At 44.4% G+C, this 70,961-nt stretch overlaps 5 protein-coding genes across 7 annotated transcripts; 2 read left to right on the forward strand and 3 right to left on the reverse strand.

The window, feature by feature from the left end:
* The first annotated feature begins 6,789 nt into the window (after positions 1-6,789).
* Positions 6,790-28,908, forward strand: ptgir (prostaglandin I2 receptor). The gene is made up of 2 exons (XM_067246505.1): positions 6,790-7,753; positions 26,825-28,908. The coding sequence occupies exons 1-2, from the start codon at positions 6,932-6,934 to the stop codon at positions 27,068-27,070; spliced, it is 1,068 nt and encodes a 355-aa protein (XP_067102606.1). The 5' UTR covers positions 6,790-6,931; the 3' UTR covers positions 27,071-28,908.
* A 9,825-nt stretch (positions 28,909-38,733) lies between these two features.
* calm3a (calmodulin 3a (phosphorylase kinase, delta)) lies at positions 38,734-43,596 on the reverse strand. The gene is made up of 6 exons (XM_067245900.1): positions 43,456-43,596; positions 40,360-40,390; positions 39,959-40,102; positions 39,609-39,715; positions 39,261-39,396; positions 38,734-39,080 (listed from the first exon to the last, which is right to left on the reverse strand). The coding sequence occupies exons 1-6, from the start codon at positions 43,456-43,458 to the stop codon at positions 39,052-39,054; spliced, it is 450 nt and encodes a 149-aa protein (XP_067102001.1). The 5' UTR covers positions 43,459-43,596; the 3' UTR covers positions 38,734-39,051.
* A 481-nt stretch (positions 43,597-44,077) lies between these two features.
* Positions 44,078-47,781, reverse strand: si:ch211-261a10.5 (potassium channel subfamily K member 13). The gene is made up of 2 exons (XM_067246789.1): positions 46,304-47,781; positions 44,078-45,503 (listed from the first exon to the last, which is right to left on the reverse strand). The coding sequence occupies exons 1-2, from the start codon at positions 46,647-46,649 to the stop codon at positions 44,626-44,628; spliced, it is 1,224 nt and encodes a 407-aa protein (XP_067102890.1). The 5' UTR covers positions 46,650-47,781; the 3' UTR covers positions 44,078-44,625.
* A 2,828-nt stretch (positions 47,782-50,609) lies between these two features.
* si:ch211-195m9.3 (galaxin) lies at positions 50,610-58,577 on the reverse strand. 3 transcript variants are annotated; one of them, XR_010877800.1, is made up of 7 exons: positions 58,370-58,567; positions 57,221-57,400; positions 56,340-56,408; positions 55,219-55,292; positions 52,435-52,787; positions 51,086-51,154; positions 50,610-50,974 (listed from the first exon to the last, which is right to left on the reverse strand). XR_010877800.1 is itself a non-coding variant. In XM_067246790.1 (7 exons), the coding sequence occupies exons 1-7, from the start codon at positions 58,572-58,574 to the stop codon at positions 50,724-50,726; spliced, it is 1,167 nt and encodes a 388-aa protein (XP_067102891.1). In that variant the 5' UTR covers positions 58,575-58,577; the 3' UTR covers positions 50,610-50,723. The 3 variants fall into 3 exon arrangements, 2 of the variants coding, with proteins under 2 accessions (XP_067102891.1, XP_067102892.1); XM_067246790.1 differs by having other exon boundaries at positions 56,340-56,374; positions 58,370-58,577; XM_067246791.1 differs by lacking the exons at positions 50,610-50,974; positions 51,086-51,154 and adding an exon at positions 51,179-52,004 and having other exon boundaries at positions 56,340-56,374; positions 58,370-58,577.
* Positions 58,578-67,483: 8,906 nt separating this feature from the next.
* gemin7 (gem (nuclear organelle) associated protein 7) lies at positions 67,484-68,508 on the forward strand. Its single transcript, XM_067246482.1, has 2 exons — positions 67,484-67,600; positions 67,791-68,508. The coding sequence occupies exon 2, from the start codon at positions 67,800-67,802 to the stop codon at positions 68,184-68,186; it is 387 nt and encodes a 128-aa protein (XP_067102583.1). The 5' UTR covers positions 67,484-67,600; positions 67,791-67,799; the 3' UTR covers positions 68,187-68,508.
* The last annotated feature ends 2,453 nt before the right edge of the window (positions 68,509-70,961 follow it).

A 70,961-nucleotide genomic window follows, 5' to 3' on the forward strand; every position in this document is an offset into this window, starting at 1 on the left:
AAAGGACTCTGGTGATTGAACTCTAGTCATTGTGATCCTGGAGGAAACTAACATCAGATCCAGCCAAACATTCCTAAGTGCCGTTGTACTCCCGGAACAAGTGCGTCTTGAGCCTTTTCTTGAAGGTGGGGAGACAGTCAGTGTCCCTGATGGAGGTGGTGAGTTGATTCCACCATTGAGGGGCCAGACAGGAGAAGAGCTTGTGATGGGATCGGGCGCTCTTGAGCGGTGGGACCACTAGACGGTTGTCAGAAGAAGACCTTAGGTGGCGGGTGGGGGTGTAAGGCTGAAGGAGAGACTTGATGTAGTCGGGTGCAGTCCCGTTCACCGCTCGGAAGGTCAGTACCTCTTGAATCTGATACGGGCCGTGGTGGGAAGCCAGTGGAGGGAGATGAGGAGCGGGGTAACATGGGAGCGTCTGGGTAGATTGAAGACCAGACGGGCCGCTGCGTTCTGAATCCTCTGGAGAGGGCGGGTTGCGCATGCTGGGAGACCGGCGAGCAGCGAGTTGCAGTAGTCCAACTTGGAGAGAACAAGTACTTGGACTAGCAGCTGGGTGGAGTGCTCAGACAGGTATCTCCTGATCTTCCGGATGTTGTAGAGGGTGAATCTACACGACCGGGAGACTGCAGCAATGTGGGCTGTGAGGGAGAGCTCGTCATCCATGGTCACCCCGAGGTTCCTGGCAGAGGATGAAGGGGTCACCGTCGCAGATCCCAGGGTGATTGAGAGATCGTGGGAGATGGAGGGTTTGGCCGGGATGATGAGGAGTTCTGTTTTGGCGAGGTTCAGCTGCATGTAATATGTGAGTTTGTGTATGTGTGTGTCATGCTGTTGGCAGTTCCTGTTGTTCAGATGTGCCTTGCACAATTAAGGCAGAGGCTCAAACCGAGGAACGTGCATCAAAGCAAACACGTAACATTCTTCTGACTGTGATCTTGGTGTTTTCCCAGGCCAATTCAAGCCAGGAAAATAACATATTTCCGTTTTCAATCAAATTTAAACATTACAGTAGAGAGCGTCATTTTCTGTAGAATGTGTTGGGTGAGGGTGTGAGTTTACCATGCTTTGGAGAGAGAAAAAGAGAGAGAGGAGAAATATAGAGAAATAACGGCATTTTTGTTGTGGTTAGTGGTTTTTAACAGTTAACTTCTTTTCATGGTCTATTTTTGTTTTTACTAGAAGAAGACCGTTGCTACCATAGTGTGTATGCACATCCAAGACATTAAGTACTTCTCTATGGCTTTAGAATGGTTCTGTATGGCTGGTCACCAGGCGGGGGCAACCATGCAGCAGATTTAAGAGACTCATCCCATGCCATGTGACTGTGATCTCTCATCCACTCCTCGTCTGCTTCTTGTCCACACCTCATCCACTCATCCTCCATCCCTCGTCCACCCCTTGTTCCCTGCTCATCCACACCCAACCTAGTTAAAACGGGGACTAATCTAGTTCTAATGACCACTGACCAGAGAAATACTGAGCATGCTCCCTCAGTTCAACTACTCCTAAATCCATGTATGGGTGAACAAAGCCAAACACCCACAGTAAAGGTCTGCACAGTGAATCAAGTAAGACAGACGCCAGTACCTTCAACCAGCCTATTCATCTCAATATGGGCTAATGTAAATAACAGAGACTTATGAGCACAGAGGAAATGTTTTCTGGTATATTTATGTTGGTCTCCCTGGTTGTGCTTGTATTAATCTATGATGAACCCTGGTGTGTGTGTTTGTGTGCACACCTCTATTACTGCTTGTCGGGGTGTGCGTGTGTCTGCGTTCCTGCCTGCTTGCCTGTGTGTGTCAGTGGGTGTGGGTGTGTGTGTGTTATGTTTATTGAAAGATGCCACAGTGTTGTGTTTTACAGTCTGCTCCGGGGTAAACATTGCTATGACAATGCCCATGGTCATCTGTTAGCTTATTTTCCCCTCTCCTCCTGCCAGCCAATCAGAACACGGAACAGGAGGAGGGGGGCAGAAGTGTTTCATCCTTCAAACAAACTAGAGAGACAGAGAGATGGATAGAGAAGCCCAAGAGAACAGGACAGTTTCATAATTGGCAGAGCGGTAGACAGATCAGGGATAGAGAGATAAGTGTTCAGGCTTGGCTCTCTCAATAATAAATGTGTTAACAGATTGTATGTTGAATAGTTCCGTGTCTGCTATGTTGGTGATCCAGGATCAGACCTTATGAATGTTCATGTGATCACAGCCAATGAACACCACTGACCCCAGATCAACGTCACTCACAATGTATCATCAAGCATTAAGGCTCAAAACAGCAATACGATTTTGAGTACTTTTACGTAATGTTTGTAAACAGGAAAACATCATTTCATAGTGTCTCAATGTAACAGATATGTGCGCAGAAATGTGCGCATGCAGGCAATTTCACTTTGTTACCAGACAATCACATCAGGAGAAACAAATGGTCAGAATCGAGTGGAGAAAAGTGTCAGGGTACAAAGTTTGTAAAGACATTGAATTGCCCACCGAGCAAGATTTCAAACAGCACAACACACAATCAGGTAGAGAGGCCCCAGGAGAGGTGAGGACATAAACAGTCACATGCAGAAAGAAAGCAGAGCTACTGAACCTGTCAGTGTCTTCTCATTCAGTCAGCTTGTTTATTTGGCCTGGCTGTGTCAGGGTGAGAGAGGGCTCCAGCTTCCCGGCCACGGAAAAGAACCCAGTATGGAAGTTAGCGAGACAGACAGGTGATTTTAATGTCTGAATACGCTGATGCAGGTGGCAAAGTTGATATAGCAAATATAGTTTCCGTGGAATCTTCAAGGGCACATCAGGGGGTACTCCCGTTTATTTCCTTTTAAGGGAGACAAGACGATATCGTAACTCAACAGGTCCTGCTAGGCCCAACTGTCTCCTTGCCGTCTCTAACTTGAGGCTTCATGTCATGGAGCTGTGCTAAGTTTGCCAAGTGACCTATGACCTTGGAAAGACAGATGTCAAGTCTCTTTAAAAACGAATCCTATCCCACATTTAGAATACAAGTCCATCTGTGGCCAAAAAGGCAAAGACAAAAACGTTTTCTCGTTCAAAGAGAGGTGTCATCCACAGATATGGATGCAAACTATCAACAAACATTCAATTAACATTATTTTAATTATATCCATTGATCCATACCACTACTCATCTCTGGCCCTGTAACTAGATACTGATTGTTATCAGCTGACTGCACATGCTAATGCACATGCAAACAAATCACGAACACACACGAACACATACAAAGACATGCAAGAACACACACAGAAACCCCAGAAGACACGGAAATGGTTTCAGTTAATTTATAGTACTGTTCCCATTTCCAAGTACTCGCCTAGGGGGGACCCATGATAGTAGTTTAATTTATTTAGATGATTTCCAGATAAATGTTCACTAACTTGCAACATTTTCATTAAAATGTTGTTATGGAGCGAGAGGAAAAACATGTTCTTTCTCTCTTTTCTTCTGACTTTATGTCTTTTTCTTCATGTTACTTTCTTTCCCCTTTATTGCTGCCTCCCTCCCTCTCGCCCTCTCTCTCTTTCTGATACTCATACTCTACAACAGTTCAATTTCATCACACTCTGGTCCAGATGGAAACAGATTCCCATGACACAGAGCAGCGCTCACAAGCCCCATCTCCTCCCCCGAGCACTGCATGGGCCATGTGCAGGACAGGCTCTGTAACACCTGGTGCAGTACATCCATCGCCACACACGCGCATTCAGTACACACACATACACAAAACACACACATATTGTAAAAGCAAGTAAGCACACACTCACACAGTCTCCATCTCCATTAGTTCAACAGCAGGGTTTGGAATGGACTGCTGATGATCACACAGGTCATTAGGCGGTAGGGGAGGGGACACATTTTCCCATGTTGACAAGACATTTGCAAGTTGTCAGTCTATAAGTTTGTGTATTTCATGTGAGAGAACAGGTGTCTTCCATGCCCCAATGCCGCTTTAATGTTTAACTAAATGTTCTTATTCTTAAATTGCACCTAACACACACACACATTCCTGGAACTCTATTGACATGCTTTGTGTTACTGTAAACCAGGATGAGTGACAAATGAATACTGTTGGCTTTCCCCAACCCAACAGACATGTTTAACCAGCCAGCCCAGATAACCAGCTGAATGGAGAGGATGATCTCTGGCTTTCATACGCCCTGGTGTGTGTGAGTCTTTATTAAGATGTGTTGGTATGGTAATCAGCAAACGCTGTCCTACTGGAGCTACAGGTTCTGTAATAGCACAGTATTATGGCTAATTTACTAGTGTTGGATTCCTTAACACAGCTGTGGTTTGTTCCATTAACCTTGCTAGGCCAAGATATCCCCAATGCTTTTTTTGGTCTCTCAAGCCTTATACAACACCAGTAGTAAAATGCATTGCAAAAACGATACCTTTGTAGCGGGGTTTGCTCGTTTAAAGATAGAAATACTTAATTTATCATACTTCTCGGGGCACCACCCTAATATTGGTTTAGGACATTAGGGAATCCTATGTTTAATATGTAATAATCAGTCTCATCTTTAGGAATGAATTTGTTCTAAGTGTAGAGCCAATCGTAACATCATTGAACACGCACGTCAAAATATCTTTACAATGAATTTATTCAAGTAAGGTAAACAGATCTTATGAACAAGTTGGATTATGGGTTCGATATGAGAGATTGGTTTCAATGAACAGAATGAAATGGTCTAACTTAAAGACAGAAATTGTACAGTCAATGATTATATCCTTACAAATCATAAACAGAGCTCACGCCAATGCCATGTCGAGGAGGAAAGAGCGTTAGCCATAGTTACGTTTGATCAGGGGTTGATCAATGATGTTGAGGGCGGTTTGGGCCAAAGGTCCATTTGAAGAATCTGAAGTCACAGCACGGCTGCGCTGGGTCATGTGACTTGAGTCTGCGGGATCTCAGTGAAGTCACATTTGGAATTGCGTTTTTGGTTCTTCTGTTGGAACGTCCAGATAGTGACGCGTTCACTATGAAGTTGAATCTCTGGAGAAGCTTGACGACGTCCTTTGGAACGCCAATCCTGATGGCGTTCATGCCATGGTCGGTTTCGCTGGAGTCAGAGATTGATGGTCATCGTAGGGCTTTATACAGTTCGAGGGAGGACCCGTCTGGGGTCAGATGTGGATTGGGGGAAGCTGGGTTCTCAACTCCCCCCTCCTTCCTTCACACCTACCAAAGGTGTGATCTGATCTCTGGCTGGTTCATTCGATGGTTCAAATATTGTTCTGGACATCTTGACAGTTACAAAATATAGTTGAATGATTGTTTTATTATGATAGCTTCGTGTAGATACCAAGAATGACGTGGTTATCTTTCAGGAAGAAGGAGTTGTTACTAGAATCAAGATTTCAGTGAACACAACATTAAAACAAAGTAACAAACATGACACAAATATCCCTCTCTAAATCAGGCCCTTTGAAGCTTGCAAGCTAGCAGGAGGGATGATTATGTAGATTGGGGAGGTCCCCCCCCCCCCAATTCTATGGTTCCTTTGCATCTGCGTTTGGTGGGTAATCAGCTGAGAGTGTCACAAGGGCTGATTAGGTTTGTCTGATGTGATTGAATCACTCTTCAGGTGTGGCAAGATGTTGGCTCCGTGTGGTCTTGCGGACCTCACTACACCTTAATATTGCTGGCCGTGTGTGACATTCAGTAGCAATAGAAAAAACGGACTTGACAGCATTTATGCGAACTTTCTGCCCAGGTAACATCGATTTCATCCTAAATAAATAGTGTCCAAGTATATACAGATAATGTAAAGCCAGTGGTTCGTGCCAAGAAACGTTCGGTATGTTTCACCAGAAACAGTGCAACAGTAAGATCACCTCAACGTCAATAACACATAAATAATAACTGTATTTACTGACAATTGATCTTACTGTCAACAACTGCAAGACAACGGGCTGTAATTGCCAAGCGTGAGTGGGGAAGAACTGGCCAGATCAATTCCAAAGTGGCTCCCATGTAATACCACAGAGAGAGAGAGAGAGAGAGAGAGAGAGAGAGAGAGAGAGAGAGAGAGAGAGAGAGAGAGAGAGAGAGAGAGAGAGAGAGGGCGTGGGCGACGAATCGAGACAGCTCTCGGGATACATGAACTTTACGAGTGGCTAGCAGCGAGACGCGTGCGCCAGTTTAAAAGTGAGAGATTGAGGTACGAAGACATCCTCTACCTCCGATTCTGTCCATCGTTATTCTGCGGACAAGGACTATACGGGCTTGCAGAAGATAATATCATCATCAGTGCCAGTTGGTGAACATTTATCGCAGAGGACAGAGTTCCATATTTAGGGTAAGCCGTCGTTACAGTAGTTGTTACTCATTGTTATTCACTTAGTTTTAAAGGTTTAAAGACGGAGAATGTTGTGTTAAAAAAAAACGGGCAACAATGGAACCCCAAATAAACTGTTTCAAATGACAACTTTTTGGGAGTAATTTTTAAAGTGACTTTTCAACCGTTTGAGATTGCTGTAACAGTAGGGATTGAAACAATAGAAATTAAGACGGTTTAAAGGGAAAATCCATTGAATCACGCTCTGAGTCAGTGTCTGTGGACCATGGGTCTCAACAAGTTGGCTTTCCTCCGGTGCTGCTGCAGTTGTGTGATATCCACTGCCCGGTCGACAGGTCCCTATGTTGCGCATCATCACGCAGTAATGCGAGTCGCTTTAATGGAGGACATCCAAGAACTTCCTCACTGAGAGTTCCTTATCTTTCACATCCTTCCAGACAATCACACTACACACACACACACTATACACACAGTCTATCGCTCTCATTTACTTACTCACACACACTGTCTCTCACTCACACAAAACCGCTCTCTATAGGTCTGTCTCTTACACACACACACACACACACACACACACACACACACACACACACAAGGCACCATGTACCCTAACGAGTCTTGTGAAAACAGCACCAAGATCCACGTGGACGGCAACCCGGTGGTCAGCACCTTCATGTTCGTGGCCGGCGTGGTGGGAAACCTCATGGCCCTCGCCATCCTGGGCGTTCACCAGAAAGAGCGTCGCACCAAATCCTCCGTGTTCTGCATCCTGGTGACGGGGCTGGCTCTCACAGACCTGCTGGGCACCTGTCTGTTGAGCCCGCCCGTGTTTGTCTGCTATGCCCGCCGCTCCACCCTGCTGGGGCTGACAGGCGACCATCGCCTCTGCAACCTCTTCGCCTTCGCCGTGTCCTTCTTCGGCCTGGCGTCCATGCTGATCCTGTGCGCCATGGCGGTGGAGCGTTGCCTGGCGATCAGCCACCCGTACTTCTACTCCAAGGTGGTCCGCCGGAGCTTCGCCAAGGCGGCGCTCTGCCTCATCTACCTGTTCACCGGGGGCTTCTGCTCGCTGCCCTTCATGGGGTATGGGCGCCACAAGCAGTACTGCCCGGGCACCTGGTGTTTCATCAAGATGGAGACGTCGGCGGCCGGGGAGGAGGGGAGCGTCCTGGCGTTCTCCCTGTCGTACGCCTCCCTGATGGCTCTGCTGATCGCCGCCGTGTTCCTGTGCAACGGCTCGGTGATCGTCAGCCTGTGCCGCATGCACCGGAGCCTGATGACGCGGCGGGGGTCGGTGGTGACGGCGGGCAGGAAGAGGAAGATGAGCCTGTCGTGGTTCGGCCAGGGCGAGGAGGAGATGGATCACCTGGTGCTGCTGGCGTCCATGACCGTCATCTTCGTGGTGTGCTCCCTGCCGCTCACTGTGAGTGTTCCCTTTGACCTCTTGTCCGTGCTCTGTGTGTGTGTGTGTGTGTGTGTGTGAACGGGGGGGGGGGCTTGGGTAGAGAAAGAGAGAGAAAGCTCAATTAATTAAATTCCCTCTTCTTTCTAAGGGATTATGTGACTCTGCTGAATCAATTCACTGTTATTTAAAGCCTCATTGAATCTGCTTTGTAAATGACTCTTTCATTGAGCCAGACTGAATGATCAGAAGAATCGTTAATGGATTATTACTGAATCCCTATGGGATCCACACTTATGCCGTACGCTGCCCTCCTGTATGCTAATCTCCCGGTTTCTCTCGGGGGGGGGTTCCTCTCTCCCTGTTACATAACTATGGTTGTTTACACAGTAAGACAAACTCATGGTGGTTATGACAATGTTGTTGTCGTGCCTCTCACCTTCCTAACGGTGGACAGGTGTGGTCCAAACCTGCATGCCCAGGTGGATAGGCTCTGGCCCCGCCCCTTTCCCAGAGCCTCTCCCTGAACCTAAGGGCGTAGCTTAATGGTACCTGTGTGGAATCCTCATAAGGGATGTTTGATAATGAAGACACCAGTCAAATAAGAAGTGTGCTTTCTTTGTTTGTTGTATATTGAATCTTACAGAGAACTTCATCACATCTGTCTAACTACATATTAATAACCTCATCTATTTTTATGAAGACTGCCTGTGGTTATTGTTTAGGTGTGCAAGTCACATGCAAGTGACCTATTTAAGTAATCGCATTTCTGCCTGTGGTGTTTCCATTCCTCTCTCTGGCCGCATGTCATGTCTGAAGATAATGATGACAACTGTAGCCTGTTCTGTCAGACACCGTAGGTTGAGTAGAGAAGGTTAAAGTGGGACATGCTGGTTCTTGGTCGTCACGGAGCACCAGACAGGAACCTACTCTAGCAGTGCTGTGAACTAGTGAAGGGTTCTAAAACAGAGAGCAGACGCTGAGCAAAGTTCTGACTAAGGAGTTCTCGTACAGCCTCGTAAATTGCTGTTGGATAAAAATGCAGATAATTACATACCTGACTCAACGACACTGCGCTTGAGGTGTGTGTGTGTGTGAGCCTCACGTGTGAGGATGAGCAGGCCCACAGCAGCCATGAGGAGCAGAGCTGCAGCAGACACCACCACCATCCCCCAGCTGCACCAGGTAGCACGCAGACGCATCACACACACCCCAAACAAACTCTGGCCTGGGACACACACACACACATACACACACAAACCCTGGCCTGGGACACACACACACACACACATACACACACAAACCCTGGCCTGGTGTTTCTGTGTGTTAGTATGCGTCTATCTTAGTGTGATTGTGGGTGTTAGTTCATGTGTGTCTAAGTGTGTGTGTCTCGGTGTGTGTTTGAGTGTGCGTGTGTTAGTGTGTATGAGTGGTGGTGTTGTGATGGTCTTGTTTCTTGCCCTGCAGCCCCGGGCTAGTAGCAGTGTTATGAGAGGCCTCAAGGGGACTGGAGGCTGTTTAGACATGCTGGAAACCTGAACTCAAAACATGAAAGAAAGAAACTCTAGATCTGTGAACACAGAGGCATACACATACATGTCCCCCCTTCCCAACACACACACACACACACACACAACAACAACAACTCTGAAAATACACACCTTGGGAGTAGGTGTGAGCACACCTACCCTGCACACCAGTGTACCGACTAACGCTTTATCACTAAGTATACATGCTGCATTGACCATGCATACTCCATTCAAATACTCCTCTAATAAACACACCTTTCTTTACTATTCCCTCACACACATCCTCACACACATTACCACGTCCAATTGATCAGACCCACACCCAGCCTCTAGGCCTTATTAATGACCTCCATGCTTGGTGGTGTAACAGAATACACAGTAGAACAATATTGAGGCCAGAACACAGATGGCACTCCTCCCTTCCTCTCCCTGTCTTGCTCTCTCTCTTTCTCTCTCTCTCTCTCTCTCTCTCTCTCTCTCTCTCTGTCCTCTCTCTCTCTCTCTCTCTCTCTCTATCTCTCACTCTCTGTCCTGCTCTCTCTGTCTCTCTCTCTCTCTCTGTCTCTCTGTCTGTCTTGCTTTCTCTGTCTCTGTCTCTCTTTTTTTGTGTTGGGGCCTCTACTCTCAGACAGCTTGTGTAATAGAGTTGAAAGAGAGAATGAAGAGATTAACATTGTGCATTTGGCTGGTAAGAAAATGGTTTAGTTTCAGTCTGACCATGATAGAGGGAGTGAGGATGGAGGTGGGTAGGGAGGAGGAGAGGGGAGGAGGTAGGTGGGGAGCCGAAAAATAAATGCAGGAGAAAGGAGGAGTAGAAGCATAATGACAGAGGGAGGGAAGGGGTGAGGGAGCATCAGTTCCCTTTATTGTACACCAGTTGATGAAGCTCTTCAATCTTTTTTTTTTTTTTACTCGCCCTCTAGTAAGGTTGTGTTGAAAGTCAAAATGTTTGTGGAGATTGTGAGTCTGTTTGCTCAATGTCTCCTGAAGGACTGAGGGTTTCAGAGAAGGGCTGTGGGCAGACGAGTAGACAGGGATGGTGTTTGCTTTGTGGATTTTGAAAAGGGACAGAAATTCCGTAAAATACTGCTTAACTTAATTTTTCGGATATGTCAATTTCAGAGTCTGTCTGTCAATTGCAGTGTCTGTCTGTCTCTCTCTCTCTGTCCTTCACTCTGTTTATCCTTTTGCTGCCTAAGCCAACATTCCAAACATTCCATATGCTGTTGAAATATGATATTCATATTAATATGCAAATTTTATGAATTTTCATATTAAATCATACACCTTAACTGTTGACACCATATTGAAGAACAGAACTAGGGGATTTTTATGATGTGAATAAATATATGATTACTTAAGGCAAATCATATTTTATCAAGGTGATTTCAGGCAGCCATTTTTTACAAAAACTTCTCCATCCACCATACCTCATCAGACAACTTCATTTTTAACCACTTTAATTACAAGATGGAGGAAAACTTTGAGCAGGTGGAATATCCACACATCTGTGGGCAATGTGGAACAGAAGACAGATTAGAAATATCATATTTTGATTAAAAGTTATGACCATTCTAGTGACTACATGGAAACACGTGGAAACATGGGGGAAACCTACATTTCTCTGCCCCAAAAGTAGCTAGCGCTATGGCTGGATACTCCTCTCGATAACTAAAAAACGTTGGAGTTTCTTCCACAATCGACCGAATTGGCCAAACAAGGCATGTACATTTAGCTTACAGTGTATATAATTTAGCTAGTTAATGTTGTTTTTCTAAGTTTTTTAGAAATCTGCTCAAATCGAGGCTAAACAGTGCTACTAACGTCATTACTGCCTGTCCTGCCGGACACGGCAGAACGCGAGTTTTTTTCTGGAAAAAACTCGCATCACTCCCACAAACAAATTCTTCGTAAGTAAAAAGTTTAGACTTTTAATTGACAATATTGACAACACATATTAATAAACTTGTCTTTACTCAGAATATCGTCTCAGATTTCAATTCGAAGCTGTAAATCTAACACTGTAGGCAATCTCCCATGGTCTCCGCTCTGGCTCCGCCTCGAAAAACAATGGCTGCCGTTGCAGACGATACATTTATTTTCCCCTCCCAGTAACCCCTTAACCAATGATATGTACTTTGAGCTTAACTTGTCATGAGTATCTGGCAGTTTTCAGAAATAAAATCGGTGATTGGACGGCAAAGATATTAAGGCGGGTCTTATGGGTCTTTTTCGACCCATATTTGAATGGGCCGGCTAGTCTCTGTCTATTTCTGTCTCTCTCTTTCTCTATATATATTTTTTCTCTCTATCTCTCTCTGACTTGATGTGCTGTGTTAGTTCTGGTCACTTACAGAGTAAATCTACTCCCTCAATCTACTTACCTAGCCCTTTCAAATAGTCTGTCACCGTATTGTAACTTTGAACCCAAATGTTTTGAAGTTATCCAAAGGAATTTAGGAGTGTTATCAAATCAATGCTACATTCCTTTGACCTATCCTGCCCTACCTGTGAGGTCTGCTCTACCCTGACCTATCCTCCCTTACCTGTGAGGTCTGCTCTACCCTGACCTATCCTCCCTTACCTGTGAGGTCTGCTCTACCCTGACCTATCCTCCCCTACCTGTGAGGTCTGCTCTACCCTGACCTATCCTCCCTTACCTGTGAGGTCTGCTCTACCCTGACCTATCCTGCCCTACCTGTGAGGTCTGCTCTACCTTGACCTATCCTCCCCTACCTGTGAGGTCTGCTCTACCCTGACCTATCCTCCCCTACCTGTGAGGTCTGCTCTACCCTGACCTATCCTGCCCTACCTGTGAGGTCTGCTCTATGCCCAGGCCCCTTCTCTAATGGGCTGTGTCTCTGTTCTCTTTCTGCCTGGACACACACACACTCACTCATCTACATGATGGCTTGTTTGTGTGTGTGTGTGAGCGCGCCTGTGTGTGTGGGAGGGAGCTACACGATTTACAGTCAAATGGCTGTCCTGCATTGTAGAGGCTCTGTGAGCGTGCCTGTGTGTGGGGGCTGTCCTGCATGGTAGAGGCTGTGTGAGCGTGCCTGTGTGTGGGGGCTGTCCTGCATGGTAGAGGCTGTGTGAGCGTGCCTGTGTGTGGGGGCTGTCCTGCATGGTAGAGGCTGTGTGAGCGTGCCTGTGTGTGGGGGCTGTCCTGCATGGTAGAGGCTGTGTGAGCATGCCTGTGTGTGGGGGCTGTCCTGCATGGTAGAGGCTGTGTGAGCGTGCCTGTGTGTGGGGGCTGTCCTGCATGGTAGAGGCTGTGTGAGCGTGCCTGGGTGTGGGGGCTGTCCTGCATGGTAGAGGCTGTGTGAGCGTGCCTGTGTGTGGGGGCTGTCCTGCATGGTAGAGGCTGTGTGAGCGTGCCTGTGTGTGGGGGCTGTCCTGCATGGTAGAGGCTGTGTGAGCGTGCCTGTGTGTGGGGGCTGTCCTGCATGGTAGAGGCTGTGTGAGCGTGCCTGTGTGTGGGGGCTGTCCTGCATGGTAGAGGCTGTGTGAGCGTGCCTGTGTGTGGGGGCTGTCCTGCATGGTAGAGGCTGTGTGAGCGTGCCTGTGTGTGGGAGCTGTCCTGCATGGTAGAGGCTGTGTGAGCGTGCCTGTGTGTGGGGGCTGTCCTGCATGGTAGAGGCTGGCCGGTACATCTATCAGCTTGGGTCTCTTTTCTGTCTCCAACAAACAGACGCTCAGGCAGGCGTGCCGTGGTGGTTGGACCTCTGTGTTCACCAGAGGCTGAGGTGAGGCTAATATGAGGCCTAAATGAGGCTGAGGTGAGGCTGAGGTGAAGCTGGGATGTGACTTGGTCTCCAGCAAATGAAGATATTTACAGGTATTGATCTCAGATGCCTGCAGGGAAATAAAGGAGTGGCCTGACTCTGAAGCAGGACATCTAAGGCCATTAGTCCTCCATTCCTCACTCCTTCCTTACCATCCTCCTACTTTCCTCATTCCCTCATTCCTTGCAGAAGGCAGATGGAAGGATGGTGGAGATCTGTAGAAGAGAAATACGCATGGCCCTTGGCTGTTAACTGCCCCCATTCTCAATAACCACAATGGTGTGTGTGTGAGTGTGTGTGTGTGTTGGGTGGTTGGAGGGGTGTGACATTGTCCATCGCCAGGGGACTGTGATATAGGTGAGGATCTAACCGCCTGTGACTCTTATTCCTGCCGACTGCTACGACTTCTCTTTTCTCCAGCCTTATCTCATATACCCTCTCTTCCCCCCAGGCCAGGTTAGATAAGCCCTGTGTCGTTGTCCTCCCTGGCTCCAGCTGGAACACACACTGTGTGATCTCCACCAGAGCAGAATCTGGAATGAGGATCCTCCTGTCTTTGTCTTTCGCACACTAACATGACCCACAACCCAACCCACACACAAGCACACTGGAATGGATCGGGACGTCCAATAAGCTCATCTACCGTAGGTGTGATGGCCAGGTGTCCATATATGTTTTGTGTATATCGTTTATATATTACATGCAATACACACACACACATAAACAAGTATGTGCACAAACACAACCACACACACATTTGCAGAACGTGTGCACACACAAGCAAATCCAGTGTCTCTCGGTGTGTGGGTACCAGTAGCAACAGATTTAGCCCTGGGGCCCCTAACACCAAGTCCAGATGTGGCTCCTTGCTGGCCTGGTGGGTTCTGCCTCCCTGACCCAGCGTGTGCTGCTCAGTCTGAGAGCAAGCACACAGGAACGTCACACAGGAAGAGATGCTTCAAGTGAGACAGGAAGGAGATGGCAGCAAAACACAACCGTCACTGGAGATTGTGTGAACATTTGTGTGCGTGTTTTAGAGAAGTTAGGACGAGGGGTTTGCTGATTGCTCAGCAGGAGGCAATGAAAATGGCATGGTACAGAGTCAGAGACTAATATAGAGACAGGAAGAAAGAAAGAGAGAGAGAGAGAGAAAGAGAGAGAGAGAGAGAGAGAGAGAGAGAGAGAGAGAGAGAGAGAGAGAGAGAGAGAGATTCAACGAGGAAGTAAGTAAGTAAGTAATACTTTATTTATAAAGCACTTTTCATACAAGAATTGCCGCTCAAAGTGCTTTTCATAAAATCAACAAAAACAATAATACAAGTGAATAGATCTAAAACATATAACAAACCACTAGCCGCACTCTATCTGCGGTCTCTTGAATCCGTCTTAGATCCGAGCTGCAACTTGTAGTTTCTAATAACAAGTGGGGTCAAAGAGTGAATGTTTGAGGGTGGGGGGGAGGGGCTTGTGACATGTCTGTACAATCTCCTGTCTCTCTCACCTCTGGTGCAGTCAGTTGGATGACGAATAACTCCATGGGGGGTTGGCCAATCATGATGGCCACACTTAAGGTCAACACACAACCCCAGTGATAGATAATGATCAGACTAGGGAATAGGGTTCGTTACCTTGTTTTCAAAAGGTTTTCAAACAAACCTGAGATTATTTTATCTGCTGGTGTAACTGTGAGTCTCCAGAGCTGCTCAGTCCTGCATCTGCACAGCACATTTGTGAGGAGCCAATGGAAGGGTTCATTTGAGATGAAATGTGATAGAGTTAGCTTCTGGTGAGATAAGATAAGAAGATAGACGGTCGTCGGTCGGCCAACGCTGGACCTGGTCGCGAGTCTCCCGGTCCTGTCCTACATCTATAAAGTTGAACAATGGATTTTGGTGTTTCAAAACCCATCTACACTGTATGACTATGTTTAGCCTGTTCTGCTCCTCTCTCTCACCAACCGTCTCTGGAGGAGGGGATCCCTCTCTGGATTGCTCCTCCCAAGGTTTCTTCTATTGTTTCTCCTGTTGAGAGTTTTTCTGGGAGTTTTTCCTTGTCTTCCTTGAGGGTTTAGGTTGGTTGAGGGGCAGTTCTATGGGCGTATGTGAAGCCCTTTGTGACATGCTTGCGTGTAAAAAGGGCTATACAAATACATTTGATTTGATTTGATAGACGACAGCTTCAGTGAGATTGTGGCAGATAAAGCAGATGATTAAGGATCAAAACACTGTTTGGAAAGAGGACAATAAGCTATGTGATCAGAACTGATCTATAATCAGTTGTATCATCAGATGAATTATTGATTGTTGTTTTACAGTTGTATGATGGGTTCACTGGAACAGATTGAGTGAACTCATTTCACTTTTTCACCTGCAAAAAGAAAAGATCTAACACATCACCATACAACACACTCACACAGTGCACACACTCTGACACAGTGTAGTGCGCTTTCACACATACCCTCACACATACTTACATACGCTCTGCCACTCCTCCACCAGCCACCAGCCACCCCTCCCCCAGCCCCCCTCCCCCAGCCCCCCTCCACCAGCCCCCCCTCCACCAGCCCCCCCAAAATGTGTTGCGTCATAGTGGAAGTTTCAATGCTTCAGCCAGGAACGTCCACTATTATCAGGCTACGTTTACCTTAAGGTGGTTGTCGGTTATTGGTCATTCCAATCAGGAACAATGTGGTGTTAAGGTCCGGTTTTGACCATTGACCCCTGACCTGTGGCAGTGTTTAGTGGGGGATGTTCCCTGTTTGGGAGAGTCGACAATGGTGATGGAAGATGTGTGGATGATGAGTGGACGACCTCTGGCTGACCTGGACTGCTGCTCAGCCTGGTCATCAGCCTAAGGACTAAGCCTATTGATTTCCAGGTAGCCCTTTACTAAATAATAGATCAATCAGCAATGTTCTGACTGACTAACATGATCAATACTACAGTATTAGATCCATGGAATAAACTTTTGTTTGTTGATTGAATGACTGATTGGTCTATCGACCAGTGATTTGTTGACTACAATCAGGCTTAATGTCAGATCTCTTACATACAATACCTTCTAAACTCACATCTTGTTCTGTTTGCATTGCACTCTCATAATCAATTTAAAAATCAATTCACTTCTTTACTAAGCATTTTAAATGTAAAAATTCCTTACTCCGGTGTTACTGCTATAGACCATTAGCTACCGCTATGTATTTAATTAAAAAATGCATTCATAAAAATATATCTGTTGAATCTCAACCAATCGCAAAGTCCTTTGGCCCATCAACTCACCTTATAAAATGTTAAAAACGCCACTGGCAAAAAAAGGTATACATATCTGAATGCAAGTACAAAGCCAGTTGGGGTGAATTGCAGTGCAGTGCCCATTCTCATGAGAGCCATGGTTCCATCTCTTAGTGCATCTCAACATGGTGGCAAACACGTTTATATTTATTTATCTCAAGCCTACAGTGCCTGCAGTCCATAGATTAGAGTGCAGTCTAAATAGGATAGATTTGAGCACAGACTACAAAGAGTAGAACTCTATGGATATGAGGTACTCTGTCAGTAAGACCCCTAGCTAATAAGGCTAAGCACTTTACCAGCCCAAACATCCCTTCAAACATGGCCATTAGGAGACCAGGTCAATATAAACATGGTTGTTCTTATATGGTCCAGATCTGATGTGGTCCCATTGACTCACTCCCACATTAAAATCTAGAGCTATGCACAATACTTCAACAGGAGTGTAAGTCCCTTAAACAAGAGTGTATTTTTTGAAGTCCTGTGCATACAAACAATGTTTTCTTGTAGGATATATTATCATCAAGACAGCACGTCTCTCTTGTGGTAGAGATCTGTATCTCGGAGAGACTAAGACCGAGCATAAACATACATGAGTCAATTCAACAAGACTAAAGAGAGATCATTATCTGGCTACGTCCATGTTTGATGATCCTTATCGAAAGTACTTGTTCAACCCCCTTTCTGTGTGTGTGTGCTCTGGTCTGATTAGCCGAGTAGCAGAGATATTGAGAGATTCTTGGTTTGAAGAGTCATTACTTATTTGTTAGACAAACAGTCTGGTAATGGCCTTGAATCCTTTGCAAGCTACCAGTCCAGGCTGATGATTTGAGAGTGAGTCTATTTTCATTATTTGTTTTTGCACTCACCCCCACCCTGTCTGTGTTCCACGTAGGACTTCTCTGAAATGAGAATGGTCTATTAGGCTGTATATCTCTAAAGGCTGTAAATCTGGAGAGAGACGGACGTTAAGTACTCAAACATTGGCCAACTGTATTCAAGCACCACAACCAGAATTTCCAGTCTGCTCGATTTGTGCATTCGGCCTAAAAAAGGAGTGGGTAGCAGAATGAGAGAGAAAAGAAAAACACTGTATAAAGAGAATAGTATCATATTTTGGTATGCTCAGTTAACTGGTAGTTGTTGTTATATTATTTCTGTGTTTGAGACCCATATACATGGGAACCAGAAACTGGAGAGGAAGCAGTCAAACTCACTCTATTTTCTGAAGGGTCGTTTGTAAAGCGGACACAAATAGTGGAAACTACACTCCTCAATGAGCTACTTTAGCTATGGAACTCACTGACACACTAAGTTGTGGATTGGGTGGAGGTCAGAGGAGATGACAGAGGAGATGACAGAGGAGATGACAGAGGAGATGACAGAGGAGATGACAGAGGAGATGACAGAGGAGATGACAGAGGAGATGACAGAGGAGATGACAGAGGAGATGACAGAGTAGTCGGTGGGGTTTTGGGTGGTCAGATGGGATTTCCAGCTCTTTGTTGTGTCTTAAGAACCTTTCTGACTCAGAAGAACTGTCTATGCAATATGTTGTGGACAGAGAGTGATACAGAGATATCTGGGAATGATTAAGGATGTATTAGTAACTATGTATGGGAGTACACCCAAGCACACACACACGTCTACCACAGCACGAATATCATGAGAAAGAGCCATGCATCAATCAGACGGTCATCAATAAAAACTTGAATTATGTTTTCTCACATGATCAGTTTGACACCAGGCATGCATATGTTTGGCAACTTACTCCAGGTCTCTGATGTTGCTGCAGACTCCTAATTTATATGGTTTGTTAGATTCCTCTGCCTCTCTTCCCTTATTCCTTTCCCTCTCACCCCCACATGTCCTCTAAGTCATGTCTTGAATTATTTGAGGTTGTGGGAAAGTGCACTGTAACAGGTGGATGGAACGATTGCAAGCCAGAACATATTCACCATGGCACGGGCTCGCACTGCGCTTCACATCCATCATCGTAGCACTCAAGGTGAATGGTTGAATAGCCTAAATGTTAGTGGTAAATGATTGAATTCAACATGAAGGTAGTAGACGGTGATCTCCTTCAAATATTGACTGAGGTGTTCAATGTGACAGTTGTTGTCAAAGGTGGATATTTTTTGTTACGTGTCAGTTAGAGTTTCAGGCTTATCTCAGGAGAACAATTGGCCCACTTGTCTACGAGGCACTTAGCTGTTCTCTTTGCATCTAATCTCTCCCTCCCTCTTTCCTTCTCTCCCCTCCCTTTCCCATGCTACAAACCAACAGTTTCTTGGGATGTCCTAATATAACTCTTCCAGCAGACATGCAGAAGAGAAATACTGCACCCCTTCAATAACTGAGGAGGCAGGGGGAGATAGAAGAGGAGGCAGGGGGAGATAGAGGAAGAGGCAGAGGGAGATAGAGGGAGAGGCAGGGGGAGATAGAAGAGGAGGCAGGGGAAGATAGAAGAGGAGGCAGGGGAAGATAGAGGAAGAGGCAGGGGGAGATAGAATAGGAGGAGGCAGGGGGAGATAGAGGAGGAGGCAGGGGGAGATAGAGGAGGAGGCAGGGGGAGATAGAGGAGGAGGCAGGGGGAGATAGAGGAGGAGGCAGGGGGAGTTAGAGGAGGAGGCAGGGGGAGATAGAAGAGGAGGCAGGGGGAGATAGAGGAGGAGGCAGGGGGAGATAGAGGAGGAGGCAGGGGGAGATAGAGGAGGAGGCAGGGGGAGTTAGAGGAGGAGGCAGGGGGAGATAGAGGAGGAGGCAGGGGGAGATAGAGGGGGAGGCAGGGGGAGTTAGAGGAGGAGGCAGGGGGAGATAGAAGAGGAGGCAGGGGGAGATAGAGGAGGAGGCAGGGGGAGATAGAGGAGGAGGCAGGGGGAGATAGAGGAGGAGGCAGGGGGAGTTAGAGGAGGAGGCAGGGCGAGTTAGAGGAGGAGGCAGGGGGAGATAGAAGAAGAGGCAGGGGGAGATAGAGGAGGAGGCAGGGGGAGATAGAGGGGGAGGCAGGGGGAGTTAGAGGAGGAGGCAGGGGGAGATAGAGGAGGAGGCAGGGGGAGTTAGAGGAGGAGGCAGGGGAGATAGAAGAGGAGGCAGGGGGAGATAGAGGAGGAGGCAGGGGGAGATAGAGGAAGAGGTAGGGGGAGATAGAGGAGGAGGCAGGCGGAGATAGAAGAGGAGGCAGGGGGAGTAGAGGAGGCAGGGGGAGTAGAGGAGGCAGGGGGAGATAGAGGAGGAGGTAATAGGGACAGGATAGTGAGGGCAGTATAGTGAGGGCAGGATAGTGAGGGCAGGATAGTGAGGGCAGGATAGTGAGGGCAGGATAGTGAGGGCAGTATAGTGAGGGCAGGATAGTGAGGGCAGGATAGTGAGGGCAGGATAGTGAGGGCCCTACTGAACTTTGTCTGGACAGGGCCATCTGTGTAGTTCTCACCGTGTACATTTCCCTCTTTCTTCCTCTATTTCTGTAATGACAGTTTTACTGTGGAGGAGGTGTTTGTGTTCCCAACCACAGCTTTTTATTTCCACACTTATCAGGTGGGAAGAGGGACCTTGAAACTGGTAAATAGATTTGTTATGAGTTGTGGCATTGTTCTGTTGTAAACCTGCCACAAGTTACAGTCAGATAATTTTCTTACCCCATTCAATATTGTATTTCAAAATCTTGTGGCTCAAGTAATCAAGCCTTCTATCAGCATAGGACTGAAGCAGCTCAGAGAAGCTGTGAACCAGCAGATATCGCCCCCCCTCCGAGGGTTTCAAATCACGACTGCTCACTTCCCTGTTTTGGGTTATGTAGCGAACACACATGAGGAACCTTCCAGATCCTTCAAGAACCCTCCTGAGCGAAAAGCGCAGGGCTCCAGGAAGATAATTGTATCCAGATGATAAGGAACCCGTTGAGATTCTGGCTTGGCTGGGACTTCAGAGACCTTGGGTCCCTTAATTAGGAATTATGTGCCCATTTCTCCTATTTTCTTTTTTATATTCCCCCCCCCCCCCCCCGTCTCTAGCCTCCACTTAGCTTTTTCCTGTCCATCCCCGCATCTTCCCACTGACCCCAATTCCATGGTTTTTCGTCACGCACCCTAAAAGATGACGTCCCTGAGCAGAGTACAAAGCCATGTCTGTCCCTTACAACCATCCGATGCATCCGCAACAGAATTTCGACAGCATAGTGACTTGCCTCATTTCCAAATAGTTTTCCATGTCTGATGATATCAGTTGAGGTCTGCACTCAGGGAGCTAAGTGAGCGTGTTACATGGAAGTACTTATCTCTGGGCCCTGAGGAACCACACTGCCTCTGCTGGGTCTGTCTGAACAGCAAGAAACCAACCGTGAACCACAGTGGGTGGAAGGTTACTCATTGGTCACTGAGCGTGACAGGGCAAAGGGGAAAGATGGAGTGAGGAAGAAAGACAGTGAGATGTAGAAGGGTGAAGGGACAGGTAGGGAAAATTAGATGAAAGTAGAGGTGAGGGGGGAGAGAAGAATAAGACAGTTTGACAAAACAGAAGACAGTAAAAGAAGAGAAAGAGGGGGGAAAGAGAAGAGAAAGAGTTAACAATGGACAGATGGAGAGAAAAGATAGTAGACTGTTATTCATCATAGCAGTCAACAGGTGGTCACTGGTACTTGCCTCGGTACTGGACGCTTTTTAACAGCCTGGGGTTTACGATGCTCTGTGCACCAGCTGGTGTGTGTGCGTGTGTTTGTGTTCATGCGTGCGTGTGTGTGTGTAAATTACATTCAGTTTATACCCTGATCAATCACCTCAGGTGGTGGGTGTTCAGGACAGACGATTAAGTACACTGGCTATCCCATAGCCAGGGGCTGCATCTGTGTTTGTGTGTCTCCCTCTCTCTCCCTCTCTCTCCTGATGAATGTATCAAGTGTGTGTGTCAGTTCAGCTAAATACTCAAGGCTCATGTATGTGTTTTATTGCCTGTTGGTGCATGAACTCAATGACCCCTAAGGACAGAAGTGTATCATTCCAGAGATGGAAGTCTTTTTTTACACATCAACTAGTCCATGTTTGGACGCCACATCACAGTTGGAGGTGTTGGACATAACCCAGCAATGCATCTGTTATCTCCTACATACCTACATACAAACGGTTTACCCCAACCAGCTTATGGACTAAGCACAGCCTCGACTGTAATAACTCTGTGTGATTTGTCGCAACTGAGTGAGTGACTTGTTATGAGAGCTTACTAATGTCATACTGACAACCAGGACTGATGTGAGTCATTTAGGAAGTGTGCACTTTCTAATCACACTGCAGATTGACCATGTTACCAGACAGCATAGAGATGGCCAAGCTTTACCCAGAAAACACAACCCAACATCCCCTCAGGGCGTACCAAGTATATCATGTTGTTCTTATGTATTTTTCCTACACATCCAAGCCTCGCCAGTTGATTTGAAATATTATGATGTAACAATACTGTGTTCCTTCAGCACATGCTTTTATCCAATTTTATTTTAGGAATAGTGTACTTTGAGGTTTTGAAGCACTTCCTCTTCCTCTCCCTCGTGTGGTGTGAGATCCTCTGTAGGATTTAGAAATCTTTGTGCATCCTGCTACAGATGGCATGATCACTCTTCCATTCCACTATTCCTCTGCCAATACTAATACTAGCCTACCACATGCCAAGGCTAACACAAGCCAACTGTCTGTTTCATTCCACCTAATGATCTGTTTCTCTCTGACTGCTCACACACACACTTCCCTCTTTCCCAGTCTTGCTCTCTTTAACTTTCTCTCCCTTCTATCTCCCTCCATTCGTCATTTCCTTTTTCAGTCTGGGAGACATGCAGTGCATCTTGTTTCCAATGGCCGTGTGCGTCAGAAAGGCACAGGCCATGACACCATTGACTAGTCTGTCATTGTACATTCTAATGTGTGGTTTGTGGGCATCTTCTGAGGCTAGATCCATGTCCATCAGTCTCAATACACAGGTCTGAAAACAATGGAAAGGTTGTGAGTTCTGGCCAAGATAGAGAATGATGTTTTGCTGGTATTTGTTATCGTATTGTTTTGAACCAAACTGCAACCACATGGCCTGAACATACTATGACCCTCTCTTTCTCTCTCAGTCTCCATCTCCCTAACATTGCTTTCTCTGTCTCTTTCTCTCTTTCTCTCTCTCTCTCTCTCTCTCTCTCTCTCTCTCTCTCTCTCTCTCTCTCTCTCTCTCTCTCTCTCTCTCTCTCTCTCTCTCTTTCTCTCTGTCTCTCTCTCTTAAGGTTATGTTAAAGGAAACTTTAACATAACCTTAAGATTGGTTATTATATATACATATATATATATACACATACACATGTCAGTCACACACACAGTATATGTTGTGTGTGTGCTTTGTTTGTGTGCATTGTGTGTCTAGGTCACTCACTGTCTCTCAGGTAAAGGGCATATTGATACTTACTGGGCAGCAAGGTATGCCCTGTCTCTTTCTCCTAGGAGGATTTTTACCTTTGAGAGGTCACTAAGACCTTTGAAATCTGAGATTACAGAGTGGAATTTGTTACAGTAACCATTTCTTATATCACTGAATGTTTCACATTGTAGGAGGAAGTGCATCTCTCTCTCTCTCCCTCTCTCTCCCCCGTCACACACATGGTTCTACACATCTGGACAGTCAGCTGTCAGCCTTCACATGCGCTCCATGCTGGACAATCAGCCCTGGCAGCAGCCTCCTCCTCTCCAGGACTATGCTGGCTCTATCAGCCCAGCCTCTCAGGTTACAGCAGGTTCACAGTCAGGGCACAGATAAGCAGAAGGTGCCGCTCGTAATCCGATCTGGAAAATGAAGCTGAAGGGAAGTGAGACCAAACTCCCCCCCCCCCCCACGCCCTGCCAACACTCTTGCTTAACCTTTTCTTCGAACTGTGAAAACGTTCCTCCTCGGTCGTGTAGAAGTGCTGAGTCTTGTCATGTCCTCCTCCACTTCCTTTTTCTGCAGAGTCACAGACGTAGCAAGGCTCAAACCTCAGTTTCTATAGAGATTACTGTAATACAGAAAGCTGTCCAGAGCTGTCCTTCTACAGTTTTAGTTTGTATTTACACCCCCTCTTTAGACTCCAGCTGCCTCTTGTCCTGCCCACACACAGGCACACCCACCCACACACACATGAGGAGAAAGAATGGAGGGGATAGAGGGAGGGAGGAAGAAAGTGGACTGCAATAAGAGGGCATTGATTTGTGAGTCAAATACATGGCAAATGACTGAAATAAAAAGAGAAGTGAAAAGAGAAGATCGAAAACAGGAAGTGAGTAAATGGGAAACATGTGGGTGAGAGGAGAGATGAGGGGAAGACAAATGTGTGTCGAAAGAAGAAGAGAAACAGATAAGGTCAGATAGGAAGAACATCCTCTGTTCACATTTAGACCTACTCCAACCTCTCTGCTCTACACGCATCTGCTCCACTGCCTGCCAGATAATGATCTTATCATATGATGAAAGCCACGCTTGGTTAAACAGATTATTATCAACACGTACATGCAAGTACAAAAACGTGCCTGTAAAGCACGTACAGTATCAATACGTGGTATCTTGTCATGCACAACTTGTCAGAGTTTCCGTTCCCGTATGCCCCAGGGTTGCCATGTTCATTTACCCCCCACCCCCCTCCTGGGAGTTTCCCCTTCTCCCCTCCCCCCAGTGAATGAGGGCAGCGAGGAGGGCATGCTGACTCACTGTCAGAGACCATTGTGTCTCTATAGCTCACAGAAGACAGGATATGTAGATTCCTTAAATGCACCTGCAGGCAAATAGACAGACAGAGAGAGAGAGAGACTGGATCTGAAGACTTGAGCTTTCTACAGGAACATTCACACAGAACTTCCGGGAACACACATGACATATAGCTTTGGTCCTGATGATGGAATGTTGTGATTGACGACGTGTTTCTTTCTAATGCATTAGGATTTCCCAGGAGGAAGCTTCAGTTAGTATAGAAAAAACATCTTTGGGTGGTCGTACAATGGTGTGGAGAGAGATATATTCTGCATTATGGCTGGTATTTTGGGAACTGGAGGAGGCACTGATCTCATCCTCTTGGTAAATGGGAAGAGGGAGGAACAGAGTGGTGAGTAATTAGAAAGATGAGATCTGGAAGAAGACAGGAGGTGTGAGAAGGTATGACAATCGAGAAAGTTAGGATGGAAACGGAAAATAGTGAAAGTGTGAGGGAGCTCAATGGCCGGGCCTGTCATTCAGGGGAATTTTCTATTATATCACTCTTGTAAATAAGGTTATTTCTGTAACAGTTTGACTGTTGACTGTCAGTTTCAGTGACAGTTCGCTCAGTGGATTTATGGTTACATAAATCCACTGTTATGGGAGGGAACATCTCATGTTATGTAAACACCGGATGAAAGAGCTGATTACCTGGACACAGCTTATCAGTTTGAAAGAGGAGACACCACAGAGAGAGAGAACCCAGACCAGCATCCTGATCAGGCCACCAGGAGCAGAGCAAACACAGGATGTGGTGGCACTCACCAGGCTTGGTTTCCACAGAGGATGCTTTAGAAAACACTGACATGACAGTAGACAAACAACGTTCACATCCGAAAAAAGCACAACGGCACACAGCCACAGCAATACAGACATACAGAAAAAATGCACAAAAGCAACAACATAAAACGAGCAGGTTAAACAAAGCAGGGCATTAATAACATAGGGAGTCAGGGGGGATAAAAATGTTAAAATCACAAAGCAAGATAGATATTATTTACAACAACCACAATCAAGACACAGACTGACACTGGCAGGTATGAATCTCTCTCTCTCTTTCTCTCTCTCTCTCTCTCTCTCTCTCTCTCTCTCTCTCTCTCTCTCTCTCTCTCTCTCTCTCTCTCTCTCTCTCTCTCTCTCTCTCTCTCAGTATTATGGCTGTTGTTTAGTAGTACTAATGTTTACTATTTTACCATCCAGTAAATGAATAAAGCATTTGACCTTTTGGGACGTCATGGTCTCCTCCAGGGCCGGCCCAAGCCTTTTTTGGGCCTTAAGCAGAATTGATTTGGGGGGTCCTCCGAATTTGTGTAATTACCATTAACATAATATATATAATTTTTAAATTAAGCTGTAATTTCATGTGCTCTTGGGGGCCCTCTGGTGGCCACGGGGCCCTAAGCAGCCGCTTAGTTTGCTTATGCCTTTGGCTGACTCTGGTCTCCTCCCTTTCCAGTCTAATGACCTCTCAATGAAACAGGATCTTTGAAGCTCCCAGTTCTCCTGGAGCCAAGATGTAGGCTAATGGGCTACACAGGGTAGCCATTATGGGTCCTGTTTCCTCACAGGCAGGCCAGTTATCAGTTGTCAGCAGCCTCAAATGGCTTCTAAAGCTGCCATGATGTGGTGTCAAACGCACACAGTCTGGGTTCCCCAGAGTCCCTGGGTCCCAGATGAGTGGAGACATCCATGGACGTCATGGTAGTGTGTGTGTGTTGGGGGGTGGGGGGCTGGGTGGTATGGGTGTATGTTTGTCCATGCGTTAGTACCACTGCTGAATCACCTACACACACACATAAACACATGAGCATGGCACCTACTTACGATTGTTGAGCAGGGCCTGGGTGTTTAGGCTCCTGGTGCGTCATGAGAGTTTATGATCCATGATGTAGCACCTCTGCTCACTCAGACCTATCCCAGTACATCAGCTATCTAAATCACCCGGAGGCGCTATTGGCTCATTTACATCCCTTTTCTCCAGTTGAAGGCCTCATTGGTCAGTAAACATCACCCCAGGGATATCCCCCTCTGTTAATGAGATGGTGAGAATAACTCACATGGACACACACGTGTGAGCTATTAAAGAGAAATGTCTTGGACTTCATTTTAGACAATTTACCATAATTTTACTTAAATTACCACCAACTCCCCAACCGTCGCAAACAAAACACAATGGCTGATATGCGTTGAAGATCATCCAAAACACCACACCCAAACCCCCCTAAAAAACAGTACACCAGTCAGTTGGTGTCACAGAATCATACACTCTCCGGCCCTTCTTCTCTCTGTCCTGTCTGTCTGTATCTGTCTCTCTCTCTGTGGTGTATCCTTCCCAGGCCCTAGCAACAGGGGAAACATTGACTGGTCTCCACTACAACAAGCCCCGGGGGAAGGCCATCCACTGAGGTTATGTTTGTTGAATCTATCACAGGAGAATCAGTTGATGAAGAGGTGGATGGGGGGGGGGGTTAATGAAGGGAAGAATAAAAGACTGATCTCCCTCTCTCTCTCTCTCCACTCTATTTCTCTTAATCCATATGCAACCGATTCAAGCGGTGTTTGTGAAAGGTGGTCGTTGTGTGCCTGACTCAGGGGACCCTTTGTTCAACCAAAGTGGGGCAAGAAAGGAGGAAGATATTCTGACGAGCATCGTGACGACACCTGTTTCACGTATACCCACCTCACACACACATATCACATCCGAATTTAACCACCCCCCATCCCCCTCTCTCTCTTTCTCAGATTGCCGGGTTTGTCAATGCAGTACACCTGGTAGGGGATGACCAGGAAAACCTGCTGGCGTTCCGTTTCCAGGCGCTCAACCCCATCGTGGACCCCTGGGTCTTCATCATCTTCCGCAAGTCCGTGCTCCGCCACCTGCGCTCCCTGCTGCGCTGCCGCTTCACTGGGGGGGCGGTGAAGAGCACGGCGGCTCACTGCGCCCTCACCTCAGAACCCCAGGCCATCCCACCCCTCTCCAGCCCGTAACCCTACTCTAACCTGCCTCCCTGACAGACTGGCCAGACCCTAAGAGAGGACAGGAAAAGGACAGGATTGTACAGGATTGAACGGGACAGCATTGGTTAGGACCGGACAGGACAGATACGACATTGTTAGTTTCGGACAAGGCAAAAGATGGAAGAAGCATCAGACACTGGATGGATTGATGGAGAGCAGAGCAAAGCCACTACGTCTGGCCAGAGAAGGAACTACATGATCACCCAGCTCTTACTGTGGGACTAGCAGTGTCCTGTCCTGTCTACACCAAAGCAAAATGACCCTTGTTGTAAGTGCACTGGACCTCTGCTATTATACAGACATTAGAGTACTGAGTTACATATAAGAACATGTGAGTTGTTTTACCTGCTTCAGGACCGTTTAAACAATGTATTCCAGATGTATATGACCCATTATCTTATTACAACCCGACGGGCATTCACATTATGCAGAGGCTCAGCACGGGGATTCCAGGCTTTGCAACGCTGTGCTGGTACCGATTCAATGCTCTGTGTGGGTGTTGACAAAGTAGGAAGCTACGTGCAGCTACTGCCAATCCCGACCTTCGTTATTACCGCCGCACTGCTCCATATGTGAATGCCCGATTACATGAATGAACATAACTTCGACCCGAACAGAGGCTGAACTGGCCTGAACTGCAGATGACAAGTTTCTGTCATGAGAACCTGCAGTGTTATGGACTATGAACCCCTGTGTCACAGGGTTTGACATGCATGGTAATCACCGCCATAATCATAATTGCTTCCTGTTCAGAGGAAGTTAACCAGGAAATGCAACAACATTGCACTGGGTCCCTGTCATGGTCACTAGGGCCTACATACCAGGGGACTGATTGTATTTCTATATCTCTCTGTCATTCTCTCTCTCTCTTTCTCTGAGCTCATTAAGCAGATTCCACCTGTATTTGATGTGACTGAAATTCAATCTTCTACAGCATTTCTGCCCCAAGTCCTCCTGTGTTTGTGTCTGTGTGTGCATGAAAATGCGTTCATGTCGCTGCATGTTGAGGGAGAAGATCAATGAATGTCATTGTATCCATAGAGGACCACCATTACGGCGCATGTGACGTCGGCTCCCACTCAGATGTCTTCAGTCCAGCTCCAACATACAGACCTGTACAGACAATAATAGCTGAACAAAACCACTGCTTGTTCAAAGAGCTCTCCTCCACTCTCTCACTCACCTCATCACCTGCTAGAGCATTTCATTCAGCTGCCAGGGTAGGAAAGCTAGAGTCTTACAAAAAGACCTGACGTTATTATGCATGCATTTCTGTGTGTGTGCGTGCGTGTGCGCATGTGTTGCTTTGTATGAATGCGTCCGTGTACTCTGTGTACTCTGTGTGTGTGCGTGGGTGTGTGCGTGTGATGTTTCTGTTTGACGTTTTAAGGTACCTAAATAAATCTTGCTAGATATTTTAGCTACCTTTGTGTGTACAGAATTTCTGCCCTATAAAAAGTCATCATAATATGTGTGTGTGTCTGTGGCTCACAGTACTCTTTATAGATAAGTGCTGTGGCATGCACTGTGGCTTAGTTTTGTGTGTTAGTGTCTGAGTGTGTTTTGTGGCATGTGCTCCAATGGTAGCAAGTCATGTGTTGATGTTTTTTCCTGCCTTGCATGGCTGTCCTCAATTGCCAGTTTTTGCATTCTTGCACTTTTGGTTCAACTGTGAGCATACAAAATTAGATTTTGCAGTATTGAGAAAATGCTAAGTCATAAATAAATGTTGTGTATAAAATCCTGTACTGATATGGTTAGATGTAAACTGATGTATGAGGTAAAATATATAATAAATTGATACAACTCTCCGGTAAACCTGTATGATATTATATAAATAGCCTGTCGTAGATATATATAACTTAGATCAAATCACCGAAATGTTATTTTCCTGGCTGCACTACGTTCAACTTTCAAAGTAGTGAAATCGATCTGGATGTGGTTTTGTGTTCAGCCAACCTGCTTTCCCTAATCTTATAAACCACTTTCACTTGCTTCTGCCCTGCTATGTCGGAGGTTAAAATACCACGGCATCCACCGTAGATAATAATGTCCATGCCTGCTGTGTCAGCGTATCATAACCCCTCCCAGGTGGGAGTATCGGCTACATGGGGCGCTCGAAGAGAGGATCGTAGACTGTAATCAAGGCCCCAACCCCGCCAAACAGTCTCCTGACTTGACCAGTCTTTCCCGGAAAACCGTTAAATGAGCTGTGAGAACATTAGCCTCTCCGGGAGCAGCGTTGAGGATGCTACTGGAGCTGGAGGCAGTGTTGGGCCTGATGTACTCGACAGGCAATGTGTGGGATGTTAAATAGAATGACACACTCCCAAAATCTAATTATGAACGTTGGAATCTCTGTCTGTGTGTGTGTCTATATTTTCTGGGAAGCTACACGGAACAGAGAATCAGAACACGGCTTCTCCCGAGTTCTCCCCTCCGTCACCCCACTGATACCCCCTCTACAGTATTTCTGTCTCTCATCATTTTTGTCAGGCAGACATTGTTCAAAGAATATACACTTTCCTGAACTTATAACAATTCTGTTTCTGAAAAAGAATTGGGGGTTTTCTCATGCAGAATAAGTCAGTACAAATGGGGTAAGTTGACAGTCAGTGTGCCCCTAACAACTGTTGCAGCAATTGGATATGTACTTGAGACCTTTAGCTCGAGGGAATTTCATTCATTGGAGAGCAGGGGCACATCTAGCTGTAGGCTCACATTACACTAATAGAGGAAGTAGTACATAAATCTACCATCATTTGTTGTATAACAAATGTGATATCATAAACAAAAGTATTGTCGTAACTTGGGCATATTGTATTACTACATTTCAAGAATACATGTGTACATTACAATGTATTGTCAGAGATTTCCATATCTGGCTTGCTTGCATCATTGACTGTGATGGATCTGCATCTCTGCTGGGGAGTTAAGAAGTGTATCTAGTGGCCTGGGAACCAGACCCATCTGCAAGATTATGTTTTATTTGCTCTGGCAAATGGGTCTGGCCACCCTCCCATTCAAACAGATTTCCATTCGGCCTGGATATTGCTGGGCCAATCACAATCGTTTATTTAATAATGAGCCGGTTTGAAACAATGACTGGATATAGTTGTTGGGGCATTTTCGTAAACAACCAAGATGACTTTTCATTGCTCTGATTGGTTGTTTCCATCCAATTCTATCCAATCACGTCCAGACGCATTTTGGTCTGCGCCAGATGATAAAGCCCCTTGAAAATAAAAAACAAACTGAGAGGTTCCAGACTAATATGCTTTTTCAAACACCAGCACTGTAATTAAATTAAATTAAAAGGCTGGAAACAGAGATAGAACAGGGAGGGACCAACTTGGATGTACTACAGTATTAGAGCCGTGGTGAGTTATGAGAGAACACGAGATGAAGACAGATGGTTTATTTCTCACTTGTCCTGCTTGTCTCCTTTCTAGCTCCTCCTCCCTTCTTTCTAGGCGTGACATGCAGAATCATTTTGAAGTGATGAATCCCTATTAGGGTTAGGGTCATATGTGTCTGTTGACTTTCTTTATCCACAGCTAACGCCGTGTGCCTGGTCCCTAACTTGTCTTCCTACTCTCAGGATGATCTCACCTCTCAAACTTAAGACTTCACATCTCTCCCTCGGCAGACATATTTGACCCTATGTTGGAGCTTTTCCATTTACGTTATGTAGCTGTTGAGTGGTGAGACAGAGTGCTCCTAACATAGTGGGAGTGGAAGCCTCTCAAGCTATTGATATATTGTCAGAACAGTAAACATAAGTGGAAACTAAACTATTTATGGTCCAAAAGAAAATGTATTGTTGCGTTATTACATTGGGGAACCCCTACACAATCTATTTTATTGATCTGGCTCTGTTGGACAAGTAAAAATAGGCTAAAATGTTCACCTAATACAATTTTGAAAGAAAACTATTAATTTTCAAAGAATCATGATCCTGTATTTATTTAATACAGGTCAAAGGTATTGGGAGTCAGTTGGCTGAGCGGTGAGGGAGTCGGGATAGTAATCCGAAGGTTGCCAGTTCGATTCCCGGTCATGCCAACTGACGTTGTGTCCTTGGGCAAGGCACTTCACCCTACTTGCCTCGGGGGAATGTCCCTGTACTTACTGTAAGTCGCTCTGGATAAGAGCGTCTGCTAAATGACTAAATGTAAATGTAAATGTCAAAGGCTTTTTCGAGTGTCTACCGCATGATGAAATTGACCTTATAATGGTTCCTTCACCACAAGAACATCACTGTTTTCCACACGTTTTAGACTTAAGCTTAAGCTTTTACTGGAGGTGGACAAAATCCATACATTTGACATGTCCATGTGTTTTGGGACCCACAAAGTCAAAAAGAAGCCCGAAATCTTACAGTCAGACCCAGCTCACCAAAGATAATGGACAAAACTGAGATTTCCCACTCCAGATCATATACAGAACAATATGTCACTTCCTGGTTATCGCTCTTCCTAATGGGTTATTAATGACCAATCACAGGTCAGAGATATGAATCTTCCAAAGGGGAGCAAGCATCTTTTTTCTCTAACTCTGAGCTATGTCAATCATTGTGGGAAGACTGAAAGATGAACTTTAGGCTGACAAAGGGTGTAAATGTGGAGCTTACAGAAATATTTATCGTATCCATTATGTAGTATAACTAATATACCGGTTCCTGGTAATCAGTTCAGATTTTGGAAGAAAGGAGTATTTACAAACATCTAAGATGGCATTCAATTTGACTGAGTTACCACTACAGGTTTGCACAACTGAGATTGCCCTATCTCTGTTCTCATACCATGTCATCTGAATCAAGTGCACTCAAAGTATGTCCACTTGCATCGACGGTCTGTCTTTGAGCCAAGTCTGAAAGAGCCTTTACTGTAACTGTGTAACTGGCAAAAGTCAAAACTGACAAGCTTGTGAGCTCACGCACAAGCTAGTTCATCTGTACCAAAGACCAAACATAAGAGCAGTGACGGTGGTCTGGAGACATAAGAGTCAGAAAGACAGATGGAAAGAGAGACAAACTCCACAACCTAGCATAAGGAGTCCCATTCCGCTATTGTCTGGCTAGCTGTCGACGGCCGTCATAGAGTTACAACATTTTGGATACAATAAATATAGAACCCGTTATGTCGCAGCATTGTACTTTAGTATGTAGATACACAACTATATAAAAACATTCCGGCTTAAAATCTAATTGTGAAATGTTATTTTCTCATTTTGTCTATAATATAGTGTTTATTATGATTATTACCAATTGGGGTGACCAATTGGGGTAACTTTCAAATGGCAGTGGTCCCCTTCAGTCCTTCACACTTACAATGATGTAATTGAGTTCGGTCCTGAATCCTATAGATTAATGTTTTTAATTCTCTAACAACCTCTGCAGTAGAAGGTCACACCAGACACCTGTTCAGGACAGAAATGTGGCTCCTGATGACATTAAAGGTGGCCTTCGGGGTGAAATAAATCACCTTTACTGCACATCATAACTGTATATAAAGGCAGGGAACATTGGTTTATAATTTGTACGTCCTGCTTTCTCTCTCACACGTTCTACGGGAAGGTCTGTCATCGTCCTTACCTGTTGTCACTGTGCCGTAATGCCATTCTGGGTAAGCTGAAAAACAAATTTGTACAGCAAGGGGGGGGGGGGGGGGGGGGGGTTGGAGGGGGTGGAACGGTTGCTGATAGAATAGGGTTGAGGACTTGAGGAACTGTCTTTACCTTGTATTCTATTACCAGCCACGCGCATCATAGAAAACAAAGGTCTTATTCACGCTCATGCCAGATCCCTTCCTTAGCAGTCAAACGTACACACGCATTATACAATGTTCTTGTTGCCACTCTCTCTTATAAGTGCACACTCTCTATGTCTCCTGCCCACACTGATAGGAAGACTGTGAAAAAATCTATTGGCTGGCTCTCTAGTTCTCTCTGCTCTTCTCTCCTTCTCCTTTATATCATCTTTCTTTTCTTCTCTCTCCTTTCTTCTCCGTTCTTCTCTCATATTATATTTCTCTCCTCGCCTCACTGTTTGTGCTTCACCCCATGCTCCTTCTCACACAACTGCATGAACATGAGGTCATGATTTACATTGATAACTATCAGAAGAGTGTTATTTGTTATGAAGTGAATCGGGTGATTTAGTCATTAGGTTGTTCAAGGGACAGAAATCCAACGAAGTGGTCATAAGCCTTTATAAGATGTATATATGTGTAGATCAGGCTCTTATCTTGTGGGCCACTTTCTAAGGTTCATCCTTTTGGTAAGACCCTAGAATGTATTAAGATTCTACAAACTTACAACATGCTTGACCTTTTCGGACCTATCATACGGACAGGGTTTTCAAAATAGATTGAAAACAGGGCCTGGATCAACAGGGTGAAAGTCGTGCACAACAATAGAATGGGGAACAAGGGAACCACCAAGTGAGCCACCAAGGGAACCACCAAGGGAACCACCAAGGGAACCACCAAGTGAACCACCAAGGGAACCACCAAGGGAACCACCAAGGGAACTACCAAGGGAACCACCAAGGGAACCACCAAGGGAACCACCAAGGGAACTACCAAGGGAACTATGACTACTGGCACACAAATACCCCAGACACAATAACCTGAAGCACTGTGGTGTGTGTTCTGTAGGAACTGGGGTCTGTGTGTATAGTAAATAATGGTGTGTGCACAGTAGGCACTAGTGTGAATTGTCAGAACAGATCCATGGTCAGCTGTTAGAGATGATCAGCATACATGCAGGCCTCATGTGAGTAAGGGATTAGGTAACATGGCAGAGTTGCACAACTTGGAGAGGAACCACACACACACATACTGCACATACCAAAGAGATCTTGAAATAATCTACTTCTACTGTGTAAACAGCCTAATTTTTAATGTTGATTAAATGCCTGTGTGTGGGGGGAGGGTGGAAGGGCGACTAATGAGCCCAGTGACTTTTTCCGTTTTCCGTTTTGTATTTACTCTGCCATTCTTTAGAACTGTGTGTGGCCCTATCCATGAGGTAACGTGTGAGGAGGTCTCTCTCCTGTGTGTGTGTGTGTGTGTGTGTGTGTGTGTGTGTGTGTGTGTGTGTGTGTGTGTGTGTGTGTGTGTGTGTGTGTGTGTGTGTGTGTGTGTGTGTGTGTGTGTGTGTGTGTGTGTGTGTAAAAGGGATCAGGTCTGCTACCAAACAGGGTTATGGTGACTGAGCTACTCACAGTGACAAAATTATTCCATGGTGCCCATCTCTGTAATCTCACAGATATGTAATCTAGTCAAAGATGAGTATGCATGACACAAGACAGTTGGACTTGACTGGACTTGGCCATTTTTTGTAGTACAATTCAGTGGTGCCACCTATTGTCTGAAAAGTGAAATTACACACCAAGAATACTGCACTAAAGGCACGGTATAAACTTCAAACAAGGCAAATCTTCCTATAATTTCAAATAGACAGATCACATGTCACATATTACTTCATATAGTATTTACATATTTTAACCCATGTCTACGGTATACTCATCCCCTCCCACTGTCTCACACTCCCCCATTTTAATTTGTCTCTCTGTAAGCAACATCATTCTCACCCAATCTGTTTGAGAAGTGCTGGGTTACACAACCAGGGACGTGGCATTGTGATGTCACATGTGCTCGTCCCAGGGTGTGGAGAGCTGGTTGTCCTGCTGACTGCCCAACAGGTCCACCTGAGCTGCTTTCTACACACACGATTAGTCCCACCCACATACCACCCAATCACATCTAGCCCAGGTAAACCTAACCCCATTGGCTGGCTTCCCTGTCAGTCAAATCAAATCAACATTTATTTGTATAGCCCTTTTTACACGCAAGCATGTCACAGAGGGCTTCACATACACCCATAGAACTGCCCCTCAACCAAACTAAACCCTCAGGGAAGACAAGGAAAAACTCCCAGAAAAACTCAGTACAGGAGAAAAAATGGAAGAAACCTTGGGAGGAGCAATTCAGTGAGGGATCCCCTCCTCCAGTAAACGGGGTTAGGTGAGCAAGGCTCAGTGTAGCGGGTGTTTAGTAAGGTGCGGGAGGTGGGGCTGGCAGGGTTGAGAGGTCGCGACCCTGACTGACCTGGATTAAGATGGGCTTCTGTCACAATCCCATGAGGATCCAGATTTAGCCTGGGAGTGACAGAGATCTTCTTAGGGAGTCCTGGGTGACCTGCCATGCTCTGAGCCTATCCTGGACCTTAGAATGGTCCTGCACTACCCTGGCCAATGGCCATGAGTCGATCCTAAACAGCCACCAGTCTGGCCCTGTCCTGGGATAGCCAGGAAGAGAGTCAGACAGGACCATTACAGTTTTTCTCGATTGGATACACACATTTTCTGAAAACATGCCTCATACTCTCAGGACTCTACACACAAATAAAAAAATACACACACAATGGGCAAACCCCTCAATTCTCCTGAAAAATGAAACTTTACATTCAAAACAATGTTATTTCTTCTCTAAATGGTATTCTGTTTTCAAATGTCACACACAAACTATCATATGAATCGACATTTATAAGAACCAGTTGAACACTGATGTGCTCAATGTAAAACACTATGATGAATGGAAAACACTTCTTCTCCATTCATCATAATGACTTAGGCCTTTTTTTTCAGTGTTACACTTACTACAGACAGTACATACATAAGTGTGTTGTAATATATTTGAGGATTTTGTTTTTATACTCAGAACACACAAATACACGTAACAAATATTTATTTATTTTCCCACAAAAACAATGTACACAGTGTACACCCCAACCAACACAAAGTTGCACATACAGTGGTCTACATACAAAACAACAGAATAATTTCCTGTATACAGTTATATTACAGTTGTTCTCAATTGTTTACACACAAATACTGGTACTTGAGACACAATGACCACAACATGTAACTCATGCACCAACCCCATGAACCAATTCTGCTAAACTACAAGCACAATTCCTGCTTTACACTGAAATTGCAGTTCTAAAATGGGATGTACACTGTGTACATTGTTTTTCTGGGAAAAATACGTAAAATATATTTGTTACCGTGTATTTCTGTGTTCTGAGTATAAAAACAATATTCTCAAATATTTTACAACACACTTATGTATGTACTGGCTGTAGTAAGGCGTAACACTGAACAAAAAAAGGCCTAACTCACTATGATGAGGAATCAGGTGGCATAGGGAGTCAGGTGGCTGAGCGGTGAGGGAATCGGGCTAGTAATCCGAAGGTTCCCAGTTTGATTCCTGGTCATGCCAACTGACATTGTGTCCTTGGGCAAGGCACTTCACCCTACTTGCCTCGGGGGAATGTTCCTGTACTTACTGTAAGTCGCTCTGGATAAAAGCGTCTGTAAAATGTAAATGATGAATGAATAAGAAGTGTTTTCCATTCATCATAGTGTTTTACATTGAGCACATCAGTGTTAAAATGGTTCTTATAAATGTATATTCATATGATGGTTTGTGTTTGTCATTTGAAAACAAAATACCATTTTGAGATTAAATACCAGTGTTTTGAATGTTAAGTTTAATTTTGCAGGAGATGTGAGGGGTTTTGCCCATTGTGTGTGTTTTTTTTATATTTGTGTGTAGAGTTCTGAGAGTATGAGGTATGCATTCAGAAAATGTGTGTAAGCAATCGAGAAAAACTGTATTATTATTTTTATTTGTATTTGCCATAATGTTATTTTATTTGTATAGTCCTACAGAACAGTCCACAGGCAATACTGTACTAATGTACTCATTGAAGTACTGTATTGATATGCAGTACTGCCCTTTTCTAGCGAGAGTAGATTTCTTACCTATTCTCATTTCGGAAAGTCCAGATGATGGATGCTACAGTATACCTGTTACGTACATTTGGCTGTACTCTTTGCCCAGCCTCCCTCATTGTTAGACCATGGTTGACCACATGGTCAACCAAAGTGGCTCGGATCTCATCAGAGATTACGGTCCTCGTCCTCCTCCTCCCCGTCCTCCTCCTCTTACTCTCACTCCTCTGGCTCTGCCTCTGTTTCCAATGTTGGCATCCATTGCTCCAAAACAGAAGAGGTCACCTGTTGCCCTTTTATGCAAAAGATTGCTAACTGTAGAACTGTGTGACAGGTGTTTGCCCGTAAAGATTGATGTCTCCTGTGAGATGATGGGTCTAATGGTTAGTGTCTTGCCTTCTGAGATGTTTCTCTAGAACAAACAATAAGAACCACTTTTAAAGTCTGCTGAATTTATTGATTCATGAGAAACACAACACATATTTTCAGCTACTTTCAGAAGTTTACAGTCCCTAAGTCGCTCTTTCAAATCACTCAATCAAGGGGAAAACCTGACGAAAGCTTACGAGAAGCTAACCAGTGCAGAACCTTTACTAACAATGCTGTGAAACCAAGTACAACCATGCCTTTAAAGACCCAGTTTAACCCAGTCCTTTTAAATATCCTTCTGTGTTCTATGGAAACTGTCCACCCTCACCTGAAAGATTAAGCTAATATCAATGTGAAAATGTTGTATATACTGTTAGCAAGCAGTGGGAACTCAGACTATGGGTGAAACCACTGACCACAGGGATACTGATACACAATACTTTGACAGATAGACTGTTTCAGCTGCAAAAACATTTGGTATCTTTTTCTTTACAGTCTTTAAATACATTGTTAACTTATATTTGCAGTTTAGTGTAAGTAAAGTGTATGTCGATAATATATACATATATATGTATATAGATTTCATTTACTACAAGTTGTCTTGCAAGACTGTTGAGGCTTTTACAGTTTTATGGCACATCTCAAAACATTATAGGTCCTACTACAGAATAGCCACAATAAGTAAAGCAAAATTTTGCACTAACACTAATAATATTATTTGTGAACAAACGTAACTTATACATTTAATATCGGATGACATACCATTAAAAAGCACTGACATTTATGTTATATACTGGTATTAGGTATATCTGTTGAAAGCAGATTAAATATCTTTAGAGCGATGCTCTCAGGGTAACCATAAATGGTCTCCTCAAACTGAACTGTCTACTTGCTTCTTCCTGGGTGTGAGCTGCTTTCAAAATAAAAGTCCCCGAACACGACAAGCCGCCCCAGGGGGAAAAACAAGCAAAGACAAGACAAAAATTTCATTATCAACACCTCCTTCCCCCTCACACACACCGCAGACACATCGCTCCAGGATGGTACAATGTTCTTCCAAGCACCAAAAAGGAATCAACCACAAGAGACACTCCTCACCCCAGGATCCACCACCCTCAGTGACAAATATTTTACAAATACATAAGTTTCTATAGTTATGTATATATCTCCAGTGTCTACAGAGCCTCCATCCTCCCCTGGGATCACAGCCCTCTCCTGGTGAATACAGATTGCCACAGAAGGTGTACATGCAAGTGGGACTTTTAACCCAAGTCCAAAATCAGCACGGTTTGTTGCGTGCGAGTGGCAATGTCAGATTGGTATTAAGGGCCGTGGAAACCCATTGGAGCAGTTATCTTCTCTAAGCAGGGCAAAAGGAGACAGCACCCTCTCGTTCGTGGAGGACCGTGGTCACTGTCTCAACGATGGTGCTCTTCCCTCAAACTTCTGTCAGGATCTGATGAGTGAGATTGGACCAGGGTCCCAGTCTGGATGGATGCGCCGCTTACAGCTTGATCCAGAAACTTCTCTAGAACTTCACCACATGCTGTGGTTGTTCTATAAATAGACGACTCTGAACTGTGGTGCGATAGTTTCTCCAATTCACGTTCACAGAATTTTTGGTTGTTCATTTTTTAATATTTCTGGGAGTGCATTTTCTTGGTTTCCATTCTTCAGTGGTTTGGTTGTTTAGATTTTAGTTTTCTTCTTAAAAGACAAGAGTGATCTTAGGAGGACAAGCAGTGTAAGAGAGAAAGGTGTGAGAGCACACACTGCAGATTCACTTGGCCGTCATCATTTGGACAAACTCTGCAGGGAGGAACACAACAGTTTCAGTCAGTTCCACAACCAACCACAAAGCATGATAGGTACACAGTGACATTATCCAAGAGGATTCAATTGAAATAGTGAATTACAGAGACAGTAAGGAGGAAGAGGAGGTGTGTGTGTGTGTAGGGAGGGGGGGGTGGGGGGCAGGAAGCAGCTCACCCTCATAGTTGACCTGTCCGTCTCCATCGATGTCGGCCTCTCTGATCATCTCGTCCACCTCCTCGTCTGTCAGCTTCTCCCCCAGGTTGGTCATCACGTGCCTTAGCTCTGCCGCGCTGATGTAGCCATTACCATCCTGGAAAGGGCAAGGGGTGCGGGGGGTCAGTTCATGTCCAGCCAGCCCAAAATAAATCAGGATTTCAACATCTACAGTGGTTCCCTGTGGTTGAGCCAAACACTACAGCCACCCGCCAGACCAGACTACAGAGCCGTCACATCCACCCAGCCACCCAGCACCCCCTTCCTGGCTTCATCAGAGAAGAACTTCTGTGTCCCAAACAGACCTACCTTGTCAAAGACCCTGAAGGCTTCCCGAATTTCTTCCTCACTGTCAGTGTCCTTCATCTTCCTCGCCATCATGGTCAGGAACTCTGGGAAGTCGATCGTTCCATTTCCTGGAGACAAACAGGAGTGTTGGTTAGGACACGAGCCAGTCCAAAATAACTACACTGAGACTGACAGTGTAGAGGGGAACTGAAGTGTACTCTAGTTATGGTGACAAACACGTCCAGTCAACAGGGCTAGTTTGTATGCGTTAGGGTTAGCGTTCGACATGTATAATTTATCTTGTACAATATCAATAAGATAAATATCAGATCGGCTCACGGAGCAGATAATGAACACACACACGCACTCACCATCAGCATCCACCTCGTTGATCATGTCCTGCAGCTCGGCCTCTGTGGGGTTCTGACCCAGTGACCTCATGACTGTGCCCAGCTCCTTGGTGGTGATGGTGCCGTCCCCATCCTTATCAAACAGGGAGAACGCCTCCTTGAACTCTGCACGCACACACAATACAATGGGACATATATCAGAGAATTGTGACGTTATGGTATCACATATATTAAAAGGTTCACCATTGCTTAGGCTTGATCCTAGAAACACAAAGGGTTGCATTGTTTTCATAAAACTAGCCTAGAAAGTCTTCATATCACAAAGGGGGCGAATTCCAAGTCACCCTTAGTAACTGGCAGTGGTGGAGAGAAGAGATCTGTGATTGGATAAGTTTCGATCTGGGTTCAAGGTCTGGACTCACCAGCAATCTGCTCCTCGGTCAGTTGGTCAGCCTGGGGGGAGGAGAAGGTCAGTTAAGCACCTTTTACACAGCCTATTCAAGGCATGAATGTCACACATTTATACGCCCTCCCTGTTCTGTATAAAAGGTACAAACATGGAATGTGGGGGGATCATTGTTGCACCGGCATAATTATAGTTGAGCACAGAGCCTAATCGACAGGAAGAGTGGGAACAGCGGGACCACACACACACTAGACGCTGATGTTGTGCCTCTGATTCCAAAACGCCGGCATTATGCTGCCTTGGTTTGAGTCAGTGTTCCCAAAGAAATAGTCACCATCAACTCTGGGATCTCTGTTTAAAAAGAGCATTAGTCAACAGCAAAAGGCAGTTGTTGCTAGATACTAATGAGGGCTCTCCAGCCCAGGTTAGACTTAATCCAGTTCTAATTCTGTCCACCTGTCTGATGTGTGTATCCCTATGAGTCTCTGTGAGTCTCTGTGTGTGGATTAATTTGTGTGTGGGGTCAATTCTCTGCATTACCAGCGAGGTCTTATCAGTCCTGTCTGAGTCCATCCACAGTGTCACTCTCTGGGCCGAGGATGTGTGATGAGGGACAGGTATTAATACTCAGACACAGCCTGAAATACCCACCACGACTATTATTAGGGAGGCACGAACAGGGTCGCAAATGTAGCACACTCAGTTTAATCATCACCACTTAGTCCCTCTCCCAATTTTGCCAGTGTGTGTGTGTGTTCTGTGTGTAGATGTAACGGAGTAGAATATTATCTTTGTTGAATTATTAAGTAATCTACGCCATTCTAGCGGTACGTTGGTTTGGTGTGACTTAGTGGGATTTGCGTTGAATTTCCCCAAACTGACTTTGAATGATACTTGGCAAGTCACACACACTGTGAGAATCTGGAAAAACTATGATTTATTGCATGTACAGATATTTATTTTGAGGTTGATGGTCTGTCGCCCCTAAAATTATATTTTAAAGACTTGCACAGAAGCACGTTTTAATGTTGAACTAGTATGTTAACATGTAAGTTATCTAGACTATGGTTTCCTGACACAATTGCAGTAACACATCATTCGACCGTGTCATACTTTGTTCCAGCAGTAAAGAAACCTGTGGTCCATCTGGTTGTCCGTGACTTGTGGAAGCAACAGCAGGGTGGAGTTGTGGTAGTGACATGTCACATGCATATGCTTGTGTCTAGTCATGAGTGTCTTGTGTACTATGATGGGCATGACCTTGCTATCTTATCTGAGATAATGAAGGTATTGTAATCATGAAGAGGAGAGTTGAGCTGAAAAAAGGCCAGAAGAGGGGAAGGATGCCATATGCAGATGAGAGGAGGAACAGAGGAGGGAAAGGATGCAATATGAGGAGGACAGGATGAGAGGAAGGCCGGCTGATGGGAAAGCCAGATGAGAGGAAGCAAGCAAAGTACAATGGAAACAAGGGATGCAGGATAGGAGAACAGGAAAGGATGGTGGCAGGATGAGAGGAGAGTAGTGAAGCATGGGTTGCAACAAACAGACTGCAAAACTATGCCTTCCAAATGGAGGATAGTGAATGTGTCTAGACCAGGGTTCTCCAATCCTGGTCCTCGAGGGCCCCTGTCCTGCATGTTTTAGATGTTTCACTGCTCCATCATACCTGTTTCAAATGAATGGTTTGTTATCAAGCTCTGTGGAAGCGGGGTAATGACCATTCATTTGAATCAGGTGTGCTGGAGCAGGGAAACATCTAAAACATAGCAGCCCTCCAGGACCAGGATCGGAGAACCCTGGTCTAGGAGTATAAAGCAGCATGTGTCTGAGTATTCCCAGGGGGGCTTCAGTGAAGATGCAGAGTGGCTGCTGACTAAACACACCAGAGCCAAGCGGCCTGTGAGCAGGAACTAGATACCTACTGCAGCAACCTGGGGGCTCACCAGTTTAAATGTTATTGTTGTTTACACTTAAGTTAGAGATATATACTGGACAGCTGCAACCTGTTTTACTTGGCAGATGGCAATATTTTTAAGACATTTGCAAATGCATGTTTAATCCTTGGGTGCAGGCAGAAAACAAACAAACAAGCAAGCATTAATAATACCGATTTTAAAGCCAGTGCTTCACTCGCCTATTTGTCTCCATAAACAGCCATTGTGAAGCGAGTGCAAGGCCTTTTTAGAGTTTCTGCCCTAATTTGTACCTAAAGCATGCACTGACTGCGGACCTTGGTATCAGCCTACTACTGCACCAGACCTGATTTGGTTCAATGCGGGGAGAAGGAGAGTGGGGCGAGGAAGGAGGGGTGGCATCGAAGATCCTTCACAAACAGCAGACTGCGGCTTGACACCGGTGGTGCAATACGCAACAGCCATCAACGCCTAGAGAGCCTCTGTGTTAAATTCGCGTGGCAACTAAAACTTAAAAAGTAAATTTCTGCAAAGACAAGTGTAGCAACACGTTATGTAACCGCAAGCACGGCAACAAACACTGGCTTGTTGTGCAGAGCTCTTGCGGTTTTCAAATCACGTTACGGGAGTTTGTCGTTGTGGTGGACGCTGGTTTGAGTAAAAGACGTTAGATTTCATTTTTGTCTGATTAACAGTTTCAAATAAACACGGATAAAGCCAGGGAGCGAGTGCTCGAGCCGAATCAGGTCGTTATGGCGTATGGTTATTTTTACACAACGTAGCTGTCTCAATGTTATTACCACGCCTGTAACTGTTCACATGCTGGATATAGTTCATTAACGATAATGACGTTTTCGTCGCACTAGATAGCACGCGTGCATCACAATTTCGTTCGTGATCTAGTTAGCTAGAAAAACATACTAATTAGTCTCTCAATCTTTCTGAAACTGAACTACAATTTACTAATGGACTAAAACAACATTAGCTAAGCTAACTAGACAGCTAGTTTTGTTACACCAGTCGATGCGCTGTTCCTGATGTTAGCTCGGCTAGCCAGGACCTAGCTAGAGCTAGCTAGTTAGAGCTATCGAACTAAACTTCTCGACAATACTAGACTACTAGCCTAGCACTACTATAACTCTAGTACTAGAATCGTAGTGTAGTGTTGGTGCTTTTAGTCGTGGTTTACTACTCACCATTTTCACGTTTAGTCTTCAACAAATTAGTTTTCTGGAATCACCGATAATCAATGTAACAATCGTTACCGACGGCCTGACAGATATATACAGTAATTGTTTCCAGTCGTCAGACCTTGCACTGAAGATGCCCCGTTACCAGCTTACTGCCAGTGAACTACTAGATCACTCCGCGAAATGACATCATTAGCCCTGCTGTCAAACTGACAACTGCACACCAACATGCGGCAGAATAGTGCGTCATTATAGCCGACATTGATTGCTGTACTCAATGTACTGGTAGGCCTACTACCCACAAACAGTGGCATATCCAGTATGATATGAAATATATTTCATATAAAATATATAAATTTATTGATTTAGAAATGGAATGTGCTTCAAGTTGCTCAATGTAACGTCGATCTCTATTGGTTTAGGAACGGAAAGACAGGTGGTTTGTAATTGGTTTACAGTAAACCGCTAGCATGGTATTCCCAAACCAATTCGCCCAATATAAATCTAGACATATTTTTTACCTTTAAATATTTTTTTCTGATCTGTTATCTTTTATGGAAGAAGTAAAAGGGTAAGTATTGCATTATACTGCGCACTTCTAAAAAAACATAATGTATTATTTATTCTCAATCGCATTTAATAGAATACAAATTTACAACAACAAAAAAGTATTTAGGCTACATAGTTCTAGAACTGACTTGACACTAGAAAAGTGGTTTTAACTGATAGAGCGATTATTGAGCATGTATAATCAGTACAATCCAATTATGTTATATTAGAAGAAAAGATGAGACCTAATGCATCTGAACAAAATCCAATTAAAATATCTGAAAGCAGTCAATTCATTGCCAAGGTAATCTGCCATGTTGATTGTGTCATGCCCATTAACTTAATATAAATAAAATAAGCTTCATCGTTTGTTATAACCAACAAATGACACACCTTTACTCTCGATAAGAAACCCTTCTTCCATTGAGTTTTAGTGAAATCAAATAGTCATATATCATGAATCATTGAATCCCAGGTGCTTGGCCTGTCAAGGTTTACCTACATAAATCATGTGCTTGCCATCATAACGGCAGTGGTGAGGTTGATGAGGTTAGAAGGGGTGCAGAGGATGTGTGCAGAGGATGCATGAGTGACTCAGCCTGCGGTGGGGGAGGTCAGTAAGTCTTTCTAGGAAGTGTGTGTCTGTGTTGCCTCAAGTGCTTTTCCTACACTCCCACGGCACACTGTCTCAACCACAGCATTAGCACATAGACATTTAGATGTGGGATGTGGCAAGGAGCCCGCTGTGCGTTGGCCCCAGCATGGATCAGTCGTCTGGGGATGCCGGGGGTTTGGGTGAGGCTGGGTGTGGTGAACAGAGGGGCAGGGACCACCAGGGCAGAGGAGAACCAGCAGTCCGGAAAAATCCTTCTGAGGTCTGCCAGGACACACACAGCCTTGTAGGAGGAGCAGCTGGCCTAGGGTCCAATTCAGCCCCTCCTTGATGATGACGGAGACAGTGTTAAAGAGGGAGTAGGTGCAGCAGACACCCAGCAACATCAGGAGACCGTTGGCCAGCTGGTAGCCCCGGCTGTCCTCATGGTGCTCCCTCTGCCCGCTCACCAGGTCCCCAAACCCCACCGTGCTGAATGCCACAAAGCAGAAATACAGCGACTCAAAGTAGCTCCACCCTTCCATGGTGGAGTAGAGCGTGGCAGCGCCACAGGCCACCACTAGAGTGGTGGCGAAGAGTATGAGAGTGACGTGATACACAGACGGCCTCCATGTGTCTCCATGTGGCCCCTCACTGGTGTCTCTGGTAGCTCCTCCCACAGCCTCTCCATCTTCAGCCTTCTTCGCAGCCTCCAGTGTTGGCCATCCACCTCGGTGAGGCCTGCAGTGAGGTGTCCGTCTGCGGTGGCACCAGTGCATGAGGAGGCCCAGCATGGTGATGACTCGTTCCAGGAAGAGGTTGAAGAAGAGGATGGCGGCTGAGCAGCCAACCAGACCATAAAACACCAGGATGACCTTACCCACGGTGGTGGAGGGGGCTGTCATGCCAAAACCTGGCCAAGGAGAGAGGGAGAGAGGTAAAGGGAGGATAAAGATTAATTCTACAACAGACAAATTCATACTTACTTTCCAACCGCATAAACTGCTGAATCCAACCATTCTATCCACTTATTATGGGTCTGACATTATCTCAAGGAAGGGACTAGGAGGCTTTGATGTTACATGACATGTGAAATTAAAGTAGTTAAGTCAATAAGACATTCACAGACAGATTGAATAAATAAGCAGATGGCTTGAGACAAATTAGTTTACTGCAAGTCTATTGGTCAGAAAGTCAAATGACAGATATAGATTTAATAGATCAGGGATAGAATGATGCCAGGGGGCTTTACTGTCAAACAAAAAGTTAATGTGGAACAGGTCTGTGTTTGATGTGTGAGTAGCTCTCTGTGTATCCAGGAGATTCGATGCCTGGCTTTACGACGTAATAAATGTGAGCATTCAGGGTTGGTAAATATCTATCATGTTTGGAAAGGAAATTGACTATCTTCCAATGTCAATACCATTAGATTAGCCAGAAGTACAGACAGGCTGTAAAACGATAGCTTGGAAAAATCTGAAAGGTGGTCAAATATATTTTTGGTAAAAACATGGATTTGTGGTTTGTATGAAATAAACTGGATTGTTTTATCCTGGCATGTCAAAGATGAGTTTAAAATACTAAGGAGAAATATTTATTTTTCTCAAAGCCTGCACACATGGATAGTCTGACTAAACTCAGACTAGACGGATGCGTGGGACCATGGTAACCCTCCATTCAATTGCAACCGTCGTCAACAGACTCATGACTCACCTATCGTGGAGACAACCGTGCCCACAAAGTAGAAAGACCCAGCGAAGTCCCAGCGATCTCTACGGGTGTCCATGCGGATGCCCGCTGCGTTGGCCTCCTCGTAGTCTTCCAGCAGGGCTTTCAGGTCCTCCAGGCTGATCCCATGCCCTTGTCCGAAGCCCTCCAGCCTTCCCTCCCAGCACTGCTGGGCAAACAGCTCCCCTGGCCTCTCCAGGGCTGAGAAGATGGCCGCCCCGGCCAGCATGTACAAGGCGATGAGAAACCCAAGCAGGATGAAACGAGATGAGTCTCTGTTCAGGCATACCGAGGGGCATCCATGAGAAGGGTCCTTCATGGTTTCCAGCATAGATGGTGAGATTATCTAAATGACAGACGTTTTTTTCCCAGCCAGCTGTGAAAACCTGTCCTTATTGGCCCACACATACGGATAGAAGATCTGAAAGGTATATCTGTACACTCATACCATCTGAGAGGGTCCAAATCAAACTGAAGGAGTTGAATTAGTTTAGAGATTGTCTACAATGAGGGAGTCAGGTGGCTGAGCGGTTAGGGAATCGGGCTAGTAATCCGAAGGTTGCCAGTTCGATTCCCTGATGTGCCAAATGACGTTGTGTCCTTGGGCAAGGCACTTCACCCTACTTGCCTCGGGGGGAATGTCCCTGTACTTACTGTAAGTCGCTCTGGATAAGGGTGTCTGCTAAATGACTAAATGTAAAGGTCCTACTCTTCCATTAAATGACGTTTCCCAGATCCCTGGTCCAGCACAGTTGTCTTCAGTGTACTATCCATCCCACGCTCGCCTACTGTGAGGTCTACATATTTGAGCTTGTTTGTATAGTTTTCATCTGTCGGGTCTTAACAATTAAATTTCCACTTCTCAGCATGTATACTAATCCATATATTTACCCTGACCTCAAGAAGTTTTCCATCAGTGTCTTTGGAAGTCAGTGTCTGTCTGTTGGTGTGTTTGCATGTCCATGTGTGCTCGGGTGTTTCTGTGTGTGCGCATGTGTCTGTGCATGTTTGTGTGTAGGTGCATGTGTGCATATGTGTGTGTAAATCCTCACTTAGCAGCTGTGAACATAATCATTCATCTGATAGCATAGCAAACATCCTACGCAAAAGCAAGCTTTTACAACACAGTTAATAGAGGAGTTGAATCATGACCCACACCTAGTTCTGCCTCAGCACAACAAACTGTACGAGCCACAAAGTCATGCCACTTCTGTCACGGGTCACACAGCGTCTGAGCGCCGATCTGCGCCAACAGAATATTAGGATGGCTATACCAGCTGAGCTGTCTCTGACCTTGTTGTGAAGCTTTATTCTTTGTTTTGTTATCGATGGCCGTGTAGGGTTTTCCCTTTGTTCTGTATCTTGTTTATATCTAAGTAAAGTTCTCTTTCATCCCAAAACGCTGACTCCTTGCTTGCTTTAGCACAACTTCAACCTCTTCACTGAAGTGCTGTTCTTTGATGTCAGTTTTGCAAAGCCAAAATATGCATTTGTTTCTTCCAGAGATACTTCATGTGGACAGTTTTCCACCACATGGGCAAAAATACATTTGTTGTATTTTGTTGTATTTGGATGATTAACAGCCGGGACAGCACCACATTCCTTGAATGTTGACCCTGAAGGGTTGACGCCCACAGCCCACATGCCATTACACTGACGCACATACAAAAGATCAGGGTCTGACACAACCCCTAAATTACATTTTTGTAAAACATACCGGGTTCCTGTTCAGAGCCGCTCCCCTTCCAAATCCTCCAAGAAGCAATCAAGTATGTTATGTCAGCAGCTAAACACTATCCCACGCAATTCACTACCGTTTCAACGTTAATCCTCATAAAATGTATCCAGTGTCAATTTTCTCTATATCCTGTTTCTACTTTTAAAGAGGATCTCTGTCATGGAGGATACAGCTGAGACCTAAGTGTGCTGTTCACTTAAGGGTTAAGATCCAGTCTATTTTTTCCTCACCCGTGGGTCGAATTGAAAGACGCAAATTGTTTACAGTAACAACCAGACTGTCTGAGAATGGAGTAATTGTGTTTGATGGTAACATTTCCCATTCACTGGATAACGCGCGCTGCCCGAGTGCCATGCCTGAACTGGCTCGCTCATAGTGTATTACAACAGTAAGGTGTTCTCAAGAAACAAAGAGGCACTGACAGCCACTGGTGTCTCCTACCACACAGTTCTCACACTAACAGTGCCTGGAGCATGATGAGCCTTTCTATTTTGTACCATCTGGCACCTGATTGGTTAAAGGGACAAGCCTAACTATTTCATAATTCCACCATTCCATTTATTATCAGCAAGATGCTGTTTGTCTCGTGACAGGACAACAGCCATGATGTGTGTGTTGTGTTTCACCAGACCTGTCTACGTGTGAGGGTATGCCTTCTCGGATGTCGCTTTGGATAAAAGTGTCTGCTAAATGAATAAATGTAAATGTAGATGTAGAGGGACTTCTACAGACTTCTGGAGGACTTCTAGAGCCCTAAGGGAAACAATGGCCACCCTTGTTGCATTGTTGTCCCACCCACTTAGGCAAAGAAGTGTCTCAACTTAAAACTCTGAATCCGTGACAGAACTCTGTTGGCGTGCTGCCTGCTCAGAAGTTAGAACAGCACCTGTTGAGGTCCAGGTGAACTGGAATGACTCATCAAGATCACACACACAAGATAACACAATCTTTGTATCTCCATTAAACAAGGCTGTATTGTCTTGTGGCAAAATAAAACATCCTTTCAAATCAAATCAAATTTATTTGTATAGCCCTTTTTACACGCAAGCATGTCACAGAGGGCTTCACATATAACCCATTTCTGGGTTATATGTGAAGGGTTATATCTTACGATATATAGGCTATATAATAAAAGCACAGCTTTGACAACTTTCACAGTACTGGATGTTGAGCAATGTAATTGGGTGTGCTTTGCCTTCGGCAAGGGCACAACCTTTGTTCTCTCACATATATATTATTGGGTGTGCTCAAGCCTTCGGCGAGAGCACAACCTTTGTTCTCTCACATATATATTTATTTATTTATTATTTATTTTCGCCCCCCTAAGGATCAGTCAATATTTGGACTACATACACAACGGCGGTGTCAAAAGGTTCGTCTTGGTAGCGATTGCATTGGTTGTATTTTTATTTACGTTCCGTTGCATGGTTTAAGTAGAAATTGCGTTTTTGTGGTGAAAAGTGAAGCTAACGGTGGCTAATTTGCTAGCCACAGTCACTGACGTTACTAACGTCACTACGTCACTAACGTCACGAAAACACGCGTGACTACCTGTAGCAGAACATTCGTTTCACATCTGTTAACTTGGGGGATAGCTAGGCTAACTATAGTTTACTGCAAGGCAGCTGCAGGAACGCCACAAGCAAAGAGGCCAGGGTGATAACTATTTACTCATTTTTCTTTGTGATGTGAAACACAATTATGAAATGTAATGTACAATATTAGCTGATATTATTAAGGAAGTAGGCCCAAATCTACTTTTGGAAACGGTAGTCTACTATTTCACTGAAGCATTAGCATCATGACATTAGCCTCTGTTGCCCGGGCAACACATACTACAGTGGTCTATGATGCATCTGTTTTCAATCTTTAAAATAAACATTCCTCACAAATACATTTTCGTTGTAGGATTTATTATGACATTACATTACAAGTAAACGATTTGTGGGTGAAATTATCATTACCTGTGGTTTCAAACCAGTGTTGCTAACTGCAATGCTGTAGCCTACGCGAGACACTACAAAAACATCTACACAGCTGTAGGAAGTCAAACGGCGACAGAACATGTTCGGCACTCCCCTTACTTAATCAAAAGTCTATCTAACTACTAACCTGAACTTCATTGCCACAGCCTAAACCAATCTGTTCATGAAAATAATTAATTTCAGCCTAAACCGTACAACGGAACGTTAAATCAACCAACGCAATCGCTACCAAGACGAACACAGCAGTAGTCTACTAGTACTGTACCGTAGTAGTACAATTTACCGGGGCAGCTTCTCCACACAGGGCTATATCGCATTTTGCGTTGTTACTGACAATGATCGCTACCAGTGAGCTTTTTATGAATGAGCGATTTTCCACTAAATAAATGTCAAACTTATTTACGTTTTGGGGGGCATATTTTCAGTTAGCAGATGGGACTGTCTGAATCGCGATTCCATCTTCTACTGCCAGGTAACGTCGTAGAATAATCTTCAAAGGGGGTTCTTTATTAATGAATGAATGCAATGAGTAGGCTACATGCCTGAAAATATCACGAGAAGGGAAAAATCAGTTGTAAAAACTTTAAATTTAAATACAAACAAAATACCATAACATATTGTTGGGATGAAAGCATTGGATAGGCCTAAATGTGAATCATTACTTGGTGAAGCTGACTGAAGTTCAGTGCTTGTCATTGCACCTGGAGAAGATGAAGTGGATAGAGGAGAGATCATTGAGCTCAGAGAAGGTATTATTTTGACTCCACATGTACATCTTCCCAATCAACAGACGAGAGGAGTCAGAGAGGCAGAAGTGAACTGGTGGAGAGGTAGTCATGACTCGAGCCTTTCCCATCCAGTATATTTGAAGCATGTTCACCATTTCTACACAGCGATTGTTGTCCTTTGCTGACTTCACAATCCCTAGGAACACTACACACACACACATCACACTAATTATTTGAAATGTGAAAACATAATAATAATTAAAAAAAATACTCTACATAGGCAGAAGACACATTAATAAAAGTATTGCAAGGTTACCTTTTCCACAAAGCTCCAGAAAGGGGAAGTCCACTAGCCTTACAAGTTGTATCCCAGTCAGTTTTGACCCTTAATAAAGTTTTTTGCATTGAACATTGTTTAAATGGATTACAGGTGTAATGGAAGAATTCTAGTGGCAATGTGTAGATTTGAATAGTCAAGAGATGGCGGTTTCAATAAATTTATTTTGTTTGTACAAATTAAGAATTAACAAAGTACTTTGTGATCAGTCATAACGAAGGAGGTGCTAGCCACAGGTCGTTCGCAAGAGTGATGAAGAACAACCCTAAAACCCTGCCTTATATAAACTTTAGATCAAATGGTTCTTCTGATGGTCAATCCATCAATGTAGCGAACTCTGTGATTGGTCAGCACTGCTCAGTGACAGTTTGACTCCATACCATGTGTCCCACAGTTCTTTGATGTGGCATCTCTCCCCAAACCAGTAGATAGTAAAGCCACAGGAGTTCACCAGTCAAATGGTCAACTGTCCTTTGTGTGGACATCTTCAAACAAGTATTTAATTAACCCCACCCATGCAACAGGAAGGGTCAGAGCAGCTTGATCAGTTCATCTATCTTAAACTGCTCCCTCAGATCACAATAACAATACAATTGAATTCACATTGTCTCCAGACCAGCTGTCTCATCCTCCCCAGGTGTCATAAAATGGCATCTCTACCAAATGGAGTTGTTTCAACATTCATTGTATCAAGCTTCTTAACCAACTTTAGACTTCCATTAAAACACATTCCTCATATATAAAACACACACATTATAACTGTATTCCAAATTTCCACCACAACAGGTAAACAGGACACATTAAGAGGGTGTTACAGCCACTGCACTTTTCAACTTCCTGTCTCTTTTCACCCCCAGCTGGTTCCACTGTCATTGCCGGTCCTAGCGCATTTGGTGCCCTAGGCAAGGTTTACCGACAGTGGGAGGGTTAATTTAAATGGATGCACTTGGGAAATTGCCACCCCCCTCTTAATGCCACCCTATACTAGGCGGCTGCCTGTCGCCTATAGGAAGGACCGGCACTGTCCCCTGTGTTTATGTTCCTGTCCTGCCTGAATCCTTCACACCTGCCACCCATTAGCTCATCCTGCAGTACATCAACCCTGGCTTTTCAAGCACACCTTGTCAGATAATTGTCACTGCTACCATGGTATTATTCACATCTAGATCCCTCAAGTAGTTCTTGAACTCTTGCATTTTTTGCTAACCTGTTCTTCCTTCTTTCTGCCTGCTACCAGCCAACCCTCTGGTTCATCTCTGTCTGCATGCTAAAGTGCATAGACAACGAACACAAGCCATTCTAAACCCATTCTGAGATGGAACACTCACCTGTATGGTTATTTGCTCCAGTTTTCACGCCGGATGTCTGTCTTGACCACACGCTCAATGGGAACAGGGACTCCGAAAAGCATAACCACAGGGAGGTGTTGTAGTAGTGGTGTCCGCAGCAGGAAAGTCCTGGCTGGGCTTTGTAAGCAAGGGACCTGCCTTGGGAGGAGATGCAGCATTCCTGGGTGGAGTTAGATCGTTCCTTCAGCAGAAGGCTCCCACAGCATTGGGCCTTCTGTGGGTTCCAGCCCAAGAGGGTGAGGTTATATAGAATGCCGTGGCAGCACTTTAGTTGTAGGTCTGAGTAGTTGTAGTCCTTAGTTCCACAGCATGTGGTCCTAATAGCCTTGTGCCTGCAAAGACAGAACAGACTGCGGTCAAATGCATACTTATGAAATGGTCTCAGGTGAGTAATTCATCTCACGCTATCAAGTTTTACAATAGATTTATTAGCTTTATTGTCCTGGGAGATGTACAATAAGCACACAATGTAGCATGTGTCAGTACTTGAGCTGCTTTATGGGGTAAAAGCTCTTAGCTTAAAGATGCCCAACAACACAACAATAAGACCTAGAACAGACCCTTTCTTGTGAGCAAATGGTGAACAAAAGCCCATGTGGCTATTTGTAGCTCTCTGTTTGCAAATGAACCACATAGCAAGGTAAACGCCTGACATATTGGGCCATTCCAATCAGAATCAGAATGGGGTTAGAGTTACAACCAGGAATTAAGTGCGCTACAAGCCTCGGACTTCCCAACTCCCACGCTGTCATCCATGTTTACTGGATAGCCTTTCGAGTAAGCACATCTCAGGGCACTTCAGAGTCCCTCCCTTTAATATGTCAGACTACCTCAAAAAGGCCCTCTGACATCACAAATGTCTTCAAAAGTCTTTAACCACTAGGGGTTAAACAAGCTGGGATTTACCACAATGTAATCAAAAAAACACTTTTGCATAGATCTGTCAGAATCAAGACCACAATTGATTAGATAGGACATGTGTGAGATTTGACCATAGAGGTTTACCCCAGCAAAGACTTTAGTTACTCTTTAAAGGGATGGTTCACCACAAATCAACTTCCTAACTGTACCCGGCAACCATATCACCACGCACAATGCTTCCTTCTGCTCAGTGATACTATTGTGTGGTAGAAAGCACATACTTCATGAAACTGCTCACAACAAAGTCTGTGGATTATCTTGAGTAACCGGGTCATGCTTTCTGGATAGAGACACTACTGTTGTGTGTTAATGTATTTTAGGGCTTGGAACACCACAAACTGAGGGCCATCTAGCTCCATTTCATTCGAGAGAAGGCAAACAATATCTCCAAACCTCAACTCACAACTCACACTAAAATCATTTACATGGATAAATAGCACTACAGTGATGTGTCCACATCCCAATACAATTTCACAATCCTAATATCTCTGACCTGTTGTTCATTTGGTTGACAACACTTACCTCACCTCTGCCATTGAATTCATTGCATTTGTTAATCATTTGTACATTCCATTATTTATTTGTAATTGTGTGTATTAACATGTAATTGTCTTTTATGTGCAATCTGCTCCAAAAAAGAAAGACGTTGCCACCTTTCAAACTAGTGTGATCCAGTGTTGAAATTATAATTTAGCCTACATACCACAGAATGGTAATGAATGGTAATAAATTATTTAGTGATTTTTACATTCAGTCATTTAGCAGACGCTCTTATCTAGAGCGACTTACAGTAAGTACAGGGACATTCTCCCCAAGGCAAGTAGGGTGAAGTGCCTTGCCCAAGGACACAATGTCTTTTGGCACGGCCGGGAATCGAATCAACAACGTTCTGATTAATAGCCCGACTCCCTAACCGCTCAGCCATCTGATATGAATAATTGCATTACACATTACACAATGTGAATGTATTAGTTGTTCATACTTTCAATTAATTATTCTCTGACTTTAAATATTATAATTAATGATGACAAAATTATTATATTAATCATAAATGATAAATGGTCATCCAAATGTATATTTATAATAATAGCACATTAGTACATCACTTCACTACACCCCTTTCTAATGAAGGAAACAGAAACCTCCAGTAACTGCTCTCCACCCTGAGGGTGAGACCTTGTCTCATCTCCTATTGAGGCAGAATGGAGGAAAGGTCAAGGCACAGACACACCCAGCAAACCAGACAGGAACATTACATTCTTCAGACAGGGAGTTTGACTCGACACATTTACAGACCCACATAAAAAGAGGTATTGTACAGTCTAGCAATGCCTAGTCTAGCAAGACATTTTAACTGGGTCTGTCTGTTTGTTTAATGCAAAAATGTTCTTTGCTTTCCAGAATGTCTGAGGTTTTCCATTGCAAGACATTGCATCAGATTAACTCATCTGACTGGAGACGATTGACTGGGGTTTTTCCAAACAAAACAGTTTTTTCCACATTTTTCACATCATTGTCATCATGACAATGATGTTTAATTCTTGCCCTTAACTTTTCCATGTCTCTGTGTCTCACTGCCTATTTTTTTGTCTGACTGACAATCAAACTAGTACTGCTAGTTTATGTACCCTTAGTATAGATAGTCCACATATTTAAATTTTAGGTCCCCTGTTTATTGAATGCACCTTCCTGCCAAAGCAAATTCCTTGTCTGTGCAAACTTTCATGGCGAATAAATCCCATTCTGATTCTGATTCTCTGCCTTTAAATGCCTCTGTCTGTCTCTGTCTGTCTCTCTCTTACTCTCTCTCACAAATAGTTATGAACAAAAAGACCATCTCACTTGTGTCCGTTGCAGCAGGTCTCAGATTGAGGATAGTTGTTGTCCTCTTCACAGACGTGATCTCCCTGGTTACCCTTACGGACAGAGAGACGCGCACCAGTCAAAGGGCAATCACGAGCATGCACACACAGACACCTGCACTCATACACATAGACATGCTGGCCCCACACAGAGACATACAAACAAACAAGCACATGCAACAACACACAAGCACGTAACACAAGCCATAAACACACACAAAAAAGAGAGAAAAATAGGATGTGACAGCACATGTATGAAAGATTACCAAATGTGACATTGCACTCATACGCAGGCTAACACTGGTATTGTAAAAGAAAAGTAATCTCCCAGAAATCTCCCAGAAACACAGAAAAAGGCAACAAACTCTTACCAACGTGGTTGGTCTGAGCACTGACAGCCGAGTGCCCAGCACAAGTGACACAAAAGAACGGAATTTTTCCGTCAGACACACACACAGAGAAAAGTGCCCACGCCAGAAGATCTAGGCAGGGTGGGGCTTGATCGCAGCAGTTACTCTGAGGCCACAACTAGGGAATCCAGAGACCATTCACCAGCATCGAAATGAAAGCAGAGTAGAGCGGAGCAGTAAAGTAGACTCAGTAACTACCTCAGACTGAAATCAGCTTTCAACCACTTCCCTCAGTTGAGAACCTTTACCATTACAAGCTTCACCTGTGTTCTGCCCCACTCTGCTGTACTGGATCTGCCCTGTTCTTCCCTGTGATCCCTACCAGATCTGTGATCCCTACCAGATCTGTGATCCCTACCAGATCTGTGATCCCTACCAGATCTGGGTTCAAATCTGACCTTGGCCCTTTTTGCATGTATTTCCCCCCTCTCCCTCTCTTCTCTCTCCCTGCCTTTCATTTCACACTTCACCAAAAAACTGTCCAGTAAAGCATGAAAACATTCCAACAATATATATTCATAAAAGGATGCAATAGCCAGTGGCATTTACTCACTTACATCTAACCTTGCAAACCCTGGAGATTACTCAAATACATTGTATGAATGCTTGTGCGATGACTGGAGGGTATAGGGACAGTGTAGGTGTGTAAAGAGAGTGTTTACGACAGAATTCAGCTGAAGAGTTGATTTACCTGAGTCAGGTTTGTATTTCTGGATACATCATTAACTGCAGAGACAAGTTTCCAGTTTAGCATCAAGTCCTACGGGGTGGTTCCATATACACATGTATAAATAAACCCTAATAATTCTATATGAACAGTCATTGCAAACAATATATAATATCTTAAAAGTGAATACCTAAAATGCATAATATATTAAACCTAGATTTTATTGTGAAGGTGGGGGGGGGGACCAAGAGTGAGGGAGATTAAGATCACTTCTGTAATAAAAATTCCCAACTGTAATTTTAGACACTATCCCAAACCTCCTTCATGTGCCAACAGTCAACACTTAAAAATAGCATTACAATTTACCCTGACGTAATGGTGATCTTTGAAAGATCAGGATTGTAATCTCATTTTCAGGAATGTTTTCGAATTAAGGCAAGCATTGTGGTTTGTGAACAAATTAAGGATCAAATCAGTCTGTCTAAATATTTTGACCTGGTTGTACGGTAGAAATAATATAGTCTATATAACTGGATCTCTCCGGTCCATTCTGGGGTCTGGGTTTGTTTCTGCTATGCTGCAGGTCATGTGACATGGCAGCTGCATTTGGTATGTTAATACAGTTTGATGAGCTAGCTTGCTAGTCAGGCTTGTTACCTTCAAAAAAAACTTTTACGTAGTTGACATTTGACAATTGACATTTGTCCTATTAATTGACGTTTGTAAAATAATATTTAAATATATATAAAAATCATAATAATACATGTTTACACTGCATTATGATATCTCCACACTGCATACTGGCACTGATCTTTAAGGGGCCATGGCTAACAGATCAACACTACTGTTACAGATTGACATCTTTGAATAGCCTTTGGTGACATGATCTGTGTGTGTGCGCCAACCTGCAGTGGACTGGATTTTTGGTTTACAGTCATGTAGGGACAACACCTTCAAGTTGTCAGTGCAACACTCTTTTTTGGGGTCGTATTGATCATAGCTGCAGCATAGATTCTGATAATTCGTTTTGTTCAGTATCTTTTTTTCAGGGCCGCAGCACAACTGTTTCTCTGCGTCCCAGGACTCTGTGGAAAGACACAATTTTTTGTGTGAATTTGTGCAATTAAATTGATGCTCAGAACCACTTATAAAATTGGAAACATGGGAATGTTGGCTTATTCAGAGCAGAACATCAAAGCAAGGCAAAGGCATCCTGTGGCATTTCCCCAGACAGTCTCTATCCAGTTTGAACCTGTCAGCTGCTAGTCATCCAGCTGCCTTTGGTATTGTATGATAATACAATACCATATCTAAATATTATAATATCGATATATGAGTTTGATTGTCAGTCAGACAAGTCAAATGTTTTGGTCTGCTTTTTGGTAACACTTTATTTGGATGGTCCATCTGTTGACACACTATAGGTTATCATTAACTACTCAGTAGCATGCCAACAATGTATCAGTTTACATTCAACAAAACTGTTTCAACAGATATGTAATTATGCATTCAACTAACTGTCTGTAGACTATCAGGTGCATTTCAAGTGTTGATCTACAAATTTGACTGAAAGTGTCTGCTGACGTTGAAAGCTTGTTTTCAACAGGTCATAAACCAATATTCAACTAACTTTCTGTAGTTTGTGTGTTGCATTTTGATAGTCCATCTGGCACATTATAAGCTGTGAGTAGCTACTCAGTATCATGTCAACAATGTATCAGTTGACATTAAACACAGTTTCAACAGACAGTTAGTTGAATGCATAACTACATATCTGTTGAAACAGTTTTGTTGAATGTAAACTGATACATTGTTGACATGATACTGAGTAGTTAATGAAAACCTATAGTGTGTCAACAGATGGACCATCCAAATGAAGTGTTACCTGCTTGGATACTTGATGTTACGTTAACTAAATTGACACATTTGTAGAACTAGTATGTTTACACCTCTCTGCACTGGTGACAGACTAATCTGCAAGGGACCCTGGTTAACGCAGATGTAGATTTTGGTGTCATATACATACAGCATGTCTGTACGGGTGCTAGACTAACCTTTTCCGCAAGGCCAGGGCACCACATCCAAGGTGTGGTTGCAAGTCTCGTTCCGTATGTCAAATCGAATGACTCCGCAACATTTGCTGTGTTCATTCTTTCTGTTCAGCAGTTTCCCCTCTTTACCGCAGCACAGCTGGGTGTGTGTGTCCCAGAGCTCTGCATGAGGATGACAACCCGGACTGTTGACTGAATGCAGCTCCATTGATGTAAAGAACCCCTTCTCAGGCAAGGGTTGCTGATATCAGTTGACATGACAGACAAGCTATTCGGCGCCAACACCAGTGTCATTGGTTGACCTATGACAGTCTTGCACATATCTTTAAATGTCATCATAGGTTAACTATAAAACCCTGGGCTTCGAAAGCTTGTAGCACAAAACAAGCAGCATTGATACCAAACCCTTCAGTAAATAACTAGACGTGGAGATATTGACTGCTGTGGGGGGGGGGGTTTATTTACAGAACTTTCTAAGATCCAGGTAATGTGTTCTCTGCTGGGTGACTCACAGACCTGAACCACAGCAGTCGACTCGAGCCTTAGGCTTGATGTGCACCGTGCCATTGCAACAATGTTCATTGAGAGGGTTGTAGGCTTGGTCCCCACAGCACTGCGACGCATTCTGGTTCAACCCAAAAGTTAAGTGACCTGTAAATAGATGGTATCGTGTTACATAGTACACAGAACAGATACCTACAGTAATGTATACATACACATTGCAAAAAAAGGTCATAGCATCTGCCCACATTCTGTACAGCGCACCTTCACAACAGGTAGCATTGTTGGGGTGGAAAAACTGTCTAGCGCACCGTTCCAGGTGCAGATTCTCACAGTGCCTGAAATAAACAGTTGGCTTGAATCACACAGTGTCACACCTTTCTCATATTTCAGATTTAAAACATGCCAGTGATAACAATCCATGTCAGGGTTATGTAGGCTGACTTTACAGCTGCGGAAATTAAGTGAGATGGGTTTTGTATGTTTTGTCAATTAACATTTTCATTTCAGTACCCAAGCTAAGCAGTTTCCCACTTCCGCTTCTGGTCTTGCGCTCTGTAAAAACTGCAGTCACCAGAGCGAAATTAGAGTGGAACTTCTCCGCGCCTCATAAGGCCAAGAGAAGTTCACAAAGAGTGTGCTGTAAGCGGGAGGGAGGTATGGAGGGAGGGAGAGAGGAAGAGGGGGGGGCGGAGGAAGGTATGGAAGGAGGGAGAGAGGAAGATGGGGGGGCGGAGGAAGGAATGGAGGGAGGGAGAGAGGAAGAGGGGGGGAGAGAGGTATGGAGGGAGGGAGAGAGGAAAAGGGGGGCGGAGTAAGGTATGGCGGGGGGGAGGGAGGGAGGGAGGGAGGGAGGGAGGGAGGGAGGGAGGGAGGGAGGGAGGGAGGGAGGGAGGGAGGGAGGGAGGGAGGGAGGGAGAGGTATGGAGGGAGGGAGAGAGGAAGAGGGGGGACGGAGGAAGGTATGGAGGGAGGGAGAGAGGAAGAGGGGGGCGGAGGAAGGAATGGAGGGAGGGAGGGAGAGAGGAAGATGGTGGGAGGGAGGTATGGAGGGAGAGAGGAAGAGGGGGGGTGGAGGAAGGTATGCGAGATGGGGGATAGTCTTGGTCCAGGGCAGACGGAATTATGGACAGGGTGACATCCTTTTCCCTACTTGGCCCCTCATCCACATGGGGGGATTTTATCACTTTATGTTTCTTACATCTCCTGTCCAATCAGTTGAGGCAAAATAAACACACACCAATAAATGAGAAGAAGAATTCTGTCTGGTCTGATTTATGCCTAGTCTTATTACCTGGGATTGTCATGGACATCACGTTGAGACATCTCCTGTTCTGTGGGCAAAACATAGATCACACATTTTCATGTAACACAAAATACTTTGTGCATAACTATCATTTAAGTAAGAGTGCATGGTATCCCAGTTAACTTATTAAATAGGGAAGGGCCTGCCTTGCAACAATCATGAAACAACAATCGTGTAACAACATGTAACAACATGTGACAACATGTAACAACATGTATCAACATGTATCAACATGTAACAACATGTAACAACATGTATCAACATGTGACAACATGTATCAACATGTATCAACATGTAACAACATGTAACAACATGTGACAAAATGTATCAACATGTAACAACATGTAACAACATGTAACAACATGTATCAACATGTAACAACATGTAACAACATGTATCAACATGTGACAACATGTAACAACATGTATCAACGTGTAACAACATGTAACAACATGTGACAAAATGTAACAACATGTGACAACATGTAACAACATGTATCAACATGTAACAACATGTAACAACATGTAACAACAACTCGGCCCAACACTCACAGCAGCACACCACAGCATCACCCACCTGGCCTCACTCACATGATCAAAAGGGTGTGACCCTTGATTTATGACTGTTGGTTGGGGACAGTATTTGCCAGCTGGGGTATTGACTGGCAGAAACTGCTGGAGCTGCCTAATTACTGCTCGTTACAGTTCTGTACTTTGAAACCACAAGTTTAGGTCTTCTTCCAACAGGCCTAGAGAGCTACCAGCGAGACGGAGTATGACCGCGGACCTTTCCCTCCACCGAGAAAGTATTTTGTTTTGTTTGAACTTTAGTTTTTTGTTTTGCTCACTAAATGCCCAACCTTGGCTTAACCTATCCCTGCTTGTGCAGTTCTTGGGTCATATGAGGTCAAAGCCCAAGTGAGCTTCCTGGTCACCACATTATTTAATCTGATCCACGGAATCAGCTAGTTTTGGAGCGGGGGTAATGTCAAAAAATAGTTGAAACATCCCCACTAATAAATAGCAGCAGAGTATAGGGGATTTTAGCATAAAGGGCAATAAAAAGGTTTACCCTCCCAACACCAATGTTCAAATCAAACCTATACCCTTGATACGTCTTTTGGAATGACAGTAGAAATGTTGTTTCCAACTGCCTCAGTCTTTGGCTCTACAATAGTGATGCAAATTCATCCCAACAGTAGCTGACTTGTGTTGGAGGTCTTGACGAGACGCAACAAAACACAACCCTGTTGATCGGAAGTAATCAACTAAGGAGTATCAGCAGTAGAATACAGGGTAGGCTGTTTGAATCAGACTCCACTTTAAAGATCCCATGACATGCTGTTTTTGGATCCTTTTATATAGGCCTTAGTGGTCCCCTAATACTGTATCTGACGTCTCTTTCCCAAAATTCAGCCTTGGTGCAGAATTCCAGCCACTACGAGCAGTCCCACAATGAGCTTTCCTCAGGATGTGCCGTTTCTGTGTCTGTAGCTTTAAATGCTATGAGGAAGAAAGAGGCGGGGCTAACTGCCATGCTTTGGTCGTTTGCAACATAGACATAATAAATAGTAGAGGCCGCATTGGCTGCTGGGCGCGAGAAACACGGCTACCATCTTGGACAGGGCAAATTCCTAGTTGCGTAGCATCAGAATAAACAAGATGCCAGCACTGTGCAGCATATTCCTGCTCAAATCCGCAGACAATTGCAAACAGGGCTCGGGGGGATTACTTTTCACAAGTAAGATTTAACATCACCGTACTAATGGTTGTATTTCGTGAAAAGAATAACCATGTCCTGTATCATAGCTACATGTACCTTTGCAGCAAAGCAAACCACGTGAAAATCAGTTCGATATTCAGTTCGGTATGATTAATTAAATGCGCTGACAGCTCATTGCCCCAGCCAAACAGATTATGCTGAGTTGAGCGGTTGCCCGTTCCAAGATGGTGGCCCCACGGCTCGTCAGCGCCAGTAGGCAGTAGCGGTCGATGCGGCGTCTACTCTTTATTATGTCTATGGTTTTCAAGCCATGATGTCTGCAGGAAAAACCAATGTCGCGCTTGCACGGTCGTAGCTAATTTTTTCATTGGTGGGCCAAATTCTCTGTGCGGGCAAAGCAGAGAAAGGGGAGGTAACCTTCCGTATTGTGATGTCACAATATTGGGATTTTCAAAACCGAGCGTTTGAGCTCTCATTTTCTCAAAGGCGGAGAAGAATACCCAGGGCTTGGTTTACACCTATCGAAATTAGAAATAGAAATTAGAAATAGAATTCATAAAACCTCCTAAAGTGAAGTTTTCATGTCATGGGACCTTTAAAGATCAGTCTGATCAGATAGAGAAAAAACACAAAGGTTACCAGTGCGTGGCATAGTAGTCCTTATGCTCTACATGCAAAAAGTATATGAACTCCCCCCATTAAATAATGAGTAAACTGCTAAACCATATTATACCCAGGTCCCCCTGAACACCTATTCAAGATGACTACTGTGCTCGACTGTATTTTTTTTTTAACCATACTTTATAATTTATAAAGCTTCCTCTCTACCATTTGGGACCTGGCTCCCTCCCTCCCTCCCTTCTTCATTACCTCCACCTGCATTCCCAAGACCAGCATGACAACATAAAAAACAGCAAAGCTCTGTGATTACCAATGACAGTAAACATTACATACCACTTCGCTTGCATTTACAAACCGCACACAGGGTGTTTATACATACAGCACAAACCATGAGAAATGTGAAAGATGCCTGTACCAGGAATTAACACTTACTACACATGCCCTGCAGAGACACATCGCTGCCAAACTGCAATCTCTGACTAACATTTACAGTAACTGATGCAAACATCAGGCACCATTCACTGCTGCACACAAGATCTTACTGTAAGCAGTTGCTGGCGGATCTTACCAGCTGTGCTGGAACGCTGAAGAACCAGGAACAGTTTAACTGCAATACAAAAAAAAAGAAAACAACGACCATGTTGGAAGGGAATAAATGAAAGTAAATACTAGGAGGGAAAGAATCTTCAAAAGGTGTTGAAGAATAATTGTCGCATACCTAACATACATGACATCACATTCCACAGTTTCATTTTGAACCCTTCAGAGTAGTCCCACAGTTTATGCAAAGAGAGATTTCAAGATTTCAAGGCAATATAACATTTTAAGGCCCCAAAGCCACACCTTCAAGCTACCATGTCAGCCTTGGGGAACCTCGTTTTTTACAGCCAAATATGACTCATGTCTCTCCAACAACGTTTATCTTTCTCTCACGAGTTGCATGTAGTCATTTGGCAGATGCTCTTATCCAGAGTTAATGAGGGTTTCCTGTGACTTGGGAAAGTCAAAGTTGTGTGTGTGTGTGTGGGTGGGTGGGAGAAAGGTGGGTGTATCCGTAATAGATTTACTCACTAGACTCACTATGTTGAGAGGGCTGTCCTTGATTAGCATCCGTCGCTAGGGGGAGCTCATAGCATGGACGGACGGCGATGGCAGGGATCTTTAGAGGGCCGTCATTGTTTTACATGGATGGACGGCGATAGCACCTGAATGGTTGAGAGGGCCGTCCATGTTTAGCAGGACGAACGGACGAAGATGTTGAGCTAAATGAGAGCCGGTGAAGGCTACCATAGAATGTAGCCTACAGCAACCCTTCCCTAATAGGTCTTTACTTATATTAACGCATGCACGTGTGTGCTCTCTCTACATAAAACATATGTAAACTGAGAGAGACTTACTCAGTGATGGGAGCTACATTATAGCAAAACAAATACATCTTTATACATAAAACTTAAACATAAAGTTTACATAATATAACTGTAACTGTTAGCTGCTCCTGGCATTCTCTAATCCCTGCTTTCCTCTATCTTGCCCGCTCTTCTGAGCTTGCCAAATAGCCACTGCAGCAAGGACACAGAAGTCCAGGGGGGTATTCCAGAAAGCAGGTTATGCAACATAACCAGGTAAGTTAACCCACCAGCTGATTCACAATGTTGCAGCAACCTACTGGCAATGTTGCAATGTGGTGTGTGAGCTGGGGAGTTAACTTACCCAGGTATGTCACATAACATGCTTTCTAGAATACCCCCCAGGTGTCTGACTCAATTCTGACTGCCTTCCTCCGCCCCCTCTCTTCCTCTCTCCCTCCCTCCATGCCTTCCTCCGCCCCCTCTCTTCCTCTCTCCCTCCCTCCATGCCTTCCTCCGCCCCCTCTCTTCCTCTCTCCCTCCCTCCATGCCTTCCTCCGCCCCCTCTCTTCCTCTCTCCCTCCCTCCATGCCTTCCTCCTTCTTACAGCACACTCTTTGTGAACTTCTCTTGGCCTTATAATAGATAAGGGGTGGAGGGGGGGGGGGGGATGTTCCACTCTAATTTCGCTTTTTCGTTGCTTACTACCCATCCAAATTCAAATGAAAAAAACACAGACAAGTATGTTAATTAATTAGGCTTTGAAATCATGAGAAAATCAGCAGTCTTCTCTGCTTGAGACTGGGGGGGCGTGTCGCCTGAAGGAGCTGAAGCTCCGCCCCCTCAAATTGATTGAATATAGCAACAACAGCAACACTAGCCAAATCAATTGCAGATATCAGAACAGCCATACCTGCAGTCTCTGAGTGTTTTATATGTGCTAATTACTTGTCTTTGCATCGTACCAGCTGAGTAACAGAATGCAACCGTCTGTGATCTGACGTGGATCGGTCGCTGTGACGTAGATCGGTCGGGTTTTGGATCCGCCTACAGAAAACCTGAGAAACTGTTCAACGGTCTAACTCCACATTTTAATTGGACGTACAGTTTTGCGTCTAGGTTAACTTGTTTGAGGTGTGGCAGTTTCAAAAACGTGTACCCAATTCTGCTTTCATGGTGCGTGTCTGTTTGGTTGCCACGGTGATGGCGCAGCTGTGATAGCTAACAAGCTAGGCAGAGAGAAAAACGAACATTTACCTAGCATCCACACCTCAAACAAGTTGACCTAGACGCAAAACTACACGTCCAATCAATAAAATTAGGATATTTTCCGAGACCCAAGACTCGGAACTAGAGATGTCCTTTATATGTCTGTGCTGTCAGAAATATGTCTCTACCGGCAGTTTCGAAATCGTCTTCCTTCTTGCTTTCTCTGACGGATTTTACCCACCTCTCCATTGAAGTTAGTGAGAGAATTTGAAAGGCTGCTCTCGCTTCAAGGCTCATAGCTGAAAATCTGTAAATATGAGCTCTTTAGTAGTTACATTGACTGAAAGAGGACAATTATTCCTACATTTTAAGGTATAACTTGTTTCTGTAAGTTAAACTATATGAACGTTAGAGGAATTTGTTTAACAAATTAGTTGAATGTCAGATAAAGAGCAGGCAGCAGTGTGCCACTCTGCTTGCTGCTCATTCAAAAAATCAAGAAGGAGCAAACATTTTAATGTATTTCAAACTGTCATAATTCAAAATTGGCTAAATATTTGAAAAAGCTGAATCATTTGGGAATAGCTGAATATCTTGTGAACATTTTAAAGGTTGAATGGTGTCTCTAGCTGAAAGTATGCTGAAGTAGTTACGTTTGAAAGAGGAGCAAGCTTTTTAATGATTTGAAAGGATTTACCATTACTTTTAATGGGAGAATAATTTGCACAAAAACCTTAATGACTTAAAAAGTATAAAAGTGAGAAATACCAAAAGTCATAGCCAACATCTCCTGAAGGAGCTGAACGTTTTGATACAAAAATTGTAGGAATCGGTCAAAGTATGCAGGACTGGTTAAAGGCCAAAAAAACAGCGGAAGAACTAAGAAGTTGAAAAACAATAGTGAGAATGCTTAACAGCATTCTCACAATAATAAATATATATGTGAGAGGTTGTGCCCTTGCCTGATTAGAGTTTAAGCATATTAACATGACAAACACAAGACCTTCGTCGACGTTCTGGCGTGCAAATAACGTAACCGGTAGCACTGAGTTAGCCTGGCTCTGCCCTCCTAACCCCTCTTGGCTCATTTGTCTTGTGACATCTCCAGACTCTCTTGCCGGACAGAGTGTGTTCTTCAGTTTAAATGAGGTTTGCGATTGTGAGTGTCTCGCCACAGATGATTTCACTCCTGCTGATTTGTGGCTGATCCTTGTCTTCCCCTTTCCCCTCTTTACCCTTTGTTTATAAAAAAGGAAAAGAGCTGCAAGCTTTTATCATGGTTCGCCACCTCACGCTGTGACATGACTGCACTATTGATACCTGATCTAATGCTACTCCAGGCGTAGGCAGGGGTGATTAACAGTCCTCGGATCAAAGAGACAGAATGTGTCTGTGCATGTACAACTATCTGTCTGTGTGGTGCTGCGTATCTACCGCAGAGCCTGTCGGCAGCTTTTCACTGAATGAAGAATGATCAGCCACTCATTTAACATTCTGCTGTGAACAGCTCCCGGAAAACAGGGGGAACATCTTACTCATTTCAATGTAAGGAAATGAGCTGTGCCTGTATGCTGGGATGCGTGTGTGTTTTCCACAGACGAACAGCCAACTTTTCCAGGCAAGCACTGACAATGCACTGTACTTTCTCAGTGGGCTAAAAGTCTCTCCGGATTCCACGTTCATAGGAAAAGTAACTGCAGGCCTCTTCGCTAAACAGGCCTCTGAACTTGGTTGTTTAGTCTACTGTCCCTATACAGACACTTCAGATTACTCTAAACTTTGATGGTTGGTTTTGTTTTTTCTTTCTTAGAATACAAGAAGCCAGCAGAGTGACTTTCGACAGAAGGTGAAGACAAAACGTTCCTTTAAAGACAGACACAAGTCAGAATTGAGGTAGGCTAAGAAAACTTTACAAAACTAAAGATAGGTTCTAAATGATAGGCCTACTGATCATCTTACTTTGACTAAAATATAAAAACAATATTACATGAACCTCAAAAAAACTGTATTTGTGCTCAAATTAAGGCAAAAAAATGTGCACGCTCGCATCAAACTTGCATCCCTGAACTGTTGTATAGTGGGTTAAGCAAGGGGAGCAACTGCAGCAATTGTTCATTTTAGGAAAGCATCTAACCAGCCAGTGTGATATTGTTGTGAGTTTGAGTTGGTGGTGGTGGGTCATGTGGACAGTAGGCTATAGGAAGGATAGGGTATGACTGTGGACGAGTCTAAGGGAACAGGGTGTTTCAGGACTGATAGTGGCGGTTTTACATGTAGAGTTCAACAGACACCATGACACCATCTCCTCTTTTTCTACCCATGTAGCCCACTGCAATTGGGGATTCTCTTTACAAGAGGTTGAAGGAGAAGCTTTAGGCATCTGTCTCTGGTACACACTCCAGCACAGAAGAGGGCGGTAACGCACCAATAACATGCCAACCGCCATTAAACACCACAGATTTCCATAAAACGGAAAGAAGAAGAAACACGGAAACAAGAGGAACTGAAGGAGGTAGCAAGCGACTTTTGGTAAGGTTGAGAAGTTGAAAACGGGTAGCCTATTTTATGTTCATGTGCCTAAAACGAACTATTGTTAGATCCAAACTTGGCTAACGATATATGTGCATTATTCTGTCTGTGACTGTCAGTTCAGATTTTGTATTGTGGTACCGAAAGCTTTTATACTTTCATGATCTTAATTGTTTGTTTGTGCTTCCAGAGAAACATTATGAGAACTCCGGTATCTGTGCTGCGCTTGCCTCGAGGCCCCGATCCAAACAGCTGCGGTTTTGATCGTAGCTCCCCAAGGTTTATCGCCCTTTGCCAAACTACAATCTCCGCTTCTACAGGATCTGAGATAGACTCCGTTCATTTCCAACAAGAGCAGCGTGTGCGGTCTGAAATGAGAGAGAACTTCATGAGAACGCTCATAGCTATGACCAACAGACAAGTACAGTTCCACATGTACGAAAAAGTTAAAGTTAAGGCCAAGTTTGGAGCCTCGGACATTGATGTTCTAAACTTTCAGGTCTCTGAGTTGCAGACTCCTATAGGAGTCCAGAAAGAAGCGCTCCTCAGATGCCAAGACCTAATCTCTTACTCGTTTGATGTTTGATAGAAAATATGAAATAGATTTCCCCTTTGGCGCGTTTTCAGACTGCAATTTGTTGGGCAGAACAGTTTTGGTCTGAGATGTATTTTAATAGTTTCTTTTCAACTTTTCTTTGTGCTTCCGTTCAGATTTATTTTGCCAAGCAGTTAATTAAACCACCACTAGAGGGAGTGCAAACATCGTTTGTTCATAGGTTGCCGCTTTTGTTTTGCCTTTAGCAAGTCATTTGGGTTGTTACACGCTGTACTAAAAATAACACTATAAAATGTAAATAATCACTTACAAGCACAGTATTTGTTTTGAATAAATTTGTCACTTGCTTAAATCGGGCTGTAAGATTTTATTTAGGATTTCTGATAAACTGGACTATCAGTGGTAGGCCCATATGTTGTAATGCCAGTTGGGCTGCGGGACCAGAGTTCAGGGGTCAGTGGCCCCCCCCACCACACACGCCCATCCATCCCAAACATGCCGTTCTGAGGGAGACTGGTACAAGTGTCCTTAGCAGGCCTTGTCACTCTAGCTTATCCGCTTGCTCCATCTCCCTTTATGAGTCAGTTAATATATATCTAAAGTCACCCAAATACAGATGAGTAAATATTGTCCTAACTGGTGTAACTCTCAGTAATGGAAGTAAACGCAAACAGAATATGAATGTGACTCCGTTTAAGTTGGTCACATCTCCCTGAGTGCATATATAGGACTTATGGATTTGTCATTGTTATGAAACAAACTTATCATGGGTTACACAGCATCAGCAATATTTTAATCTCCCTAAAAGGTGTGTTTGTGCATTTCCAGTAAATCATTTTATTGGAATACCATTAGGCAGGTCTTGGTTATCCTGACCACTCTGTTGAGGCACAGACAGTCATCAATGAAAAGAGTAAGTGTGACTCATCCCCGTGGGCACACACACAGAGAGTGAAACCCTATGACGTCATCGACCCTCTGTGATTCAATCAGGAAGTCCTCAAGGACGACCAATGTTAATTTCGTATTCGCTCTCGGGCAACTGTGATTGGCTTGTTTGCAGCCGCCAGCTACTCCGTTGCGCACACACAGGACAGGAGCTTGTTCGTTTGAAAGATCAATGATGAAATGTACAAGTCATCTGAATGTTAAGTCTGGTTGCAGTGATTTATTCGTCTTGTTGTGAGAGGTTTTAACCGTGCGTGTGCCTGAGAGGATCTTAGTTTGTGTCTGTGTTTGTTGTTGTTTGTTGAATGATCATTTTATGAGGCTTCCCAAGTCAATGTGTGGAGAGTTTAATGTTGACCGTGACTGTGGAGAGAACAGCTGGGGGAGAGAACTGTGATTTTGGATGTGCTTATGTATCACTATCAGTATATCAGCTGATGCCTTATTATCTGTTTGTGTGTTATCTTATTATTCATTTATATATACATATGCATTCCTACTGTAACCTATGTTGTGTTCTGATGACAATCGCAGGTCTATACACGGGTACAATATGTTATCATTGTTTTCCCTCTCTACTATAAATTCTGTCCTCTGACTTTCATGCCTCAGAGGGACTTTGCTAATATCGTTGTGTTTCTGAGCTGGTCATTTTTAGTTTGTTGAACTCTTTCTCCAATCAGCTGGTTGTCTAATACTTGCTAATACCCAGAACCTAAACCGATGGTCACATTGTTCTAGTGGAGACAGAACTTTCTTCCACAGAGCATAGGGGCACCCTGTCTCTCCGCTACCTACTCTCTCTGCTGCTCCCTCCTGGAACTCTGCTTCACCCTCACTCCAGTGGAAAACATCCTTCTGTGTGTGTGTATATGAAAACTGTATATACAAATGTGTGTGTGTGTGTGTGTCACGTTGGTACAAGGAATCTGCTCCGTCTAACACCATGAGCGGACAGGAAACACATTCCGCTCCTTCCTGTTTGTGGCCCTCTCTCACTTCCTGTCAAGTGTCTGTGATAACTTATAAAAATACATGGCCACATCCACTTAATCACTCTGTGCCCCAGGCCTCCCCCACCCCCCTCATTCCCAACCCCACTCCTCTCCCCTGTAAAACTGCTGGCTGGTCACCTCTAGGACACTGCAAGATATCCTGATTCTATGCTGCTGCAAGGCTGAGAAATACCTCCCCAATACACACACATACAGAACACACATATATATATACATTTGGAGTGTGCTTGGTTTAGACTATACCAGGAGAATTGAATCATGGGCCAGTCCTGAGAATCGAAACTCTGGCCCAAATCAAATGCACCTCATAGTGTGACCTCTGGATGTCTCTGGATCCAAAGCTCCACACGTGACCGTGTCCAGCGTCCAGTAAGACATCTGTTGTCCACCGAGGAACTCCCACAGCCTGTTGGAGAGTAAATGGGAGCAGACACAGCTTCTTGCCTCGCTCTGCTGGGCTGTTGCAAAACCCTCTCAGCAGGTTTGGACACACGTCAACAGCAGACTGTCACATGGGCTAACGAGGGATGGAACCGCTACAGGAGTGGATGTGATTGCGTGTGTTTTCACAGCTAACCTGGTTGCAGGATCAGGATAGACATGATGGAGAGTCTCTTGGGCTGGTGGGGCGCTAGGAAGGTAAGCAGGATGTTGTGTATGAAACTATGGCACATTCATCAAACTAGCTGCTGTTTGCCGGAGCCTGTAAACAGGCAGGCACACAGACTGGCACACACACACATACACATGAAGAACTGAGTCACAGCCATCCAGACCCCAGGTTTGTTTGACTTGCCAGCGGGGGAATGTTGGAGCAACTCCAGTGATTGTGAGCTCCAGG

Source organism: Osmerus mordax, chromosome 11 (assembly GCF_038355195.1).
Source record: "Osmerus mordax isolate fOsmMor3 chromosome 11, fOsmMor3.pri, whole genome shotgun sequence".
NCBI lineage: Eukaryota > Metazoa > Chordata > Actinopteri > Osmeriformes > Osmeridae > Osmerus > Osmerus mordax.

What these genes read in the sequence shown, in the direction of transcription:
- calm3a (XM_067245900.1), bottom strand. An exon ending in CAACGAGGTGGATGCTGATG is followed by an intron (nt 39,716 to 39,958) that starts GTGAGTGCGTGT and finishes GTTTGTCTCCAG; the next exon opens with GAAATGGAACGATCGACTTC. An exon ending in CGGACAGGTCAACTATGAGG is followed by an intron (nt 39,081 to 39,260) that starts GTGAGCTGCTTC and finishes TCCTCCCTGCAG; the next exon opens with AGTTTGTCCAAATGATGACG.
- si:ch211-195m9.3 (XM_067246790.1), bottom strand. Translation starts at nt 58,574, where the DNA reads ATGGAGCTGCATTCAGTCAACAGTCCGGGTTGTCATCCTCATGCAGAG. An exon ending in AAAAATCCAGTCCACTGCAG is followed by an intron (nt 56,375 to 57,220) that starts GTTGGCGCACAC and finishes TTGTCTCTGCAG; the next exon opens with TTAATGATGTATCCAGAAAT. An exon ending in ACCTGCTGCAACGGACACAA is followed by an intron (nt 52,788 to 55,218) that starts GTGAGATGGTCT and finishes CTGTCTTTGCAG; the next exon opens with GCACAAGGCTATTAGGACCA.
- si:ch211-261a10.5 (XM_067246789.1), bottom strand. Translation starts at nt 46,649, where the DNA reads ATGCTGGAAACCATGAAGGACCCTTCTCATGGATGCCCCTCGGTATGC. An exon ending in CACGGTTGTCTCCACGATAG is followed by an intron (nt 45,504 to 46,303) that starts GTGAGTCATGAG and finishes CTCCTTGGCCAG; the next exon opens with GTTTTGGCATGACAGCCCCC.
- gemin7 (XM_067246482.1), top strand. Translation starts at nt 67,800, where the DNA reads ATGAGAACTCCGGTATCTGTGCTGCGCTTGCCTCGAGGCCCCGATCCA.
- ptgir (XM_067246505.1), top strand. Translation starts at nt 6,932, where the DNA reads ATGTACCCTAACGAGTCTTGTGAAAACAGCACCAAGATCCACGTGGAC. An exon ending in TGTGCTCCCTGCCGCTCACT is followed by an intron (nt 7,754 to 26,824) that starts GTGAGTGTTCCC and finishes TCTCTTTCTCAG; the next exon opens with ATTGCCGGGTTTGTCAATGC.